Genomic DNA, 72,089 nt, shown 5'->3' with positions numbered 1-72,089 from the left:
ATGCATGCCTGTATTCGTCGTCGCACACTATCCACAACTTCATCAAGGTACTACTGTTAGTCCACATTGTCCCACTCCTCAACGGCGATTCGGCGTAGATCCCTCAAAGTGGTTGGTGGGTCACGGCGTCCATAAACAGCCCTTTACAATCTATCCTAGGAATGTTCGATAGGGTTCACGTCTGGAGGACAAGCTGGCCGCTCTAGTCGAGCGACGTCGTTATCCTGAAGGGAGTCATTCACAAGATGTGCACGATGGGGGCGCGAATTTTCGTTCATGAAGACGAATGCCTCGCCAATATGCTGCCGATAAGGCTGCTCTATCGGCCTGAGGATGGCATTTACATATCGTACAGCCTTCCATGACGACCAGCGGCGTACGTCGGCCACTTCATAATGCCACCCCAAAACAGCAGCGAACCTCCACCTTGCTGCATTCGCTGGACAGTGTGTCTAAGGCGTTCAGCCTGACCGGGTTGCTTCCAAACACGTCTACGACGATTGTGTGGCTGGAAACATATGCGACACTCATCGGTGAAGAGAACGTGATGCCAATCCTGAGCGGTCGAACCGGCATGTTTTTGGGCACATCTGTACCGTGCTGCATGGTGTCGTGGTTGCAAAGATAGACCTCGCCATGGACTTCGGGAGTGAAGTTGCGTAGCATGCAGCCTATTGCGCACTGTTTGAGTCGTAACACGACGTCCTGTGGCTGCACGAGAAGCATTACTCAACATGGTGGCGTTGCTGTCAGGGTTTCAGGGTTTATCCAAGCCATAATCCGTAGGTAGCGGTCATCCACTGCAGTTGAACATGGGCGGCCTGAGCCAGGTATGTTATCGACAGTTCCTGTCGCTCGGTATCTCCTCCATGTCCGAACAACATCGCTTTGGTTCACTGCGAGACGCCTCGACAGTACCCTGGTTGAGAGCCCTTACTGGCACAATGCAACAGTGCGGACGCGATCGCACCGCGGTATTGACCGTCTAGGCATGGCTGAACTACAGACAACACGAGCCGTGTACCTCCTTCCTCATGGAATGACTGGAACTGATCGGCTATCGGACTACCTCCGTCCAATAGGCTCTGCACATGCCTGGTTGTTTACATTTTTGGGCGGGTTTAGTGACATCTCTGAACAGTCAAAAAATGGATCAAATGGCTCTGAGCACTATGAGACGTAACATCTGAGGTAATCAGTCCCCTAAAACTTAGAACTACTTAAACGTAACTAACCTAAGGACATCACACACATCTATGCCGGAGGCAGGATTCGAACCTGCGACAGTAGCAGTCTCGCGGTTCCGGACTGAAGCGCCTAGAACCGCTCGGCCACCGCGTCTGGCGAACAGTCAAAGGGACTGTGTTGTGATACAGTATCCACAGGCAATGTCTGTCTTAAGGAGTTCTGGGAAATGGGCTGATGCAAAACTCTTGTTGATGTATGTATATACCAGATTACTAGTATGTTATAAATTGTTTCAGTTAAACTTAACCCAGAAATTCAAGTCTCATTTGGAGATGTCACTTTCGCACTTCACACACCCTTCTCTCCATAGTGCACCACGAAAGCTCGATAATATTGAGATCTGGTGGCCTTGGTGGCTAAAGAAGACGCAATAATTCACCCTCGTGCTAAAAAAACCAGTCCTGGAGGATGTGAGCTGTGTGGATAGGTACTCTGTCGTCTTGGAACGCAGTTTCATCACTAGGGAACAAACATTATTTCATGGCCTTGACCTGATCAGCCAAATTTGTCACATAATCCTTGGAAGTAATGAGACTTTGAAGAGAAAACGTGGGGCCCTTGTAATACGACGGTATGACTGCCCACATCATCACCAAACACCGGCCATGTTTCACTCTTGCAACGATATCTCTGGCAGAAGCTGGTAACTGTCGGTTAAATTTCGCGTCTGTAGCACGTCATCTTCGTGGTGCAGCAATTTTAATGGCCATTAGTGTAGATAACCAAATCACAGGTTTAAATTTCAGTACACCCCTTGAAAGCACTCACAGTGAAATGAATTCTCGAGAAATTTATTTCCATCATTCTTATCCAACTCCTGTAGGCTGATAGAGAATAAACGAAAAGAAGGATATGGAAAATATTAACAGTCTGGTCGCATATTCGTAGACGGATCCTTACGGCGGTTTTTTTTTTCTTTTTTTGTGCAGGTGCATGGTTCCGAGGAAGCGTAACGCAGACGAAGAGCAAAGTGTGGGAAAGAAGTGAAGCCAGCAGGCAGCGGCTGTCGGACCGGCAGGGTACGGCTCGGCTTGGCGTGTCGGCACCCCATCCCATCTGGTCCCGGCGCCGCCGCCGAAATGTATGCCGTCCGTTGGCAGCTCGCAAATAACGAATGCAGCGGCGCCGCTTCTAATTGTATGCAAAGAGCGTCCGTGACGGACACGATTTGGAGGGGCCTCTTCAATATTTTCAGCCCCGACGCGCTGCCTACAAAGGGCCGCGTATTTATATTATTATAGACAAGGGCCGGGGCTGGGGGGGCCGTGCCGGGGTGCGCGCGGCGCGGCTCGGCTCCTCCTCCTTGGGCCCGTATGCAGATGCACATGCAGATGCGGAGGAACATGGCGGCGGGCGGCCGGCCGCGGTTCGCGCCCCGCGCCAGTCGGCGGCTGCGTGCCTCCTGCCGCCGAGTCTCGAGTCTGCCTCCGGCTGTCCTCCAGTGTCGAGTGATCGGCGAGTCTCGGTTGCCACTTGTGCTGTGTCAAGTGCCCTCGCTCCAGTGACACACTGCGGAGTACAAGAGCACCACGTTCCGTGAGGCAATGCTGGACTGATCGGGGATCCGGTGGATACGCCCACGTAACCTGATCACAGTGGCAGGCTGCAGTGCGACGCCTGTCATCAGGCATACGGTAGTCTGGTGTACAAGGTGAGTCGCCGCAGCTGTTAACCTCGTACGTACGGTATACCACAACTAACAGTGACAACTGGCATGAGTGCAAGTTACTGTTTATCTGCATCTACCAAAGGTGGCCTTTCATTGGCAGGACACTTGGAAGACGCAACAAGTCCACTAAAGAGACAGCTTACACTACACTCGTTCGTCCTTTGTTAGACTATTGCTGCGCGGTGTGGGATCCTTACCAGGTGGGATTGACGGAGGACATCTAAAGGGTGCAAAAAAGGGCAGCTCGTTTTGTATTATCACGTAATAGCGGAGAGAGTGTGGCAGATGTGATACGCGAGTTGGGATGGAAGTCATTAAAGCGAAGACGTTTTTCGTCGCGGTGAGATCTATTTACGAAATTTCAGTCACCAACTTTCTCTTCCGAATGCGAAAATATTTTATTGGGCCCAACCTTCATATGTAGGAATGATCATCAAAATCAGAGCTCGAACAGAAAGGTTTAGGTGTTCGTTTCTCCCTCGCGCTGTTGGGGACTGGAATGGTAGCGAGACAGTATGATAGTGGTTCAATGAACCCTCTGCCAAGCACTTAAATGTGAATTGCAGAGTAATCATGTAGATGCAGAAGCAGATGGAGATGGAGATCTACATCTACAGCTATATGGCTACTCCGCATATCACACTTAAATGCCTGGTAGAGGGTTCATCGAACCACCTTTACATTATTATTCGACGAACACCTATATCTTTCCGTGAGAAGCCGGCCGGTGTGGAAGAGTGGTTCTAGGCGTCACAGTCAGGAACCACGCGGCCGCTACGGTCGCAGGTTCGAATCCTGCCTCGGGCATGGACGTGTGTGATATTCTTAGGTTAGTTAGGTTCAACTAGTTCTAAGCTCTGGGGGACTCATGACCTCAGAACTTAAGTCCCACAGTGCTCAGAGCCATTTCCGTGCGAGCTCCGATTTCCATTATTTTATTATGGTAATCTTTTCTTCCTATGTAGGTCGGCATCTACTACATATTTTCGCATTTGGAGGAAAAAGTTGGAGAATAAAATTTCCTGAGAACATCCCGCCAGAACGGAGACGCCTTTGTTTTTTTCATGTCCACCCGAAATCCTGTGTCATGTCCCGTACACTTTCTCCCGTATTTCTCGATAATACAAAAGGCTCTAGCATACTTTGAAATTTCTCGATGTAGTCCGTTAATATTATCTGGTAAGGATTTACGTTTTATTGGCAGGACATTTAGAAAATGTAACGGACCTACTAAAGAAACTCCCTACACTACGCTTGTCGTCCTCTTTTAGAATACTGCTGCGCGGTGTGGGATCCTTAACAGATAGGACTGACTGAGCATATCGAAAAAGTTCAAAGAAAGGCAACACGTTTTGTATTATCGCGAAATATGGGAGAGAGTGTCTCAGAAATGATACAGGATTTGGACTGGACATCATTCGTTGCGACGGAATCTTCTCACGGAACTACAACCACCAACTTTCTCGTCCGAATGCGAAAATATTTTGTTGGCACCGACATACATAGGGAGGAACGATTACCAAGATAAAATAAGTGAAATCAGAGCTCGTACGGAAAGATGTAGGTGTTCATTCTTTCTGCGCTCTATACGAGATTGGAATAATAGAGAATTGTGAAGGTGGTTCGATGAACCCTCTGCCAGACACTTAAATGTAGTTTGCAGAGTATCCACGTACATGTACATGTAGATGTAGGTCTCACAAGGCGCAGCAGTCGCCAAAAGAGGACGGACAAGCGATGTGTAGGTAGTCTCTTTAGTAGATCTATCGCATCTTCTAAGTATTCTGCCAGTAAAACACAGTCTTCGGTTCACCTTCCTCACAACATTTTCTATGTTCTCTTTGCAATTTAAGTTATTCAGAATTGTAATTCCCAGGTATTTAGTTGAATTTACAGTCTTTAGATTTAATTGATCCACAGTGTAACCGAAGTTTAACGTATTCCTTTTAGAGCGCATGTCGATGACCTTACACTGTTTGTTATTTAGCATCAACTGGCAATTTTCGCATCATTCAAATATCTTATATATCGTTTGTAAGTGGAGTTGTCAGGAAATAAATTTCCTGACGTAGTCTGCGATCGTGTGCATTTTTTTGTGAATAAAGCCGTCTAGATCGCTTAGTACATTTCTTTGCTTATAGCGTCGTTTTGGATACTGCCACCAACACGTCGAATCTGAAAACCTGTCAGACGACATTAGAGTCAGTTGAAATAAAAGCGTCTACTTAGGCACCTGACACTGAACGTTGTTTTACGAGTTGTAGGTATTGATCTGATTGCGGAAGCAGCCGAAACGTCATTGTAAGTAAAGAAATACCTTGAACAAGCTGGACGGCTATTTTCGCACAAAATGGATGAAATAATGTGATAATTTAACCAAATTAGCAGTTTGTGAGCTAATTACTAACGTGTGATTACGAGCCAGTATTGACTTCAGCATGAAGTATTGTCCTAGTTAGTTCAAGTGTTTGTTTTGGAAATAAATGTCCATATTTACGATATTTTAATTTTATTTACTTTTCTTTCGTTATTTGCGACTAATTTTGTGGTCGCACCCCCATTTGAGAGCAATCATTCGTGTCATCGCTCAAGCCACCAGCCAAGAATCCAGCATCGTCACTAGTCATAACCAAATCGATGATTATTTGACGTATGGGGCTACGACCGCGAAACTAGTTGCAAGAACGAAAGGTACATAAATAATAAAAAAAAAAAAAAACAGAGGGGCTATGGAAATCCTGTTTCCAAAACACTTTATCGGGCTGAGCTCTGCCAGAAAAATTGTCTGAGCAAAATAATAGGTTAGATAAAGTGGAGTAGGAATGTTTCAAATAATTATCATTTACTCCTTAGTCCCTTGCACATTTTCAGGCACATGATACTTATCGATAACTCTCGGTTATCCTTTGATCCATGTAGCTCCGTCAGCAACCCATCTTCTCTATTCAGAATCTCATGTCAGAGACGGTTAGCTGACGAAACTACACAGATCTGAAAATGGTTCACAGAGTGATCGGAACATGTAATCTAACCAAAAATGTGCAGCTCAGACTGAAGAATAAATGACAATAATTTAAAATATCAATATAGTTACTGGTTCTCTTGAGGCGAATATGTCTGCAATAGTAGTACGAATGAGTTTAAAATGTTAAATTTTCGGTTAAATGTCCATCCACTTGGGATAAAATTTCACTCGTGTGATGAATGTATGTTGGGGCACCGGTACGTCATGCTGTTGATGAGGACAACATCCAAAGCGCCCATATAGCCCAAGATGGAAAGATGGAGCAGGCCTCCTACCTCGGCCTCCACAATCACCTGACCCGAGTCCTCTGGATTTTTCTCTCTGGGGTCATCTCAGAAAGTGCACAGCACTCCCGTTGGTAACGTTGTAGAGTATTGTCAAGATCTACGAAATGATCCAACGGTGTTTGAAAGAATTCGTAACTCGTTTTAAAAATGAGTGCGGTGTTGGATACAAATGCGAGGACGACACGTAGAACACGTCATGTAACAGGTACTAAAGAACGGATAATTGTAACGTGCAACGTTCTGTATTAGTATTGTATCTATTGCTAATGTAGTCCGTGGGTGAAATTTCAGCGCAGTTAGAGGGGAAGTTACTGCCTTAATCGCTTAACTTGTTGTTTCGATTTCGATACATAGTGGCCATTTTCAGATGTGATTAAAACATACGAACCCTTATATTGTGCTAACGTAAATAAGTCGAAGTGTCATCGTCAGGTGATGCAAACAGACTGGCCTAGTCTGCATAATACTGTTAGTTCTGCTGGACGATACCTAGCTTTTTTTTTTATATCGCTTCCCAGTCCCAGTTGGACTTATTTACACTGCGATAATTCGTATGTTCTAATGAGGCCTGAAGATGGCCACTATGAACTGAAATGTATCGACTACTTGTGTGATCATGGAATGGCATTAAAGAAACAAATTCTGTGCTTCCTCGGTCGCAGTCTTTATGTGGCACTTCGTAAAAATAGATTCGGGAAGTAATCTAAAAGTTTCCTTTTTCGTATGTTCTAATGAGGCCTGAAGATGGCCACTATGAACTGAAATGTATCGACTACTTGTGTGATCATGGAATGACATTAAAGAAACAAATTCTGTGCTTCCTCGGTCGCAGTCTTTATGTGGCACTTCGTAAAAATAGATTCGGGAAGTAATCTAAAAGTTTCCTTTTTAAATACATTAATGTTTTATACTGAGGTCCGTGGTTCTTCGTAACCACATATTCGCAGCTACCTCGTAACCAGGTCGTTTGCAGAGTCATCACTTCTGTTATCCTTATCAGCTTTCGGTCTTAACCATGATACACCCGTACTTCCGGAGTAGCTAAAGACATCGAAACAAGGTATTCGACAACTACGCAAAAGGGTGGGTGACTTGTGGCGTGGTCAACGTTTGTAAGATTTAGCCAACTAGGAAAAGAAGCAACTGTAATTTCTTTCGTTGCTATTATGTACGTTTTCGCAAAAATAGGTGGGGCCTGTGGTGAACCTGATGGCCTTAACGGCTAGCGCTGTACCATTGGGTCCTGCTTTGCCATGTAAACTTCGGTTAACGGAGCGCAGACTGTGTTTCCGCACCCTTAGCCTTTACATTCACCACATTTTCCACTTTGTTATACGAGATTCTCACAGCACATCAGAATGAGCGACACATTACCGTACTCCCTTTACCAAGAATCCTTCCTTGATGGAAAAATAAGTCTCCATCGCCGCTTTTTTATTAAGCTACGAGGTCTATCTACATCTTGGCAGATAAAATAAACGTTGCAAGTACGAATCAATCAATCAAATACAAAATGTGCGTACAACAGTATTTACGAAGCCATGTTTCGGTGTATTCTACGGCTGCAGAAATATGAGGAGACGTTTATAGTTTAGGTAGCTCATTCAGAGCGTAGAGTTATAAGCTTATGTTCAGCAGAACTTATGTTCAGCAGCATGCACGTTATTAATGTCAAGTTTGTGCAGTCTGACGGTATCAGAGATAATTGATGGAGTCCATATATAGAAAGTGGTACCTTAGCTTTTCAGCTAAAGTGGTACACGTTACGTCTCCATCGTCACCAGTGGCAACTAACTTAATTCTGTCTCCTATAAAAATGATTTATGCGACTGATTTCCACCGTAATTCATGACTCGATCGTTGCTTAGTCTTTCAACGTTACTGGTTTCCGTCACTTCATTTACGGTCACGAAAGATGCACGTAACAGCGGACAGGACTGTTATTTACTCTGACATCTCGGCGCTTGTATTTTTTTGGTTTTTCTTTACTAATGGGCTCTCTACATTGTAACCGGCAGAAGCCAGCAGTCTTCGGGTAGCCGTCCGCCATGGTCTCGCGGTTCTAGGCGCTCAGTCCGGAGCCGCGCGGCTGCTACGGTCGCAGGTTCGAATCCTGCCTTGGGCATGGATGTGTGTGATGTCCTTAGGTTAGTTGGGTTTAAGTAGTTCTAAGTTCTAGGGGACTGATGACCGCAGATGTTAAGTCCCATAGTGCTCAGAGCCAAGTCTTCGGATAAATAATGTCTGCGTGATTCGTGTTTTAACAACATTCGTGGATAAGCAGTGTAGTGGCGAGGAACCAGCTTTAGTGCAATTGTGCACAGTGTTCTGTGTCGTTCCTTAGAGCTGTATTTAAGAATCAGAAGGGAAAAGCCGTTTCACATTACAACAAATATTTAAGTGTTCATTAACCATGGAAGCCGGTTTACATCGATTCTTGCTCCGAAGAAGGACGAAACGATGTTTCCAACATAGCCACGAAGCAAATGCTGCTTATTTACTTCCCTTTCCGCAGCCTCACATGAAACTAAGGTAATTCCCTCTGTTTTCTGCTCCCTTCTGTGATAGAACTAAAGGAATACTGACCGAATTGTAGGATACTGTCTTCTCCCCGCCCCCCCCCCCCCCCCCCCCCAATCACCCACTGTCTCGACCTTGCGCGTCGTATCCCGTGTAGCTGTGATGTTATGGTTTCTGTAGTTTTCATCTCTAAGTTTATAACTTGACATTGTTGATGCAACCATCTCTGCATGTAGCGGTCTTTTAATTCTATCGTTTCATTCGATATGACACAAGTAGTATTGACAAGAGGCAGCCGGCATTCCATCTTACACTTAGCAGTTTTATCTGTCCGCGCTGTGTTTTTTCAAGCTCTTTATTTGGTGCAGAACGGTCTTTCTGTCACAATTCATACTTTTTGGAGTAGAGAACAGTGGGTGTCACTGTTAAGCAACGTATGAAGTGACATTGTGAGAGTGTATTAACTGAAACTACTCCGTAACATATATCTTGTGTTGTTCCATATTGTAAACTTTTGTTACAAGTGAATATAATAAATATTTGTGATTTTCTGTTGCTTTAGAATTTATGGTACGTAAGGGTATATTTAATATATAATTTTCAATATGCTTTTTTCATATTGTGTAAATTTAATGTACAACAGTGTCCGAGAGCGATATTTAGACTCTCAGGTGAACATCATTTGTTAACATTGCAGGTGACAGAAGGTCACACGGTTAATCTATATACCATCGTCAGCTGATTCCCATATAATGAGGAATTCCTCAGTATCGAAACGCAAGGAAAACGCAAAGTCGTAAGTGAGTGCAGAAACGCAGTGTGGACAACTCCTTAATAGTCCGCTTTGGCATTTTACTTTTGGTCTTTTCTTATACCACGATGTTCCCGTGCCCATACTGCTTCGGAAACGCGCCTTTTATTGTTGCTGGTCCGGAATGTGCGTCTTTATCTGAATCTGTCATGAGTTTGTTGCATGCATTGATTCATACTGATTTCCTAATATTCGCTTCCTTTTATTAAGCAGTTGAATTATTTTCTATGTCTTCAACTTGCGTGCTTTATTTTGCCGTATTCACCCGTTTGGCATACACATACTGTCTAAAACCATGCAATTTTAGTGATGATGCTTACTTATTCGGCCAACAATTTACATTCCATAACAAGAAGAAAAATTTGTGCCTAACGCACCGTGGACGTAAGCAGTACAACCTCATAGATACGTTAAAGTCCGAGTCAAGAAATGGGCAGTTACGAAATGGGTTGCTTGCCTTTACGTAATTTTCTGGGCCTAACGACCCGTCAACGTGAGCAGTACAACCTGACAGATACGTTTCAGTACGAGTCAAGAAGTGGGAAGTTACGAAATGGGTTGCTTACTTTTGCATAATTTTTTGCACGAGATGTCAGCGTCGAACTAGAAGTAGTGATTATATGCTTATACCCCAGGTTTTTATACTGTCGCACTGATGGCCTCTTAGAACTCACGTATGATTAATGTATACCCTCAGATACCACTGTCGTTCTGCAATGATAAAGAGGAGCTCGCACCTGCACGTTCCTTTTTGTGAGCTTAAAATCATCTGGTCTCCATTTGCATCTTGTACCCTTGTTTGCAAAGTCGCTTTCGTGCGGAACCATTACGGCCAACGAAAACGCCGCGCTCGCCAAGAACTTGGTATTATACGAGACCAGTTCTCTTCCCTCCTAGTAATACTTACAAAACAGTTACATCTATTTCTTTGGTCGTGTCTGTTTTCTGTCCCGAAAATTGATGGAATTAAGGAGGCACTGATTACTTAGTTTCCCTCTCCCATTCCAGCTACCGCGTTCCGCTCCAAAACGACTGTCGTCTTTAACGGCGGCCGGAGCAGAAGAAAAAAGAAAAGAAAAAGGTACGAAACCGATTAGGAAATCCAATTCGGTAGCACTCGTTCGCCGGAAATTGCGTTAAGAAGTTGCAAATTACGTGTAAGAAGTTTTAATTTCGTATTTTGTACTGGTGCAGTGGCGAGACGCTACCGGAGTTGTAACTTGCCTGTGGGAGGAGAGAGGAAAGTCTATTTCAGATGCGTAATTCTCGCGCTCGGCCCAGCTGACGTCAGTGCATGATCAGCGGCAGCTGTTTTGCGTTGCCATGGCGGCCGGCGCCTTCTTCCGGAAAAAGTAAATTCACACTTTCACTCCACTGCAGCAGAGGAAAGACAGGTGACATCAGCAGTTCCTCGCACCGTACATATCAACACACGATTTTATTTAATTATTAGTTTATGGGATCCTTTTAAGCCCACAGAAGCACAATTTTGTCGGAATTACACTAACAGTTACATTTATGAGTTTAATAATTGGATGAACTGCACATAACAGAAGAATTCTGCCTGCAGATTCCTCTCTGAAGTCTTGTTACTGTCAGGCGAGTATTAAATCGCAACCATGTGGTTGGCCTGTGTGTCAGTTATTACAAGACGGAAGAGCCTGGATCGATCCCTGCTAAACCCCGGGATATTTTTCTGGCCCTTAACGTTCCATCATTGAAAACGAAACCATTTCACAACAGATGATTGCTACAGTAAGCGCGTTTGTTCATTGTACCGAACATTAATGCAGAATTAACATATAGATACTTCTGTCATGCCGCTTTTCTACACGACGTGACAGCACCTCCAGTAACGTTCTTTGAAGTATATTAGTATAGATAGTATAGACTATATACATTTTGTCCACAGCAGCAGTGTTATCGGCTAGCCTTCTGATGACATGCGTGTACCTCCTCCCCCCAAAAAATTCATCTATCATTATCATCTACCCCCCCCCCCTCCTCCGCCCACAAAACACATATATTCCTCTAACTTCTATTCAGATATCATCTTTGCTTTTCCATTATCTACTCCCTTTAGATGATGTACACTGGCTTACTGATATTGATACTCTGTAGTTCCTCTTTCAGTAGACGGTTCAAATGCCTCTGAGCACTATGGGACTTAACATCTGTGGTCATCAGTCCCCTAGAATTTAGAACTAATTAAACCTAACTAACCTAAGGACATCACACACATCCATGCCTGAGGCAGGATTCGAACCTGCGACCGTAGCAGTCGCGCGGTCGCGGACTGAGCGCCTGAACCGCTAGACCACCGCGGCCGGCTTCCCTTTCAGTAGAAATGCAGCTGCGTGTGTACATTTGTGCCTGCTTGTGTGTGTTGCGTGCGCGTGTACGTTTGGCGAGGATGTGGATGCAAATTTCGAAACAACCGTACCTTATTTAGCGACGATAACAATTATAAACTGTAAACCGTTCGTCGTTAGTGCGTAAGGAGTTGGGCAGAGATTTTTTTGAGGTTATGAGTTATATAAATGCATTAATAGATACTTAAAGTACAAATTTATGAACAGGAAAAACGGGAAAGGTTTAGGAATTTTTTTTAGTCACTTGTTGCTTCGACGATGGCACTGTATTCTGAAAACATCAATAGCCTCGAAACTATTCGTAAATTGTTGATCTAAAAATGTCTCGAGTAGCAGACCCTCTTTCTTGTTCCCAATTTCTGTCATTCTTACGTAGCATAAAACACGCAGTCAAGCCATTAAACTATGAGGACAGCTCCACACTATAGATATGTCTGTAGCAGACGTATTTAAACAGAAATCTTCGTAATGAAGATACAATCGATACGTAAACACCGCACATTCTGTAACTACCAGAAAAATCTACAGCACTAGCAGATGAATAATCGTTTTCAAAGTTTCTGTAATGAGACGTGTTCTTTATTCGAAGTATTTAATAGTGCATTTGTAACTTCCTAAAGATATGAGCCCCAGATTTCCACATTAAGATTAGAGCGGATCATGCATATTATTTTTCAAGTCAATGCCCTTTTTCTCAACACATACTAACGTGCAGGGATGAATCAAGTATCTATGGAATGGTTTTTTTAACCGGCTTCTGTCATTTAGCTAAAACTTACTATCTGTGGAAAATTTAAACATAAAAGAGACTCTGAACTGTCACAGGCCAAAGGGGATCATGAACGCCCAGCTTGACTTTTCTAAAAGACCATATTTTTCGAAACGACAAACATATCTGTCGCTGTTCCCTTGAATTGTGATTCAAGGGGACAGCTGCTGCTACAGCCAAGCGTGGTTACTCTCGCTGAACATGTTTGTCGATTTAAAGTTATAGGTAAATGTAAATGTCGTGTGACTAGGGCCTCTCGTCGGATAGACCATTCGCCGGGTGCAAGTCTATAGATTTGACACCATTTCGGTGACTTGCGCGTCGATGGGGATGAAATGATGATGATTAGGACAACACAACAACCAGTCCCTGAGAGGAGAAAATCTCTTACCGAGCCAGGAATCGAACCCGGGCCCGTAGGATTGACACCCCTTCGCGCTACTGGGGGCGGACCAATTATAGGTTATGTGACCCTACTGACAGTCGTACCAGAAGGGAAAAACATTCCGAATGCAAAACACATTATTGGACACATGAAAGTGTATCATAAATTATTGATTATCATTTCACGTCGTTTTGTTCATTGGAGAATTGCAAATTTGTGGTAAGGACTAATGGGACCAAACTGCTGAGGTCATCGGTCCCTGAGCCTACACACTACTTAATCTAACTTAAACTAACTTATGCTATGGGCAACACACACACACACTCATGGTCGAGGGAGGACTCGAATCTCCGATGGAGGGAGCCACACGGGCCGTGACAAGGTGCCACAGATCGCGCGGCCACCCCGCGCGACGTTCTGTTCATTTTTAAAGACGTTTTCTCTTCGTTCCCACAACTACACTCATCCCAACGACTAGTCTTACTCCAAACACTGTCATTATTTGAAGCTATAAAAGTGCAAAAGTTTAGTATGGGTCTCCTATAATAGAAAGTTGGCAGCCCTGAAGGTAACAATTTCTTTGAAAACGAAGAACGTTTTATTCCGGTCGCCAAGAGTTAATGATAAATAATTCTTTACTCACACTCTGTTTCGATCTTCAGGTGTCTTACTGCTGGTAATAGATTACGGGCCAATATAAAACTGTGACGACACATAACATAAAAGCCATCCAGCGTTAAGCGTTTATCATTGTCCACCCTTTCACGTGGAGGCACGTGACCACACTGTTGATACCTGATACAGACTGCAGCTCTCCGTTGCTAGACTCCCCTGAGAGAGTCTCCCCGGCTCTGTGAGACCACATCCACGCGTCCCTGGTCTCCCTTTATAGTCTTTACACCCCTCCCTCTACTTCCCTCCGTTTTGAAACTGATGACGCCTTGATGCCTCATGATGCGTCCTACCAACTTTTCCTGCCTTTTGGTCAAGTTGTGCCATAAATTTCTTTTTTCACCAATTCCATTTAACACCTGTACATTAGCTAGCACCACATTTCAAAAGTTTCTATCCTCTTCTTGTCTGAACTATTAAATTCTGTTCAAGGCTGCACTGCAGACATTGTACCTTGAAATAACCCCCCTACTCGTACTAAACCTCCAGTAACGTCTTAGTTTAGCCAGTGGTTCCTTTGATGTTGGTATAGGGGGCGTACAGTATAATTGAATATGCTTTCCCATCCGAATTTTGCAATAATTAAGCTAGTCCGTCCTTGAACTCATTTACTGACCCACCGCTTAAGAATTCTTCCTACCTGTTACGTGGAGGTGCTCTCGTAGTTTTAGGACCATTTACAGAGTTGTAGCACCGCCGTCGGATTCTGAAAGACAATACTACTGTCTATGTTTTCTGAAATGACGTGGGAAGAAGATTTTTTTGTGCAAATAATTTCTACACAGGATGCCATTAGTGTACGTTTATTTGAGATACACGCTAAAGTGAACTAGTTCAAACTGTTTATAAACTAACTATTAACGGTGCAAGAGCGTGATCTACCACGTTACTAAAGCGAGAGGCATGCTATCAAAGACTGCGGAGTATGGTGCACAGTCTGTGACGTGAGCGATCAATCGGTACATTTTATATACAATAGTAAGTCTTCGGTTATGCCAAAGTTATTCATTTATTTATCATTATTATCGTTTCATGGCTTTGTAATATTACTAAACGATAGTATTTATAACCCATAGACTCCTCCTAATGTCTGAGTGGCAGAAGGAAACTTTTGTCAGCAAATATTTGTTAATAACGGTCACTTGATTCAAGCCAGAATATATTTACTTTCCTACGTATCTCTATGGTGACGTCACGAGCGATCTCTACATCGGCATCTCATTCTACTGGCTCTGAAAACGCGTGATGGCCAACCGCCTCTGCTAGCAAGCGCGGGGACCTGCCGCTCGCTCCTTGCTCCCAACGTAATGCAGCGCTAGTACAGTCACTTCACTTAAGTGAGATAGCAAAACTAGACATAAAGTAAAATGCGATCTCATCTCCGAATAAGGGGTATCTTAGAACCTTCAGAAACGGCTTCCTAAAATCTAAATTTGTTAGACGTTTACAAATTTCTCATTTTCAGAAATGCTCTTCTAGCTGTTGCTATTCTGTATTTTACATCCTCTCCACTTTGACCAACAACACTTACTTTGCTGCCCAAATAACGAAACCCATCTACAAACTTCTAGTTTCTGATTTCGTAATCTAATCACCATCATCAGATTGAATTCGTTGGAAACAGTTGCAGCAGCAGCTCGAGTTTTATTTTCAAACACCATCGCTGGCTTCACCCAACAAGGCCATTTTCAGTTGAGTATAAGTCTAGCGCCATGCGGGTATACAGAGTGTATCTGCATACTTGCAAGACGCTAGGCTCGTAAACATTTGAAAATGGCCTTGGTGGCTGCAGCTGGCCGTGGCGTCTGATAACAAAAATGCATATAATAATTTCTGATGCCAGTGCCGAGCGACAGCGATCGTGTGTAACAGTATAACAGAAACAGTCAGTCGAGATCGAAACAATTAAGTAGTTATTAATTCCGGTAACCGGTTTCAGTCCAAGCGCCCATCTTCCAGAGCAGAAACTCCTTGGTGACACATCGAACCGGTTCACAGAGCTGCTGTACATGCCGAAAAGTTAGTCGAATGGTACTTTTTGGTACGCACAGCTGATCTGTGAACCGACTACATAAGTCGTCAAGAAACTTGTGTCCTTCAAGTAGCAGCTTAGACTTCGTACTTTTTGGTATTCACAATAGATCCATGAACTAGATCCGCACGTCATTAAGGAGCTTGCATTCTTTAAATAGTCGATAAGAGTTGATACTTTTTGATACGCAGAGCGGACTCATGAACTGGGTCAACGCTTCATCGGAGAGCTTGTGTTCTTTAGATAGTCGCTTACACTTGGTATTTTTTGGTGAGCACAACAATTTAGTGAACCAGCTCTACACATCATCAAGCAGACGTGGCCGTTTAGATTGAAACTGATTATCGAAATTACACTACTGGCCATTAAAATTGCTACACCAAGAAGAAATGCAGATGATAGACGGGTATTCATTGGACAAATATATTATACTAGAACTGACATGTGATTACATTTTCACGCAATTTGGATGCATAGATCCTGAGAAATCAGTACCCACAACAACCACGTCTGGCCGTAATAACGGCCTTGATACGCCTGAGGATTGAGTCAAACAGAGCTTGAATGGCGTGTACAGGTAAAGCTGCCCATGCAGCTTCAACACGATACCACAGTTCATCAAGAGTAGTGACTGGCGTATCGTGACGAGCCAGTTGCTCGGCCACCATTGACCAGACGTTTTCAGTTGGTGAGAGATCTGGAGAATGTGCTGGCCAGGGCAGCAGTCGAACATTTTCTGTGTCCAGAAAGGCCCGCACAGGCCCTGCAACAAACGGTCGTGCATTATCCTGCTGAAATGTAAGGTTTCACAGGGATCGAATGAAGGGTAGAGCCACGGGTCGCTAACATATCTGAAATGTAACGTCCACTGTTGAAAGTGCCGTCAATGCAAACAAGAGGTGACCGAGACGTGTAACCAATGGCACCTCATACCATCACGCCGGGTGATACGGCATTATGGCGATGACGAATACACGCTTCCGGTTTTCGTTCACCACGATGTCGCCAAACACGGATGCGACCATCATGATGCTGTAAACAGAACCTGGATTCATCCGAAGAAATGACGTTTTGCCATTCGTGCACCCAGGTTCGTCGTTGAGTATACCATCGCAGGGGCTCCTGTTTGTGATGCAGCGTCAAGGGTAACCGCAGCCATGGTCTCCGAGCTGATAGTGCATGCTGCTGCATACGTCGTCGAACTGTTCGTGCAGATAGTTGTTGTCTTGCAAACGTCCCCAACTGTTGACTCAGGTATCGAGACGTGGCTGCACGATCCGTTACAGCCATGCGGATAAGACGCCTGTCATCTCGACTGCTAGTGATACGAGGCCTTTGGGATCCAGCACGGCGTTCCGTATTACCCTCCTGAACCCACCGATTCCATATTCTGCTAACAGTCATTGGATCTCGACCAACGCGAGCAGCAATGTCGCAATACGACGAATGGCAATCGCGATAGGCTACAATCCGACCTTTATCAAAGTCGGAAACGTGATGGTACGCACTTCTCCTCCTTACACGAGGCATCACAACAACGTTTCACGCGGAAACGGCGGTCAACTGCTGTTTGTGTATGAGAAATCGGTTGGAAACTTTCCTCATATCAGAACGTTGTAGGTGTCGCCACCGGCGCCAGCCTTGTGTGAGTGCGCTGAAAAGGTAATCATTTGCATATCACAGCATCTTCTTCCTGTCGGTTAAATTTCGCGTCTGTATCACGTCATCTTCGTGGTGTAGCAATTTTAATGGCCTGTAGTGTAATAAATAAATAACTGATGATATCTGGACTGGCTGTTTCTGTTAAGAAAATGCATCTTGTGCTGTTACTTGTTTCCATATAACTAGTACAGTCACGCACCCTGAATCACCAAGTCCAGAATGCTCGATAAAAAATTGATATAATTCTGTTATATTCTATTACCTCTCTTGTACTTGTGTTAATTTTTAGCTTGACTTAACACGAGGAATAAAAAGAGACTGGAGCCTTGTCCTGTAAGGAGGTACCGGAGTCCTTTGTACTGAAGCACTCTGAAAGTATCCCGTAACACCATCCACAATTTTCTCGATTCGCGCTATGCATCGTTAAACAAGATTCTGCTAGTGGCTTTGGTGTAAGTCGTATCGAATGTGTCGCTCCTAGTACCAGCTTTTCTCGGGAGTGAAGTTCCAGTTGACTGTTTCCTAACATAAGAGCAGCGCCTGGGCGCAGTGCGATGTGTTTAGGCCGAGCAGTTGGAGCAGCGTGGAGAGCGTCCTCGCCTCCCTGCTCGCTGCCTGTGCAGACGTCTCAGGAGACGCGCGGCTGGCAGGTGTGTATCGAGCGAATCTGCCGCGAGCCGATGTGATTGATTCCTGCGCTACACAGAAAGCGAGGGGCGGCATTGTTCGCGACGCGGCCGCCGCCGACGCCGCCCCCGCCTCCAGCTTCCATCCGCCCCCGCCGCCTCCCATATTGATTCCGGGAGCCGCGACGCGGCGCCCGCCCGCCATCAATCGCGAAATGCGCTCCTCGGCCAATGGCGGCTGCGAGGCCAGGCGAGTCGACTCGGCGGCTGCAGACTTCTGCGGGCGGCCGCCGTCCACAGCTGCTGCCGCCGCCGCGATGTCGGACGTCGCTGCCACTGCAACACACACACAGAGGGCGGGCTCTCAGCTCTCGGCTCGGAAGTGTCTTCAAGTGTGACGTACCGGACGAGCACTGAAACACAACTGAAATGTGGACATGGAGGCTTGCACAAAATTATCTCACCCGGCAGAATATCAGTCAACTTCTCAAAACCTGCTTTTTTCAGAGGAGTAGTTGGTCTAGAACTGGTACCAGATGCTCAAGTGATCGTCCACCACTGGCGCAATTCGTGGCAGTGAAATGGTGTGTAGATATCTGATCAAAAATATCCGGACAACATTATGCAATGCCACTAAATGTGTCAGAGGAGACTTCGGAAGTATTTTGCCGTCGGAAGAGACGTATAACAGCAGACTGGGTCCGTCAAGAGAGCCCAGTGACTTTGAATACCATTGGATGTCACCTGAGTCACAAATCCGACAGGGACATTTCATCTCTTTTAAAAGTGCCCAAATGTTGGTGATGTGACCGTGACCTGGAAACATGATGGAACAACCGCAGATAAACGAAGACTTGGCGGGACCTCGTGAGCTAGACACGGACCGTCGAGCATTACGAAGGGTGCTTGTAAAAAAAATCGCATGAAATCAATAGAAGGTATTACTCGTGACTTCCAAAGTACTGGCAGCAGTTGACTAGTACAATCAGTGTGCGTAGAGAGTTAAAAGGAACGGGGCAGAAGAATCGAGCAGTTTCTCGTGAGTCACACGTTTCTGTGGTCAATGTTAAGCGCCTGAGCTGCTGTGAAGAGCGACGTCACTGCACAGTGGCTGGCCGTAAGCGAGTGATGAATCACAATGTATCCTGTGACAAACCGATACAAGGATTTGGTGGATTCCGCCACTCTGTCTACAGGCCACAAGTGGCCCATCGGGACCATCCGATCGCCGTGTCATCCTCAGAGGAGGATGCGGATAGGAGGGGCGTGGGATCAGTACACCGCTCTCCCTGTCGTTATGATGGTATTCTTCACCGACGCCGCTACTATTCGGTCGAGTAGCTCCTCTATTGGCATCACGAGGTTGAGTGCACCCCGGAAAAATGGCAATAGCGCATGGCGGCCTTTATGCTCACCCAAACAAGTGCCGACCACGCCCGACAGCGTTAGTGGATTTCTAGAGAACATTATCTGCCGTTATGTGTTATGTCAGCAGTGAAGTACGGAGTAAGCGTCTTTATGTATCGACGAGTTTTACGTGATTACTGCGCGGTCCCCCTGCAGCGCCTATGAAAGTGGTAAACGCGGAGCGCTGGAACCACACTTCACAGCACTGTGCACTGCGAACAATAGACGAACAGACCGGAGACAATGATTCTTTGTATCAGCACGACATTAAGGCAGCATCTGTGGGGCGATGGTTTCTGGGTAATAACATTCCTGAAATGGACCGCGCTGTCTGGAAGACCTATCTGAACCCATTGGAACACATGTAGAATGAGTTAGAGAGTAAACTTCGTTTCAGACCCCATCGTCCAACACCACTACCTTCCCTGATTTCGCCTCCTGAGAAAGAATGGCCTGCGATTTATTCACATACATTCAGACACCTCGCCGAAAGGGTGCCCAGCAGAGTTCATGCATCTAAGGGCGAACGCTGGACACGTCCCAAATTAATGCCCACTAATAAGGGTCCGATCAGATAGGGCATGGCCGGCCGTTGTGACCGAGCGGTTATAGGCGCTTCATTCCGGAACCGCGCTGCTGCTACGGTCGCACATTCGAATCCTGCCCTTAGGTTAGTTAGGTTTAAGTAATTCTAAGTCTAGGGACTGATGACCTCAGATGTTAAGTTCTATAGTGCTCAAAGCCATTTGAACCATTTTTGAGATAGTGCCTGTGCTAGTGGGTTGTATGGACTCAGCACAGTAGGACGGCTCGATAAGGAAATGTGACAGAACGGCGGAAAACAGCTGTCGTGTCTGGGCGAGCTCCTTGCCTGATTCACTAGTGTATCTACACGAACTGTCCAGCGGTTCTATAAGAAAACCTCTACCACTCGCTGCAATATAACACGGTGTAAACGCAGTGTTCGTGAGAATACCCTAAGTAGTGTCATGCCTTTTCATCATAATTGCTTTGAAACTCGATAAAAATGTCTGTTGTCAATGAATGCAGCTCCATCTCAAGCCATTTCCGAAAGAAAATTGCGGAAACAGCTGCTTGCAGTCAACACTTGGGGCCAGGTACCTCAAAAAAGGCCATTGCTCGCACCGACACATGAGCGTGCACGTCTTCCACGTGCTAAACTACACGGAAACTGGACAGCGTAATACGACGGCGCAGTTTTGTCTCTACTACAAATTCTGCAAGGCGTCGATCGCATCGACGGCGCAAGCACGCTCTTAACACACAGTGGCTGGAGGGTGCACATCAGGCTGAAGTGTGCCTGTGATGTTTCGAGGGTATATTTCATTCCACGTTACCATGCACATGAAACAGCATGTTCATTTCAACATTCTCGTGACCATTTGTTGTCTTTGCTTCTACATCTTAATGATGAATGTGTTGCGGAGACTCCCATCTTCCGAGATGACAGCAGGAGAGCTCACTGGGCTACACGGATACGTCCGTAGTTTGACGAACACCCAGGCAGCCCGCTGAATCACCCGATATTAATGCAATAGAAAATCTCTAAGACCGTCTGCAACAGCGGGTAAAATGAAGCAATCAGCATTTCTAAAAATCGGTAGTCCTGTGGACTATAATCGTAAATAATAAATTACAATTTGTTGTGGCAATTCAGAAGACTGATTCCGGCGTAAAACAGGTCTTACAACCACAGTATACTGAAACGATGAACAAGACGAATATGTAGACAGAGACAGTATGCTCTGAAAATGCTACTTGTATCACAATAACAAATGATAAATCGCCGTTTGTGCACATTTAGGATATTCCCAATACAGTTCACATTAATGGGTATGTATCTAAATTAACAAGAAAATGTTCTTTTGTATGCCCGCTAAGAAATGTTTCAATATCTGCGGACACAGAATCGAATACCTGCGCAGTTCTATAAGTACCATCTAGATATAACATGACAACAGTCTAAACAACCAGGTTTGGGTATTACAGCCACACGTATACATCATTATTAAGTTCAGAAGGGGTGGTGATATCTCTGGTATAATTGTTTTCAGGCCTCTGTTGTTTTAATGAAAGCCCTGATACGACTGTTTTTAGTCCTTTGTTGTTTTGATGAACGCCCTGGTATAAACGTCTTATTTCATGAATTGCTCTATGACTTATCTGTGACGTACTGTAACTTATCCTATTCACGTCTGGGAGAGTATTCAGCTGACACTACGTCTGTGGTAGTGCTTGTGTCCTGGCGTACCGTCATATACTTGATGACAACGGATTTGTTTTACACACACGGTGCTGCGCAGCTCCCACCAATCTCAAAAACTTCATGATGACTAAAGGTCGACGTCGACTGTATATTAGGATTTATTTTTATTTTTGGAATTTATTTTGCCGGACTGGTACCGGACTTCATTTTCATCTTCAGTCACACACTGCAAAAGGCTATTCAGAATGTTAATCTATATGTACGAGTAGTTACATAGCGAGTTTACATCATCTTGATACGAGATATGTCTCTTCCTTAATATATTCATAGAACTCTGTCCTTACGTTAACTAATTTATTTTAAGGTTACGGGGTGGTGGCAGGAAGGGCATCTGGACACCCCATAAAAATTAACCTCGCCAAATCCGACCCTGCTTAACAGTGAGACAAGGCACTAGCAAAAGAAGAAGAGAGGAGGTCTAAAGCTCCCATAGAATTTTTGTCTTTTCTCTCCCACACGGGGAAGAGTGACTACCTACTGACCTACTGACAGTTCGTTGCGCTACAACCAGCTTAACTTCCGCAAAGGTAGACTTCTGATCTATAGGGCTACGTTATGAAAAAAGCTCCTTTGCAATGCAGTATATATCGAGAAATTATTTCGTAAGCAGTAACCATACCACATTTTAAATTTTCCTTCCATTATGACCGATTATGCAGGGTGGTCAGGAACAGGGCTGATAAGACTGTAAGGGTGTTGAAGGGGAGGTTGTGCTGGGAAATAATTGTTAAGAAAAAAAATCAATTTTTTTCGCTGATTCCGCGTTAATTAGCATAGAGGTTGGCCAATGGGGCCGTTGGAAGCGCAGATTCAGGCGACTGTGTAACTTGTTCTCATTGCGTAGATGGCAGCGCGCGAAACTTCTCATCCTTTGCCTCAGGTTCGGAACTTATTACCGTAGAACGTCCAGTTTTTGTATCGTTCTCTTGTTCAGTTTCAGGAAACCAAACGAAGAACACGTCTGAAGACACCGTCTCTGGCGGGCCCCTTGAATTTGTGCGCAACGGCCTGATTAGCTAACATGTGTAATGAACTCTGAAACGACTCTATGAATCGAATTGTTTCTTAACAATTGTTTCTCAGCACATCCTACCGTGCAACTGCTATACACGATTTCCAATCTGTTTCTTACCACACTGTGCAACTATGTTATTACTGTAATGTTAACATAAAGAATCCTGTTGCAGCTTAGAAACGTCTGTAGATTCTGCACTGAAGATAATCTTGTTTTAGTAGTTTATTATGTCGGTTTTCGTGAGAGTCCGCCGGCTGAGATTCTGCGGAATTTCTGTTTCACTTTCTCACCAGAGAGACAACTCGGAACAACTAAATATCTCGAAAAATACGCACCGCACGAAAAAATGTTCCAGATGAAAAAATAATATTTTCAAGGCGGACATCTGTCTGGGCTGCCCACCCACTAATCCCATCACATTGGTAAGTGGGTATTTCTAAGCAGTTGACAATATTGTGTAAAATTTAATTTAGTTTTGCAAACTCGACTGTATACTAAAACTGTTACGTTTAAACATTTACAAGTCCGGCAAGTCAACTACATGTAACGTAATGTAGTTTTCTGTTCTCTTCGGGGTGGGTATTGGCGAGTGCCTCGATCACCAGAATGCTTGATTTCCGTGTCCTCTCTCGAATCTCACCATCGGGGTAACTGATTCGGTGTTTTCTTCCGTCCAACCGCTGTGGCTCTCGCGCCGATTACAGCGACATCTACCACGAATGGATAAGCCCGAGGTTCCAATCTGAAAAACAAGGTGACCCCCGAAGTGGGGGAGACTCTTTTACGAGGTGACCAGTTTTAGCACAGACCGATGTTCCCATTCAAAATAATAATTTTCATCTCGGTCATTTTTTTCATATGATCCGAATTTTTTGAGGTACTTAGTTGTTTCAAATAAAAACAAACATCCTATATAAGCTACATTACTCTTCATTTTAATTCGGCTTCCGGAACCACACACTTGATCAGTATTTCAGTATACGCTCTAAAAGTGTGCTATAAGCACAGATGTAAATGAAATGCTGTTTTTCAATACACTACTAATGAATCTAAGCCTCTCATCTGCGTTAACTACAATCGGTTCCATATATGTTCTTTCTGCTTTATATACTCAAGCATTGTTACTCTGACGCCTTCATGCGTCATCCTTTACTCCATTTATGACTCAGTAATTTTCTCATTTCGTTACTGTCATCACCTCTCCACATAACCTAAGTCAAACCTCTTCGTCTCCGCCATAACTACTTCATCTTACTTCCACTTGAACTTACTTACTGCAGTCATTCTTTAGTCTCGGTCTGCAAATTTAATACTCAACACATTCCTCCATTGCCATTCTGACGACTCCCTAATGCAAGGGGTGTCCTTTTAAGCGATGCCTTGTTATAGACGTGTCATAAATTTCTTCTTTTCTGCCTAGTCCGACTGAGTACTTCCTCTTTAACTGTACGATCTACGCACCTAATCTTCAGCATTCGTATGCAGCGGCACTTTTCAAAATATGTATTCTTTTGTCCGCCGCTCGTGGTCTCGCGGTAGCGTTCTCGCTTCCAGAGCACGGGGTGCCGTGTTCGATTCCCGGCGGTTCAGGGATTTTCACCTGCCCCTAAATGACTGGGTGTTGTTGTGTCGTTTTCATAATCATTTATCCCCATTAGGTCGCAGGAAGGCAACGGAAAACCACCTCCACTAGGACCTTGCCTAGTACGGCGGTGCGGGTCTTCCACGTCGTTCCCCCACGCTCTGTCAAGAAGCACGGGGCTTCATTTTCATTTCCATATTCTTCTTGTCTGAATTCCTTGCCGTCTACATTTCATTTCCGTACAAGGGTACACTCCAGACAAATATCTTCAGGAAAGACTTCGTAGCATTTAAATTTTTATTCGATGTTAATATATTTCTAACTTTGAGAAACTCTTTTTCTGGTATTGCCAGTTTGGTTTTTATACCCTCTCTTTATCGGCCATCATCATTTATTTCGCTGTCTGAATAGCAGAAATCGTCAGCTCTTTTCGTATACAAATTCCCTCGTCATCGACGACATTCCGTTACTCGTGTTTTACTTTCCTGATATACATCTTCTAACTTTTCTTCAAGACACAGTCCATTTCATTCAATTGTTCTTGAATGTCCTCTGTCATCTCTGACAGGATTACAGTGTCATCGACAAACGTCAGAGTTTAAAATTGTTCTCCCTGAAATTTAATTCCCACACCGATTTTTTTCTTGGTTTCCTTGACTGTTTTGTCACTGTGCCGATTGAATAACGTCAGGGATAGGTTACTATCCTTCCGAACGCTCTTTTCAGCTATTGCTCCTCTTTAATTCCCTTCGAATTTTCTAACAGCAGTCTGATCTCTGTGCAACTCATAGTTTACTTTTCATCCCCTGCATACCTTCATAAGTTCCAAGAGAGTATATTCTATATGTGTAAAAGTAGATATAGGCCCTACATGTGTATGTGTATGCAATGAGGAGACAAAAGTCATGGGGTGGTTATATTACACATATAGAATTGGCGGTAGTGTCGTATACACAAGGTACATTGGCGGAGCTATCTTTTTTACTCAGGTGACTCATGCGAAAAGGTTTCCGAAGTGACTACGGCCACACGGCGGGAACTAACAGACTGTAGTTGGAGCTAGACGCATTCCGTTTCGCTTATCGGTAGGGAATTCAACAGTCCGAAATCCATAGCATGAAGAGTGTCCCGAGAGTACCAAATTTCAGACATTACCCCTCATCACCGACAACGCAGTGGCCGACGGCCTTCAGTTAACGACTGAAAGCAGCGGCGTTCGCGTAGAGTTGTCAGTGCTAACAGACAAACAACACTGCGTGAAATAACCGCAGAAATCAATGTGGGGCATACGACTAACGTATCCGTCAGGACACTGGGGAGGTATTTGGTGTTAACGAGCTACGGCAGCAGACGACCTACGCGAATGTCTTTGCCTACAACACGACATCGCCTGCAATGTCTCTCCTGTGCTTGCTGGAGCCTAGACGACCGCAAAACCGTGGGCTGGTCAGATAAGTCTGTATTTCATTTGGCAATAGCTGATAGTGCGGTTAGAGTGTGAAGCAGACCCCACGAACCCATAGACACAAGTTGTGAACAAGGCACTGTGCAAGCTGCTGGTTTCTCCATAAACTATTGTGGGTTGTCCAAAATGGCTCTGAGCACTATGGGACTTAACTGCTGAGGTCATCAGTCCCCTAGAACTTAGAACTACTTAAACCTAACTAACCTAAGGACATCACACATATCCATGCCCGAGGTAGGATTCGAACCTGCGACCGTAGCGGTCTCGCGGTTCCAGACTGTAGCGCCTAGAACCGCTTGGCCACTCCGGCCGGCTATTGTGGGTTGTGTTTACGTGGAATAGACTGGGTTCTCTGATGGAACTGAACCCATCATTGATTGGTAATGGATATGTTCTGCTACCTGAAGACAATTTTCAGCCATTCATGGACTTCATGTCGCAGACAACGATGGTACTGTAATGTGTCACAATGTGCTATGCCACCCGGCCACAATTTTTATCGGTTAGTTTAAAGAAAATTATGGACAGTTCGCTCGAATGATTTGGCTACCCGCATAAAAAAAACTAAACTCCGTCCGAACAGGTCATGAAGGCTCAACGGTACCGACTGGCCGCCGTGTCATCCTCAGCCCACAGGCATCACTGGATGCGGACATGGAGAGGCATGAGGTCAGCACACCGCCCTCCCAGCCGTATATCAGTTTACGAGACCGGAGCCGCTACTTCTCAATCAAGTAGCTCCTCAGTTTGCCTCACAAGGGCTGAGTGCAGCCCGCTTGCCAACAGCGCTCGGCAGACCGGATGGTCACCCATCCAAGTGCTTGCCCAGCGCAACAGAGCTTAACTTCGGTGATCTGACGGGAACCGGTGTTTCCACTGCGGCAAGGCCGTTGGCTTGGCTAGCCAAATAGCCCTATATGAATCCCATCGAGCATTTATGGGACATAATCGAGAGGTCAGTTTGTGCACAAAATCCTACACTGGCCAGACTTCCGCAACTGTGGACGGCTATGGAGGCTGCAGGCCTCAGTATTTCTACAGTGGACCACTAACGACTTGTTGAGTCCATGCTACGAAGAGCTGGTGCACTTCGCCGGGAGAAAGGAGGCTGTAGGAGGTATCCCATGACTTTTGTCGCTTCAGATAAGTTAGGCCTTCAAAACTTGTGTGGTTGGTGGTGGAAAAATGTTGACATGCAAAGTTTAAATGTGGAACATGTGGTGCCATTATGAACCAAGACTGTCGTATGCAATGCACGTTTGGGACACAAGAGTAACCAGGCAACGTTGGGTAAATAGGCAGTGGTGAAATAAAGGCCGGTACTGCTTTGTGTTTCTTGCAGAAGACGACTTGTCAACTCTGCTCACTCTAGAGGCAGTTGTAAATTCTCGGGCGCAGCAGTGACAGTAGCTGGAACGCGGCGCGCCTCTGAGAGAAGGCCGCAGTCTCCGTGAAGGCGAGGGAGCCGGGAGAGGAAGAAGTGTAGCGACTTTTGTGCTGGCAGGTGCCGCAGCCTTCGCGGGGCGTCGCCGTATTGATCGGGGCGCCCGGGACGCCTCGCCTGGCACAAAGAGCGCTCGGCCGGGCAGCCTCAAGGATGGAGCCGCCGCCGCCGCCGTGTCTCATTCTTCTCCCCTCCCTCCTCCCCCCGTCTCCTGTGTACGACACGTGCGGCGCGCTGCCTCGCTGGCAGCTTTAGTTTCCCTAAGGCGACTTGGTGGCATTAACAGCTGTCTCACCTGTCACCGCAAGGAGTAAGGATTCGTTCTCAAGTTACGAAAGACAGCTACAGTTAAGATGTATGAGAGACATTAAACATCGTATTCTCAGACGCTTTCGAATGACGTTAAAAAGTACACTTCTGAAAAAAAAGATCGCAACGCCAAAAAATAATTAATGTAGAGTAATGAAATTAATGAAGTCCGCAGCTCGTGGTCTCGCGGTAGCGTTCTCGCTTCCCGAGCGCGGGGTTCTGGGTTCGATTCCTGGCGGGCTCAGGGATTTTTCCGGCCTCGAGATGACTGGGTGTTGTTGTTCCGTCTTTTTCATCGTTATCATTCATCCCCATTACGGTCGGAGGAAGGCAATGGCAAACCACCTCCACTAGGACCTTGCCTAGTACGCTCTGTCAAGGAGTATGGGACTCATCATCATCATCAATGAAATTCCAGGAATAGAGGAACTGGGGGCGGAAGGGATACTTAATGTTTAACAATGTGTATAAAATAAGGGAACAAAAAAAAACACCTTGTAGTGTAACCTAATGTACCTTACTTTAAAATCACTTTTTACAATTTTTCAAAGAAATTCTTGCATATTTCCCGTTCCGTCCCACCCACGGGGCAGAATGGGATAAGGCTATTTTTTGTTAAATTATTGCATAAACGTTGAATTTGGATTACGGATATCGTACTAAACTATGACAAAATGTTGTATAAAAGGCAATTCAGACTAAGGAATGTGTAATTTAAACAATTAAAAAGTCATTCTTCAAAATAAGAAAATGTTTTAATGTCATTCTGAAAAATGTACAATGCTTCATAACCACCAAACCACTAACTACTGCTCCTTTCGACGATAGTCACAAATCAGTATTTTCTCTTCATCTTCACTGTCTGTGCCAGCACATGAATTGTGTGCCCGCTTGAAACACCTCTGGCATGCGACCCAGTCTTCATTAGAAAAGGAGTAGAAGTCCACACAGTAGAGACACTCAGCACCCTCTCTCTCTCTGATTGTCTCTTCTCCATCATCTTCTTCCTTTCGTTTTTTTAAAGGTCTTTGATGTCCTTTGTTTTGGTTTTCTTTGGGTGTACAGTCTGATATTTTTGCCTTAAGCTGCACTGCACCTGACGTCTCTGTCCTGGCATTTTTCATATTTGTACACCCTACTCCTTTTTTAGGCCTACTTGACGTGCGACAGCATTCTGCAGTTCCTTCTTATAACGAGAATCTGTTAATACGGCGGTTTTTCCTTTTCGTCTTGTAGTCCGTCGAGTATTTTGACAGATTACTGGGATTGGAATGACAGCCTCGAGAGATATTTGGAAAGCTCAGTTGTTTGGCGAACATAGCTGGTTGGGAGAGTTAAACTGTGAAACTGCTACATTGTTGAAGCCCATTGCTCGAGCACCACAAGTATTTTCTGGCTTGCTAATAGACAGTGTAGGATGCCTCGTAATAAATCCTTTAACCCAGTCGTGTCCAGCTACACAAGTTTGCTTGTCAAATCTGTGTGATAAGCCGTTTCTTTCGGCTAGTTGATAGGCTAGTGATCTGAGATCTTTCACTGTTAGACAAAAAATTCTGCATCCCATTGACTCGAGATATGTTACCAGCTCATGTTCTTGTTCTGCAGTGAACACCTTTTTAAATTTCCCATCTTATTTGTCAATTATGTAGTCAGGATTATTCGTAGCTTTAGGCACATCTCTTTCCAATGTTGATTTCGGTACGTTGAACTGCTTAGATGCTTTTAAAAATCCCATTTGGGAACATGAAACGGCTGAAACTGCCATTTCCATCGCCTTTACGTCCCATTGCTGTCTATCAGTCTTTTTCATGTACGTTAGCTCCATCTGGAACAGCAAGGGGGAAAGAAAAATGAATACAGTTTGCTTTCTATTTGCAACAAAATATGACGGGGCAGAACGGGACACCATCCCATTCTGCCCCGTCCCGTTCCGCCCCAAGAGCACTTTTGAGGTTAACAACATTTATGGAATTTAATAACTGACGTATTTAAACGCATTCAATAACTAAAGTATAACAAATGCCATGCACTTTAAGGGAATGTGTCATTTTAGGGTATACAATTAACAGTTAACAGCTTACCTGGCGTTGAAATTCACCAAACGTTACAAAAACGCGAGCAGTAACGCGACGGACAACAATTCACTTAGATCTCGCACATCAAACTAAATAAAAATGGCTGCCCTAACTTCCTGTCCATTCGGAGAAATAGTTACACGCCCATACAACAGGTTGCAGCACTGTGTAGTCTAGAAAAGTGCAATTTCCCATTGTGCCCCGCTATCCCGTTCTGCCCCAAATTCCCCTATATTTGTCTGGGTGACGTATTTAAGGGGAGGTTTATTATCTTTTGATTCAAATGATCGATTTTTTAAATTGCATTTTTGGAGCCATGGAAATGATTAGAATCTACCTCTTAAACGGTTTTCCCGAATACGGAACTGAAATTTTTATTATTCGCAGTTGAACAAAAAAATACACCTGCCTGAAATCGGCCTTTTTCACGCACCCGTTTTTTTTTTCTTTCGGAGGACGAGTCATTGTATCGGTGCTTGGGAGGAAACACACAAAATTCAAATGAAAGTTTGAACGCGTGTGTTTGGAATTCAGCCCCTAATCATTTGCATTCTGGTGCAAAAACCGCGGAGATTGCGACTTTCATGGTAGTGAGCAGCTTCAACGAAGTGTATTCCGCAATTCTGAAGGCCATGACAATGGCGGACGTCACCCTGGGACTCTATTCGTCGCAGTTCGCCAAGCATTCGGACGACCACCGGATTCAAGCGGCCGAAAACCGCTTCTCACCGGCAGCTCTGGAGCAGCGCAGGATGGCCCAGATCGAGCAGAAAGCCCTCTATGAGGAAGAGGAAGGACTAGTTTATGGACTCGGAACATCAGATTGAATGTACGTTGCATAATATTGCATTCATTTATATGTAGTCAAAACTTCAAACGCGTTTTTCTCAAAATGACGTTTTTTTTAAAAAAAAAATCGCGCGGTATGGTAACTTCAAGTCTACTGAGCCGATTGGTATGATTCTTTGTTTCCGACGAAGCTAACTAAATTGTCTAGGAGTTGTACCACTTCTATTCCGATCCATCAACTATATATATTTTTACTTTGCCGACGAAGTCGAAAAATCGATGAAAAAGACCCTATTTTTTTTTCAAATGGCCACCATTTTGTTTCCTATGGTCCGAATAACTTAAGCGAGGTACAACTCCTAAAGAATCTTATATAATTCACTAACGTCAAGTCAATTTTGATTTCAGACGAGCCGGCTGACCTGTGACATACCGCGCGTGGAAGTCTAGATGGAAATTTTGTTTCGTTCCGACAGCACTTCCGCCTTTGCTCTTCGTCATTTCCGGTCGAAAAAACACAAATTTTGACCAAATCTGACATTGGTATCTAAAACACAGCCCGAGAAAAAAATTCTCAGAACATGTTTTTTTTTCGGGCCAAAGTGAAGAATATTGCAACGTCGCAAGTTAATGTAAGCGCGAGGTAAGCCATCCCAAATATGAAATGCTGGTACGTACTCTAATTAACCTGTGTAATCGCCAGAACATTGAACGCACGCATGCAAACGTGCATGTATTGTGTCATACAGGTGCAGGATATCAGTTTGTGGAACAGAAAAATCGTTCAAATGGCTCTGATCACTATGGGACTTAACATCTGAGGTCATCAGTCCCCTAGAACTTAGAACTACCTAAACCTAACTAACCTAAGGACATCACATACATCCATGCCCAAGGCAGGATTCGAACCTGCGACCGGTCGTGCGGCTCCAGACTGAAGCACCTAGAACCGCTCTGCCACAAAGTCCGGCTGTGGAACAGAGTTTCGTGTATGTTGCACTTGGTCGGTCAATACAGGGACGGTTAATGGTGTTTGTGAATGACGCTGGAGTTGTGGCCAATATGTGCTTGACTGGACACAAATCTGGTGGCCTAGCAGGACAAGGTAACATGTGGACTCCCTATAGGGCAGGTTGGGTTACAACAGCGGTATGTGGGCGAGCTTTATCCTCTTGGAAAACAGTTCCTCCCCCCCCCCCCCCTCTCCCCAGAATGTTGTTTTCGAATGGCAGTACAACAGGCCGAATTACCAGACTGACGTACAGATTTCCATTCAGGGTGTGTGGGATTGAATGACGCTTTAGTTGTGGCCAATATGTGCTTGACTGGACACAAATCTGGTGGCCTAGCACGACAAGGTAACATGTGGACTCCCTATAGGGCAGGTTGGGTTACAACAGCGGTATGTGGGCGAGCTTTATCCTCTTGGAAAACAGTTCCTCCCCCCCCCCCCCCTCTCCCCAGAATGTTGTTTTCGAATGGCAGTACAACAGGCCGAATTACCAGACTGACGTACAGATTTCCATTCAGGGTGTGTGGGATTGAATGACGCTTTAGTTGTGGCCAATATGTGCTTGACTGGACACAAATCTGGTGGCCTAGCACGACAAGGTAACATGTGGACTCCCTATAGGGCAGGTTGGGTTACAACAGCGGTATGTGGGCGAGCGTTATCCTCTTGGAAAACAGTTCCTCCTCCCCCCCCCCCCCCCCTCCCCAGAATGTTGTTTTCGAATGGCAGTACAACAGGTCGAATTACCAGACTGACGTACAGATTTCCATTCAGGGTGTGTGGGAGTGCTCCGCAGAACACAGCTCTAGGTGTGTATGTCCAGTCTGTCTAGCATGCAGACAGGCTGGTTTCACGTCTCCTTCTGACCAACATACGGCATCACTGACACCGAAGCCGAACCACCTTTCATGAGAAAACAAAACAAACTCCCATGCCGCTCACCAGTGAGCTCTCGCTTGACTCCGCTGAAGTTATAAATGGTGGCGACTTGAGTCAGTGGAATGAACGCCACAGGGTGTCTGGCTCGGAGCTGTCCCTGAAGTAATCGATTTGTAACAATTCGTTGAGTTACTGCGGAGCCAACCGCTGCTCAGATTGCTGCTGCAGAAGCAGTACGTTGCGCCAGAGCCATACATCGAACACGAAGGTCTTAATTCTCGTCAGTGCCACTTGACCATCCAGAGCCGTCTTCTTGCGACCGTGCATTCTTGTGACCACCGCTGCAGGCAGTCGTGTACAGTGGCTACGTTCCTGCCAGGTCTTTGTTCAGTATCGCAGAAGGAACCCCCACCTTCTCATAGCCCTATTACACAACCTCGTTCGAACTCAATGAGGTGTTGATAATGGCGTCTTTTTGGCGTCAAAGGGATTCTTGAGTGACGTCAGCTCACCACGTGCAGTCTCAAAGGTAACTAACGTTCATGACCGTTACAGCGTGTATTTAAAGAAAATCTGTTTTGCATCCCCACAGTGGCGTTACTAACGCTACTCTTATGCGAGTGGTGCGAAATTTTTGTTTATGTGGCACAACTCCTTCTTGGTGTCGCAATTTTTTTTCCGTCAATGTATATCGTTCAAGAGAATTAGGGGAACACGTGTATGAAGTTCCGGTATACTAAATCTATTATGATACAGGCGGTATCTCTGATTTTATTGCATGGCTTCAGATCTTCGTTTTAGATGTAGGCAACAATTAAAATAATTCGCCATCTATTGCCTTTTTTATGCGTTACAGTGGGAGGCCACCCCTCACAAGGAATTGAGTGCCTGAGTTCCAGTGTTTTACAGTGACGTACACAAATAGCAGTTGTCATTTGTGGGCATGGTATTCAGTCAGTCACATGCAATACGACATCTTAATGGAGTGCAATATGCAAGCTCGATCTTTTTTGTCCAAAAGCGATTGACTTACGGCCTTGTTGCGGCAGGTGCCAATATCTCTCTCTGTCCCATCCACAAGTTATGGACACGCTAGAGGGAGACAGATCAGTAAACAGTTCTCGTTGGACAAGGACGCTAACGGGTTAAAAACCCATGTAAAGACTGATGTCTGCCCATGTAAGTGTTGCGGCGTCGCGTGGATATCGCCAGAGTAGTGCAAGACGATCACAGAAGGGCCCGTGGAGCCGTAGTGTCCGATGAGTGTAATGAACAGGTTACAAGAAAAGACCTTATGACCTAGAGAGGTCTTGTTAGACTATGCCGCTTGTCACGCCAACATCTTGCAGGCCGTCTTCAGGTCTGCCGTTCCCATGTCAGCCAGCACCATTGTCAGTGGCGGAACGTGTCACTCATGGACGAGCGCAGATATCCTCTGACGAAAGATGATGGTAGTGTTCGCGAAGGAAGACCCATGTGAGCGATGACTGCCAAATGTTGTCCAGGAAATCGGCAGATTCCATCAAGGTTCTGCGATGTTGCGGGGAGGCTTCAATGTTGATAGCCATACGGATCTTGTCGCTGTCCGTGATAGCCTTGCCAGGCAGTACACCGAGTAGACACTGTTTGATCATGTGGTGGCTGCTGCATACGGTGGTGGCCTTGAATTGCTTCTGATGCCAAGTCCCATGTGGCGGGAATCGACAGGGATGTCTTGCGAAGCCTGGGCGTTGAGGTGACGGAATGGTCGGCGGTGAGTCCCGACCTACACCCTATCGTGCTTATAGGTGACATGCTTGACAGATGTGTTCACTGTCGTACTGTTCCACCTCTAAGAACCTCGTAGGCTCTCACTGAAGAAAGGAAACGGATACCACTGGGTGCCCGCCATAGACTTATACGGAGTGTGCCACACAGGTATCAGGCAATGAAAAACACTCACAGAGAGCATAAGCGTTATTAAACCTCCCAAAGTCCAATGAGAAGCACACAAGATGACGGCATGAATGACAGTTTCCACTTTGTTTTCGATAGACGTCGCGCAGTTTCGTTTTTCACACGTAAACCATCAAGGATGTAATCAAGTTTTGTTGTGTATTTAATTTATGAAAGATAGAAGTATAATTTGGTAACACCAGTTCTCAATTACTACTCAGTGGGATATGGCAGACGCCCAAAATTACTTTCCTCTAATATTTTTGAGCAATGTAACTTTGCATCAGCGTCTACTGGCGAGAGATTATTTCGTGGTGAAGCACTTTTGTTAGAGTCAAGTTCTTCGCTGACGTTTCCCGGCGTCGCTAGTCGACTTTTTAATGAATTCACCAGCCATGGGACGAACATATTTAACCGAACTAGCAGGGTCTTCTAACTACACTACTGGCCATTAAATTTGCTACACGAAGAAGAAATGTAGATGATAAACGGGGATTCATTGGACAAAAATATTATACTGGAACTGACATGTGATTACATTTTCACGCAACTGGGGTGTATAGATACTGAGATAACAATAGCCAGAACAACCACCTCTGGCCGTAATAACGGCCTTGATACCCCTGGGCATTGAGTCAAACAGGGCTTGGATGACGTGTACAGGTACAACTGTCCATGCAGCTTCAACACGATACCACAGTTCATCAAGAGTAGCGACTGGCGTATGGTGACGAGCCAGTTGCTCGGCCGCCATTGAGCAACTGGTGAGAGATCTGGAGAATGTGCTGGCCAGGGCGGCAGTCGAACATTTTCTGTATCCAGAAAGGCCCGTACAGGACCTGCAACATGCGATCGTGCATTATCCTGCTGAAATGTAGGGTTTCACAGGGATCAAATGAAGGGTAGAGCCACGGGTCGTAATACATCTGAAATACAACGTCCACTGTTCAAAGTGCCGTCAATGCTAACAAGAGGTGACCGAGACGTGTAACCAATGGCACCCCATACCATCACGCCGGGTGATACGCCAGTATGGCGATGACGAATACACGCTTCCAATGTGCGTTCACCGCGATGTCTCCAAACACGGATGCGACCATCATGCTGTAAACAGAACCTGGATTCATCCAAAAAAAATGACGTTTTGCCATTCGTGCACCAAGGTTCGTCGTTGAGTACACCATGACAGGCGCTCCAGTCTGTGATGCAGCGTCAAGGGTAACCGCAGCCATGGCCTCCGAGTCCATGCTGCTGTAAACGTCGTCGAATTGCTCATGCAGGTGGTTGTTGTCTTTCAAACGTCCCCGTCTGTTGACTCAGGGATCGAGACGTGGCTGCACGATCCGTTACAGCCAAGCGGATAAGATGCCTGTCATCTCGACTGCCGTTGGGATGCAGCACGGCGTTCCGTATTATCCTCCTGAACCCACCGATTCCATATTATGCTAACAGTCATTGGATCTCGACCAACGCGAGCTGCAATGTCGCGATATAATAAACCGCAATCGCGATAAGCTACAATGCGACCTTTATCAAAGTCGGAAACGTGGTGGTACGCTTTTATTCTCGTTACACGAGGCATCTCAACGACGTTTCACCAGGCAACGCCGGTCAGCTGCTGTTTGCGTATGAGAAATCGGTTGGAAACTTTCCGCATGTCAGCACGTTGTAGGTGTCGCCACCGGCGCCAACCTTGTGTGAATGCTCTGAAAAGCTTATCATTTGCATACCAAAGCATCTTATTCCTATCGATTTAATTTCGCGTCTGTAGCACGTCATCTTCGTGGTGTAGCAATTTTAATGTCCAGTAGTGTAGGTGTGCTGCCCGCTACCTATGTCAGTAAACTGATAGCGTGATTTTCAATTGGAAATACTTAGAAATGAGTGTGTCTAAGCAGAGAATGATATCTTTAAGCGAATTGTCAACTTTAATTTTGCTCGACTTAACTGCTTTTACGGACGCCTCCGTAGGTGAATGGAAGGCATGGTTGACTGCCATGCGGAGGACCCGGATTCAACTCCCGGTAATGCCAGTGAGTTTTCCTTGGTGGGGGACTGGTGCGGGGTGCTCTCAGCCTCACGGGGCCAACTGAGGAGCTACTCGACCGGTCAGTAGCGGTGCCAAGGTCAAGAAACCCGACAACGACCGCGAGAGCGCTGTGCTGACCACAAGTCCTCCATTCCCATCCAAATGACGCCGTTGGAGAGAACGACATGGCGGTCGTTTACGCCTGATTGGCCCGTCTGGGACCAAAATTAGGAACTTTACCATTTCTTATCTTCTTTCACATGGAGCAGATGACTGTATTACAGGCAACACACATAACACACACACGCCGCGGAGTGCCCACGTCCTAAAGCCTCTGAGGGCACAGCTTTATTAAAAAGACGCCTAGAATTGCTGGGAAGACTCAGAGAACATTTTGTCTCTAACAGAAGTCCTTGTCCCTTATTTTAGACAAATAAACCTGACGTCTGCAGAAACTATTTTGATTGCCGTGCGACAAGAAAATAGGGCAGACCAAGACATTTTGGTTCCAAAAGTTTTATCCGCGTATGCACTCTGCTCTGCGCAGAGTGTGGAGTAAATTTCCTGCGTGCTAGCCATTCAAACGGCTGCAACGCCAGCCAAAAAATCCCCACACCCAATACACTTCTTACTCCATAATTTCTTTCCAGATATACGAAAGAGTTATTTGACGGAATTTGTCTCATACAGAGCCAGTGTTCTGGTGCATAAGATATCTTTATACGTGTTACGAAAATGCCAGTGACTGTTGTATAAATGGCAGTTAAATCAAAATTAACAGATGGAAAAATAGTAGCCGGCCGTTGTGGCCGAGAGGTTCTGGGCGCTTCAGTCTGGAACCGCGTGACTGCTATGGTCGCAGGTTCGAATCCTGCCTCCGGCATGCATGTGTATTTTGTCCTTAGATTAGTTAGGTTTAAGTAGTTCTAAGTTCTGGGTGACTGATGACCTAAGATGTTAAGTCCCACAGCGCCTCAGAGCGATTTGAACCATTTTGAAAAATAGTAAGTCAGCTATTTATTATTTCAAATGTAATCGGCATAGCTGTTAATACATTTATCCCACTATGAGACAGGACGGTTCAATGTATTTACGGAAAAATGCTGCGGTTGTTACGGAACTATGATTCCAAGCAGGTGTGCACTTCTTCGACCGAAGCAAATCGACAGCCAAAAATTTGGAAATCGTTACTGCATGGAGGATGTGTAATGGCTTTCCTGCGAAACTTCTGCAACGTAGCCGAAACAACCTAGGCAACATGTGGGCTGCCATTTTTGATGACAGGTTGTTTGTTCTGCAGAAGTTTCGCTGGGAAGCCATTACACATCCACCATACAGTCAAGATCTCTCGCTACTCTAAAACAAAAAATGGTTCTAATGGCTCTGAGCACTATGGGACTTAACATCTACGGTCATCAGTCCCCTAGAACTTAGAACTACTTAAACCTAACTAACCTAAGGACATCACACAACACCCAGCCATCACGAGGCAGAGAAAATCCCTGACCCCGCCTGGAATCGAACCCGGGTGTGGGAAGCGAGAACGCTACCGCACGACCACGAGATGCGGGCCTCCTTACTCTCCTTCAGTATTATGAAAAAGAGACATTTGCGACCGCCTGTTTGCTTCGGACGACGATGTACACGGCTGGGTGCTATCAGAGTTTCGTAGGCAACCGCCAACATTATTTCATGGCGCCATTAACCGATCGACGTACCAACACCAACGGTGAATACTTATTGAAATAATAAACAGTTTACTTGCACTTTTACTATGTCTCGTTTTCATTTGATTGCCATTTATACACTCTAAGACAAAAACAAAATCATTACAGTTTCAGAAAAAACTGGATAAAAAATGTCGTGCGACTGGGGTCTCCCGTCGAGTAGACCGTTCGCCGGGTGCAAGTCTTTCGATTTGACACCACGTCGGCGACTTCCCCGTCGATGGGAATGACATGATGATGATTAGGACAACACAAAACCCAGTCCCTGAGCGGAGAAAATCTCCGACCCAGCCGGGAATCGATCCCCGGCCCTTAGGATTGACGTTCTGTCGCGCTTTCCACTCAGCTTCCGGGGGCGGACGAAAAATTGGATGATATATTTGAGAAAAAGAGTTTCACAAACTGAGAAAGTCAGTAAGGCGCTGGTACACCTCTGGCCCTTATGCAAGCAGTTATTCGGCTTGGCACTGAATGAGAGATTTGTTGGTTGTTCTCCGGAGTTACAGCGGGAAAATCTCGAAATAGTTGAAGAGCCCTGCCCGTAATGCTCCAAACGTTCTCAATTTGGGAGAGATCCAGTGACCTTGGTAGCCAAGGTAAGGTTGGAAAGCCCAAAGACAATCAATAGAAACTCTCATCGTATGTGGGTCTGTACGATCTTGCTGAAATATAAGCCCAGCATGGTCTGCCATGAAAGGCGACGGAACGAGGCTTAGAATATCGTTGGCGTACCGCTGTACTTGAGGGTGGCGCGGATGAATTGTAATGGCACCTCAAACCATCCCTCCTGTTTGACGGGCCGTATGGCGGGCGACAGTGGGGTTGGTGTCCCACCGTTGGCTGTGGCGTCTCCAGACACGTCTTCGCTTGTCATGTGGGCTAAGTTCGAAGCGGGGCTCATCACTGAAGACAACTCTGCTCCGGTCAATGAGATTCCGGGCAGAATATGCCCGAGACCACGGCAAACGGGCTTCTTGGTGTACAGAGCTCAGCCCCGTTTCTGTGATCCGCCTCTAATGACTGAACCACCAGTTACAGGTCGGTTTATTGGTGACGAAATGATGAGGAATCCGGGGCTATGTGTGACTCTCTGACGACTGCTCGTTCCCCGTTTCTCTTGGTCGACCGCTTCCTTACTGACGCCGTGTTCCACGTGGTTCACCCATCCCTGTCAGCACCGCACATACTCAAATGCTGAGCGATTGTCGATTACTCCAACCAGATTCTTCTTGCCCAGTTACACTCACTCTTTCAAATGTTGATATATACGTACATTGTTCACGTGCCTGTCTGCGAGACATAGTTACTGTCCGTTGAGTGAACGGAATGAAATTCGCAAAGATTTTATACCCCGGTACCAAAAGTCCCCTGTCTACTGCCCATGTCTCATATGCGGTGAAACCGCGCTGCAACGTCATACATTGATTCAAAGTTAACAATTTTGCATTTTCCGTCGATACTTGTACGAATATCAATTTGTGACCAGGTTTTTTTCTTAGAGTGCAGCTTTTAGAATATCTCTCTCACGTGATGTTCGGTAGCAGACAGATAGGCCTTTGGAAACAACATTTCTTTGAATCATTTTCTCGTCACAGCCATAGCTATTCCATACGTTGTAGCCTTAAGCTATAAGCATTCAAGACGGTCCTGAATGTCTTCTTATGTCATGTCACTGGAAGCGTGCAAGGGATAAGTCCCTGCAGTCGCGCTATTCATGTGTGTCCTCGCTGGCTCAGATGCATAGGGCGTCTGCCATGTAAGCAGTAGATCCCGGGTTCGAGTTCCGGTCGGGGCACACATTTTCAGCTGTCCCCGTCGAGGTATATCAACAACACCTGTCGGAAGCTGAGGGTTCCAATTCATTATCAATTATGTCATCTGTATACCCACCTTAATTAGGTTAACCACCTGATCTTTTCTTATCTCTTAGAATCCAGCTATGGACTCCTCGGTTCAGCTGCCGTCCACCTGTCATCCCGAGGAACCTCCCTCTGTACTCGAAGTCGCTAGCGCTCTCGAATGCGGTGGCGCTCGTCTCAGAGGTACAACAGATCGAATGCTTGTGGTCGATAAAATCTACTCTGCCAGCATTTGACCGGAAAGGCGAAGAGCGATGGCGCACAGTTGCTGATCACCAATATTTGCGCCAATGTCCTAGATTAAATTCCAAACATCTTCGTAATGTCTCACGAAATGAGGGCGTGAGACACTGTTGATAGTCACCCGACCGCCGGATGGGTACATTAAGTTCTGCGGTCCCCAATGTGCACTACGAAAGGCGCAGACTATGTGCCAGCACCGCGTTTCATCCTCTCCCTTGTCTCATCATCATTCTCACAAAAATATTACAGGCAAAGATTACACTCAACCACACTCCGCTAATACACATGCGAAGCAACTCACACATATCCACAAAGAAATGGGGCAGTGTGTGTGTTGGGGGGGGGGGGGGGTCGGGGGGGAGAGGGGAGGGGGAAGCAAACGCATTCCGATCAGCGGCTGAACCCACCGTGTCGAGTTTCCTAGTCAACCACGCCATACGTTTTCGACATTTTTACCATTTCGTTATCGCTATAGTAATACTTGTGTTTACCATTTCATTTTGTTCTCTGCTTTTTGTGATCTTCTCGTTACTTCTAGTTACTCTTTTAATTTTTTTGTTTGTTTCTGTATTTCTTTCATCTTGCAAGATTATGGCCTTCGGGCCCTATCTTACATATAATCACAAATACTTACTGAGCCACGAGAATTGAATTATGAAAACAACAGAAAAACCAACAGCAAAAACTAATAATAATAATAATAATAATAGGTGTACAACTTCTCTTCCCCGTATTCCAATACGTGGTAGTATCGCCACATAAAGTGCAGGTGGTGTCATACGATACGCTCAGGCATTTGGAAACTGTGCAGAATTATTATTTAGTTTAGAAACGACTAGACACTTCTACAATAACAATAAACAACAGGATTGGTGTTTCCACAACTTAGCAAATAGCCTCTAGTTTCCTAATGTTACATCAATACCCGTTCCCAACTGGCCAAGGGTGATTGGCTAAAGGAGATAGGTGCCTTCAATAACTGCTTACACAACATTACTAATTTACGTAATTTATTAATAATAGTTCACCAACAGTAACAAGTCTTAAAACACTTAATAAAAGACTGATTAAAAACTGTTGAGTAATAAATAGTCAACCATTAACTGTAGCAAACAACGTCACTTTCAAATAAAAACTTACAGAATCTTAATGGTAGAAAGGTACCTCTCAAGCTTAAAATTAATACGCAGATATAAAAACATATACAAAACTCACAGTTAGTAGATATAGCAAATTCCAGTATTTATAACCCACTGAACTACAGCGAAGAACTGAATTTCAAATCTATTCAGTGAATAATCCTGATAAAATTGTGTTCACAAATAATAAATATAATAACTTTATGACAACGCCCATCCGGCACTGGCCACACTTTTACACACTCGTCAGTTCCTTTGAAAAGGAAGTTACTGCTCAATCTCCACACAGTTAAGTAAAGTAACACCGCAGATGTCACTGAAGGTTAATACACATACCGCATTCCACTACTTTCTTCTCCAATATCATGACATCCTTATTGTAGGCGAACATGCTACATCACAGCGTGTTCAGATTGGGCCAACACTGTCTTGTTTATCTGCCGTGGCAGAACACCTACAAACGACATCGGTCACAGCTCGCCGTAATTGCGTCCATACAATTGCAGAGCCCACAGCTTACCGTTCGACAGCAGCGTTGAATTCCCAAGCGTCTCGGTTTCACCATCAGTCCACAACCACAGAGTGCCAAAATTATTAAATGTACAGTTCGGACCATGGGGACGCCAGCCCTCTGCCGTTCTGTCCGTCTCGCTCGGTACACTCCAAACCTCCTCTCCTCGACGTCAGGGGGCCACTCGCCACCAACTCGGCGCCCCAGTATCTCTGGCGAGGCCAATATCGACCTCAACACTCGCGGCCGGAACACAATCGTGCCAAAAATCGACACAAAACAGAGCGCCATCACAATGCTCGTCCATTTGCTATTGCGTCATAAAGCCATTCTCAACTGAATATCTCAATTTACGAGGCTAATTCTCGTCATTTGCGGGAATTTTAATTTTCTGCATTAACATGAAGAAACTGCGGCTGAGGCTGAGGTAGGACCTATCGCGAGGCACCTGTTAGTGAAAATGGATTAAAAGCTTCAGGAACTAAGATGTTGACATCGAAGACCGGCTTGGCGGTGGAAGAGAGATTTTCGAAGCTACTGAAACCGACGGCAACAGTCACTGGAGATCGTTATCAAAAGCAACTCAAGCATTTCAGCCGAGACTTGAAAGACAAAGTACAGTCTGGAACCGCGCGGCCACTATGGTCGCAGGTTCGAATCCTGCCTCGGGCATGGATGTGTGTGATGTCCTTAGGTTAGTTAGGGTTAAGTAGTTCTAAGTTCTAGGGGACTGATGACTTCAGAAGTTAAGTCCCATAATGCTCAGAGCCATTTTGAAAGACAAACGGCCAAAATATAGCGAGACTTGAAAATCTGATTTTGCATCATGAGAATACTCGACCGCCTGTCCCAGAACCCCTCAAAACATACTTGGAAACGCTGAAGTGGTAGGTCGTACCCCACCCATCGTATTCTTTAGTCTAGATATCGCTCCCACTGACGATCACCTTTTTCGATGAATGGCACAATTTTTGGCAAACCATCAGTTCCGGTCTTATGAACAGGTGCAAAATTGGATCGATACATGCCTCTCCTCAAAAGGCGCCCGATTCTTCCGTCGCTAGATCCGCATGCTGCCCGACAGATGGCAAAAAGAAGTAGTCAGCGGTGGCCAATACTTTCAATCGCACATGTTTTCTAAGATTTTCACAATGAAGACCCGAGCTTCGATAAAAAAAACCAAAGGAAGCAAAGTTGTAGTAATAATAATAATAATAATAATAATAATAATAATGTTTCAGGTTTATTCATTGGGTTAAGTAATTTCATCATTACGTCTTGTCGAGTGTGGGTAGTGAAATCAAGAAGAAATGGGTAACAGCACTACAGAAGGTATCAAAGTGGAGACTTGGTTGACTGGTTAGAGGAAGCACGGGAAATAATACGGCAAGGTCAGCAAACGAGAATGAATGAAGAAAAAAAGAAAAACGTAGGAATAAGGAAACCGTGGATAGTGCTGGCAATTTCAACAGGGTGTGGGATATGGCATTCCATGTATCGACAAATCACCGGCCGCTTCATCCCTGAGAGCTGGAAAACACTGAAGAGATGGACATTTCGAAGAATGACGGCAGATATGAAACACAGAAAAAAAGAAAAGCGCAAGGAAGAGCATAGCGAGCGGAGAAAGCCGAAGTCAGGTGTAAACAGTGATGCGGCACCAACAATACATCACATATTTGTACATGTGAGTAACACGGCGTGATATCTCCGCATCACGATAGACAAACTTCTTGTGCGCCGTCGACACATTCCAGATACAAGAGCTAAAGTCAGTTGACCTCTCAGAATGTCGTTGAAACACTTTAGCCCTGTCGGCTCAGCTCGGTCTCACTCTGTGATTCTCCTCGTGCTCAAGTAAGCCGCATACTCAGGTATTACGAGTGCGGAACGATATGCTGTGTGACGCTTTACGTTTCGAGACAACGGCTACCGCAGCCAAAAGAAAAGTAATGCCTACGAATTTCTAACTGAAAACTTGTATATATACGTTATTAAAATTCTACACTTTTACTGTTGCTGTGTTCATATTTGCAGCCCTTGCTGCTAGAGGACTCCGAATTGTAGCGTGTAACATGGAAGAGTGTAACGTAACTAGGTCGATGCGTGAGAAACGCCATGAATTCGAAGAGTTTGTCCACACATATAGGAATAGAGCACCCTCTCTTTCATCATAACAATGCCAGACTACACACGAGCGCTCCGACAGCTGCAATGCCACGCCTTGAGTTCAGTGTCATCAATCGTCGTCCATACAGTCCCGACTTGGTTCTATTCGATTTTCATCAGTTTCCACAACATAAAGAACACGTTCGAGAACTTCTCTTTATAGTGCTGAAGTGATGCAAACAGAGGTGAAATTGTGGCTCCGTCAAAGGCTTTACATTCGTTACAGTGACGGCATCAACAAACTGGTTTCTCGTTGGGAGAAATGTGTTTGTCGCCAGGGTGGCTATGCTGAGAAATAAAACTGTAGATATGAGGAATAAGGAGTAGAATGTTAATAACGTTTGTATCCTTTAAAAAAAATTTAAGAGCCTTCACACAAAAAATTCGGAAGCATTGCTTTTTAACACGCCCTCCTACTATCCCTCTTCGTGCCATCATGACATTGCTGATAATGTCCGTAATGCATCTGCGTAAGGGACAGTGGCTGAATGTGGTGGTTAACAAGCTGCGATCACTAAATGAGACAAGACCGTGTCGCAGCTGTTCCCGTAATGAAGCGTGCTTAGCACAACTTTGGCACGGGAACAGGTCTCTGACGCATGGCTTATGAACGAAAATTATCACATAAATGGTGTATAAGAATTGCGATAAAAACAGTGTTGAGTGCCCTGCACAATTAAACAAGGCAATCAAAATCAAACTATTAGAACCACAGAAAATGGTTCAAATAGCTCTGAGCACTTTGGGACTGAGGTCATCAGTCCCTTAGAACTTGGAACTACTTAAACCTAACTAACTTAAGGACATCACACACATCCATGCCAGAGGCAGGATTCGAACCTGAGACCGTAGCGGTCGCGCGGTTCCAGAATGAAGCGCCTAGAACCGCTCGGTCAAACCGGCCGGCTCAGAACCACACAGTGAATATTAAATGAAAATGTGAATGCCAAACATCCACAATACACAGAATGGTGTGTGGCGCTAGATGCTCTCAGCAGAACTTTCACATCCTCCCATGCTAGCAACAGTCGCCGATCGTGTAAGGAAAGAGCGGTTGTTGGTATCCCTCTGTGTGAGAGTGAATCGCTCTAATTGCACGTCCTTTTTTTTTGGTGAGAAGGTGCGGGGGTGGCGAGATACGATGAGTCAGCAATATATTGCTTCTCTTCAAGGGAAGGCTCTCGGAATTTCAACAGTACATCACACAATAACGTAAAGTGTCTCTCTTGTAGCGTCCGCCACTGAAGTACGTTGAAAATCTCCATGACCCTTTCACATTTACTAAAAAACTTGTAACATAACGTACTGCTCTTCGTTGGATCTTCCATATTGCCTATATTAATCTTGTCTGCCAACGGTCTCAGACTCACCAACAACACTCTAGTACCGGTGCTGTAAGCTCTTTTCTTGGTGTGAGGACTACTCTACATCAGAATTCTGCCAATGATTCTCTAGAAGGTACCCGCCTTACCAGCGCTTAGTATTACGTGTTCGTGCCACTTTAAATCGCTATGTACGTGACTGTTTCCAGTGACTGTTTAGCAGTTATGTGATTATACAAAATCGGGGATTTCCGCCTAGTATGTGCAATATCTTACATTTGCCTATGTTGATAGTCAACTGTCAAGCGCCAATGTTCTGTAGTTATTCCCGTATTTTGCTACAATTCTCTAGCGTTGAAACTGCTCTGTTTGTGACAGCACCATCAGCGAACAGTCTGACAGCCTACAGCAATGGTCCTATAACACTCACTTCGGTTACGTCCGAGATTTCTTTTATGTCTGTACTTCATTAAGAATGTCATGCTCTTTTCCTTTTGCTAAGAACTTTCAACTCAGTAACTCAGATGGCTTGATATTTCGTACGCTCGTATTTTGTTCAGTAGGCGAAATGCCGGACATTGTCGGGAGCATTCCGGAAGTCAATGAAGAGAGTGCTTCATCCTGGGCCTCATTAACTACTGCCTTTAAGGTCTCGTGAATGGGAGGCAATCAGCAATGTCGTTAACAACACAAGTACTCCACACGGCGGGCCCGCGTCTCGCGGTCGTGCGGTAGCGTTCTCGCTTCCCACGCCCCGGTTCCCGGGTTCGATTTCCGGCGGGGTCAGGGATTTTCTCTGCCTCGTGATGGCTGGGTGTTGTGTGATGTCCTTAGGGTAGTTAGGTTTAAGTAGTTCTAAGTTCTAGGGGACTGATGACAAAAGATGTTAAGTCCCACAGTGCTCAGAGCCATTTGAACCAGCCATACGGCGGGCCTCCTATGTGTACAGGCTAACAATGCATCACAGTTTAGTTGAAGTGTAGGCTGCTGGCACATATGGGGGGCGTTTGAAAAGTCTGTGCAAAAATAAAAACTAGTTACGTGTTTCGGGTAAACCTTTTTTATTTTTCGACATAGTCTCCTTTTAGACTTATACACTTCGTCCAATGCTGTTCTAATTTGTTGATCCCTTCTGAATAATAGGAAGACTGCAAGATAGCTATTAGTTGCTGCAATCACTTCCTCGTTTGAATAACATCTTTGTCCCGCCAGCCATTTCTTCAAATTGGGGAACAAATAGTAGTCCGAGGGAGCCAAGTCTGGAGAACAGGGGGAATGTGAAACGAGTTTGAATCCTGTTTCCATCAATTTTGCGACCACAATTGCTGGTGCATTGTCGTGATGGAAAAGGACTTTCTTGCGGTACAATCGCCGGCGTTTTTCTTGCAGCTCGGTTTTCAAACGGTCCAATAACGATGAATAATATGCACGTGTAACAGTTTTACCCATTTCCAGATATTCGATGAGGATTATCCCTTGTGAATCCCAAAAGAATGCCGCCATAACCTTTACAGCCGAAGGAATGGTCTTCACCTTTTTTGGTGCAGATTCTCCCTTGGTAACCCATTGTTTAGATTGTTGTTTGGTATCAGGAGTATACTAAAGGATCCATGTTTCATCCACAGTGACAAGAACTGCAGGTTCTTCCTGAACAGCTGCAAACCATCCTTGCAACTCTTCACACGATTCCGTTTTTGGTCAAGCGTGAACAATCGCGGAACCCATCTTGCGGATAGCTTTCTCGTGTCGAAATGTTTATGCAAAATATTATGTACAAGTTCATTAGAGATGCGCACATTACTAGCAATCTCACGCTCCTTAACTCTTCTGTCATCCATCACCATATCACGGATTTTATCAATGATTTCTGGAGTCGTAACCTCCACAGGGCGCCCAGAACGTTCAGCATCGCTTGTGCCCATATGGCCACTCCGAAAATTCTGAAACAACTTATAAACAGTTCTTGTCAGAGGTGTTGAGTCACCGTACTGTTTATCAAGCTTCTCTTTAGTCTCCTGAGGGGTTTCGCCTTTCATAAAGTAATGTTTAATCACCACACGATATTCTTTTTAGTCCATTTGTTGACAATCACGCGACTTCCCTGATTCACACAAAGAGATAGACCAATATGGCTAAAACTTGGTGTGAGTTCTTTCCAAACTAACTAAACACGACTTCAATGGGCGCCAGTGGTGGCATCTCTTCGACTTTGCACGGACTTTTCAAACGCCCCTCGTAAAAGGCTGTAGCTCGCAGCACCGGAAGAAGACCACTGGATCTGTCGTCAGAACACTGTGCGCAAAATGGAATGTCAGTCCAGTGAAAAAATCGTAAACACACTATCAGCTCTTCATTATTCTACTAGTCGAAGACTGTTTAGTACGACACAGAAGAATGCCCGAAGTGAGGGTTTTGTTTGTGCCTTCAGCAGGCGATTCGCACGAGAGAGGGGGCGGCGTGCGCGCGGTCCCTCCCCTGTGTGGGCGCCACCCACCCCACGGCACCCCACAGGCCACCCTAACGCACTCACGCACAAAATGGCCGCCCGCCCACCCTGCGTGGCCTCCCCCGCGTGCGTGGCGTGGCGGGGCGGGGGAGGCTCTCGCGAAATGGCAAGGCTGGGCCACTCCCACCGCCAGTCGTTAGGGGGACACAGCCGGGCACCACACCCCACCCCACCCCACCCCACACCACACCACACCAGCATGCGTTGTCTTTTACCGTCGTCACTGTAGCTCCACCAAACTCCTGTCGCGGGTGCCACTAGCACAAGACAAGTTTCCGAGGTGTATTACAATTAATAGCTACAAACATAGCACCGTTCTTACCCATCATCTATAAGACATCATTGGAAGAGCGGAAAGTTTCACGGGACTGGAAGAAGGCGCAGGTCATAGCAATCTATCAAAAGGGTATCAAATCGGATGCACATAATTACCGGCACATTTCACCGACATCGATTTGTTGTAGAATCATGGGATATATTTTGTATTCAGATATAACGACCTTTCTAGACTGAGAAGCTCAACTGCAAAAACCAGCACGGTTTTGGGAAACATCGGTCATGCGACACAGCTGGCCCTCTTTGTGCATGATATACAACAGGCTTTAGATATCGGCTCCCAGGCTGATGGCCGGCCTTTGTGGTCTAGCGGTTCTAGGCGCGCAGTCCGGAACCGCGCGACTGCTACGGTCGCAGGTTCGAATCCTGCCTCGGGCATGGATGTGTGTGATGTCCTTAGGTTAGTTAGGTTTAAGTAGTTCTACGTTCTAGGGGACTGATGACAACAGATGTTAAGTCCCATAGTGCTCAGAGCCATTTGAACCATTTTTTGAACAACCAGGTTGATGCCATATTTCTCGAGTTTCGAAAGGCGTTCCGCACTGTTGCTTGCTCCAAAAAGTGCGCGCTTACGGTCTATCCGATGACATATACGGTTGGATAGAAAGTTTTCAAAGAGACAGGGAGCAGTATGTCGTCCTGAACGGGTGCCTTCAACAGAAACAAGCCTAACTTCAGGTGTGCCCCAGGGCAGCGTAATGGGCCTGCTGCTTTTTACGATTTACGTAAACTATCTGGTTGATGGTATTGACAGCGGCATTAGACTGCCGATGATGCTGTAGTCTACAGGAAAGTAGTACCACACGAAAGTTGTGAACAAATCAATGAGGATTTGCAGAAAATAAATGCGTGGTGTAATGACTGGCAGTTATCTCTCATTATTAGCAAGTGTAACCTACTGCGTATGACAAGGCGAAAATCCCCATTAATGTACGAGTAGAAAATAAATGCCCAGTCTTTGGAAGTGGTAACATCCGTCAAGTATCTGGGTGTGACTATTTGAAATGATCTCAAATGGAATGTTCAGATTACACAAGTAACGGTTAACTCAAGCTCTAGATTGCTGAATCCTGAAGCTATGCAGTCCTTCAACAAAGGAAATAGCTTACAATACGTTAGTTCGTCCAGTCTTAGAGTATTGTAAGTCTCTATGGGACCATTGCCAGTTGGGTCTGACTCAAGAGATTGAAAAGGTCCAAAGAAGAGCGGCAAGATTCGTGACTGGTACATTTAGCCATCGCGAGAGCATTACAAATCTCATTGAAAGTTTGAAGTGGGGCACACTTGCAGATAGACGACGCACTAAACGGAAGGGGCTGCTCGCTACATTTCGAAATGCGATCTTCACCGAGGATGTGCAGCATATATTATTACCACCAACTTTCAAATCGCGCAATGATCACCATCAATGATAAGGGAAATTAGAGCTCGTACTGAGGCGTTCAGACAGTCGTTTTTCCCTCGCGTGATCCCGGAGTGGAACAGTGGAGGGGTTGGGGGTGGAGGGAATATGACTTTGGCGCAAATTGTGCCCTCTGCCACACACCGCTTGGTTGCTGGCGCAGTGCATATGTAGATGTAGAACTGGAAGTATATAATGACAGAACCAGAAACGTATCTATAATAACATGTCGGCAGAAATGCCGTTGGCGAAATAGTTGCGAATGTGTGTTTAGCAGCCACCACTCACTTCGGTTGGAAATAATGTCTAGTGCAAATGCACAGTCTGACAAAAAAAATGTGAAGCACACACAAGGTGGGAGGTTCAAATGGTTCAAATGGCTCTGAGCATTATGGGACTTAACATCTGAGGTCATCAGTCCCCTAGAACGTATAACTACTTAAACCTAACTAGCCTAAGGACATCACACACATCCATGCCCGAGGCAGGATTAGAACCTGCGACCGTAACAGTCGCGCGGTTCCAGACTGAAGCGCCTGGAACAGCTCGACCACCGGGCCGGCAAGAAGAGGAGGAAGCGAATTAAAACTTTTTCGGGTTAACAGAGTGTGGTGTTATTTCAGTGATTACAAGATAGTAAAATTTACAGAGAACTCACCACTATGAGCCAAACTATGGATATGATCCTGCACCCGCTCTGACCTGGATGAATGTACTGATTCGGTAGAGAAGGGTCTCATAAAACCGATACATTTTTTTCATGAGGCAAGCTGGTTAACATCTGTTGTAACTGGTACTTGATATCCAGGATCCTGGCACTTCTGTAGTGGTCCCATACATGTTCTAAAGGGGACGAATCTGGGGATCTTCCTGGCCATTTGAGCACCTCACAGACGGTCATAGAGACAATTGCCATGCATGGTTGAGCACTGTCATGTTGAAAAATTGCACACCGCATGGTCGCATGAGACGTAACACATTAGGATGCAGGATGTCCGTTACAAGCGGTCAGAGATCCCTGAGTCACGCCCAGCCGTCATCTGAAGTCACACCCGATGGCACATCATACCATGACGCAAGGACTAACAGCGCTGTGCTTCTACAAAAATTTGAAGAACGGGTACACGGTCATTTGAGGTAGTGTACAACTGTGATTCAACGCTGAATAACATACGATGCTATTCATCAGCAGCCACAGTTGCTGGTCACGCCACCATTGCAAACACAACCGCGTGTGTTGTGCTAACGGTAGCCTATGTATGGGACTGTATCCGACCAATGGTGTGTCATGACAGAATGTTGCAGGGAGTCCTTTACTTCTTCTCGGACAGCAGGCGCACATGTGAAGGTGTTGGCATGTGCTTCGTGCACAGTATGGGGAACTTCACTTGCGATGGTCAGACGTGGTCGACTGGAAGTCTGCGACAGGAATGCATGCCCTCACGCTTTTATGCACTGACCACATCAATATGTCCTACGAATCAGGATACTGCACGTTCAAAAAATGTGTGTGAATTCCTACGGGACCAAACTGCTTAGGTCATCGGACCCTAGACTACTTAAACTAACTTACGCTACGAACAACACACACACCCATGCCCGAGTGAGGACTCGAACCTTCGGCGGGAGGGGCCGCGCAGTCCGTAACATGGCACCTCAAACCGCACGGCCACTCCGCGTGGCGATACTACATGATTCGACCACACCGTAAATGGAAGACACACAATTTGGCACTTTTCAAGCTGCGTCAGGTACTCTATCTCATACGAGTACGCGGCATCTCCGTCTCCATCACAGTGCTGCTGAGAGCTGTATCTGATGTTGTTCATGTCCTCGGATATCCTAACAACACTAAACACCAGTAACACTAATGGATCTTCCTGGCAGATTAAAACTGTGTGCTGGACCGACACCTTTCGCGGGCAAGGGCTCTACGGACTGAGCTACCCAAGCACAATTCACGATCCATCCTCACAGTTGCACTTACTCGTCTCCTACCTTCCGAACTTCGCAGAACTTCTCCTGCGAAAACTGCAAAACCAGCACTCTTGGAAGAAACGACATAGCTACAGCCACAGTCTGGAGTATGTGGAGCCGAGAGGACAGGTCGTCAGTTGTGCTTGGTTAGCTAAGTTGGTAGAGCACTTGCCCGCGGAAAACAAAGGACGGATTTCGAGTCTCGGTCGGGCACACAGTTTTAATCTGCCAGGAACTTTCATAAATCAGAGCACACTCCGCTTCAGAGTAAAAATTTCACTATGAGAACACTAATGCAACTTGGTGTCCAGTCGATCTGTTAAACAGAATCGCGCTTCTAATCATTTATTTATCCGACGAAGGTGTGTATGGGTTACTTATATTGATATCAAACCAGGTCTTCTGTTTCCTTCACTTTTAGTGTCAGGGAGAGTATACTTGAAACGTAAATTTTCGATTTTGTCCCCAACCAATTGGATCCAATTTGACGTAAACCCACATGCTCCCCACGAGTCACCATTTCGGTAACGAATACCACTGAATGTGTGGTTTGGAGTAATAGGCTATCATTTCATTGCGCCAGATATTCTCGCAACAAAACTAAGGGAACGAGGGATCTTTCCGTTCCTGCGGCGAGTAATCGCACAATAGCTTAGGATGGTCGTTAAGCTCAAAGTTGGGCAACGTGGTACATGCGTGGTGGGGCGTCGTAACATTCTGCTGATGATGAAAAACAACATCTAAAGCGCCAGTGTGGTTAAAAATAGAAAAGTTGAGCAGGATCTGTACTTTGGCCTCCAAGATAAACTGATCTCAATCCTCTAGGATTTTCTGTCTCGGTTCATCTCGAAAGTGAATCGCATATCAGTTCCACTCATACGATTAAGGAACAGAGGTAGTGCCAAGCTTTAGGATATGATCCAGTGGTGTTTGGAGGACTTGGCAACTCACTGCAGACGAGACTGCAGTACTGCATCCAAATAGACGACACGTGCCCCAGCACCTCTAGCTCATATCTCACGTGCCATACACACAGGAAAAGAAGACGAAGATTTCGGAAGACAGTAATTCAGCGCTGTTTACATATAAGAAAGCACGCTGAGAGGGTCGCTCGGTGTCATTGAATTCACCCCACAAGTGTTTTATGTGAGCTACACTACATATTGTCCACACTATCCTCGGGCAATTTAGCATTTGCTGTATGCTGACGATATGGAAGTCGTACCGGCAAATTCCCCCCCCCCCCCCCTCCCCCCTACTTTCTTCTCGTTACTTGTCGTCGTATACGTCTGTTAGGCACATTTTTTTGGATGGTTGATGTGACGTTTGACGTCATGCGAACACAGACAGAAAAGAACGATGACATTTTTTGTTCTTTTTTTAAAGGTATGTTTTGGTGTTGGGCAGCTCTGCAGAATAGCCCCAGATCTACAACTCATGCTCCTAAATTATGGATAATGCTGGTACATGGTGAAACAACGCTCAGGTGGGCAGTTCACGAGTTTAAAGCACCTCTGGCTATGACCATGCGGTGCATTTGACCTGCGGTCGTCGCACAGTGGCGCTAGCAGCAGTCCACATACGCAGAGGTGTGTTGGTGCATGTCAGAGTACGGTGCAGCGAGTAAGTGTGCAGACGTTTTCAGCTGTGCTGATGGTGACCGTGTGTTGAAAATAGCTCAAAGAACACATATTGATGACGTTATGAGGGGTAGAATACTAGAACCATTGGAGGGTGGTCAAACACAGCAGGTCGTAGCACGGGCCCTCCATGTGCCACAAAGTGTGATCTCAAGATTATGGCAACGATTCCAACAGACAGGAAAAGTGTCCAGGTGCTGCAGTACGAGACGTCCACAGTGTACAACACCACAAGAAGACCGATATCTCACCGTCAGTACCCGCAGATGGCCACGGAATACTGCAGGTAGCCCAGCTCGGGACATTACCGCAGCCACTGGAACAGTTGTCTCCTGATACACAGTCTACAGATGACTGTACAGACATGGTTTATTCGCACAGAAACCTGCAACGTGCATTCTACTGACCCCTGGTCACAGGAGAGCCCGTAAAGCCTGGTGTCAAGAACACAGTACATGATCATTGGAACAGTGGTCCCAGATTATGTTTGCGGAAGAGTTCGGCTATAGTCTGAATACTGATTCTCACCGGGTTCTCATCTGGAGTGAACCAGGAACCAGATACCAACCCCTTAATGTCCTTGAAAGGGACCTGTATGGAGGTCGTGGTTTCATGGTGTGGGGTGGGATTATGATTGGTGCACGTACACCCCTGCATGTCTTTGACAGAGGAACTGTAACAGGACAGGTGTATCGCGACGTCATTTTGCACCAGTATGTCCGCCTTTTCAGGGGTGCAGTGGGTCCCACCTTCCTCCTGATGGATGATAACGCACAGCCGCACCGAGTTGCCATCGTGGAGGAGTACCTTGAAACAGAAGATATCAGGCGAATGGAGTGGCCTGCCTGTTCTCCAGACCTAAACTCCTTGGGTCGACGTATTGCTGCACGTCTTCAAACCTCTACGACACTTCAGGAGCTCCGATAGGCACTGGTGCAAGAATGGGAGGCTGTACCCCAGCAGCTTCTCGACCACCTGATCCAGAGTAAGCCAATCCATTGTACGGCCTGTGTACGTGTGCATGATGATCATATCCCATATTGACTTTGGGTACATGCGCAGGAAACCAGTGGCGTTTTGTAGCACATGTGTTTCGGGACTGTTTTCTCAACTTACCACCAATACCGTGCACTTACAGATCTGTGTCGTGTGTGTTCCCTATCTGCCTATGCTATTAGTGCCAGTTTTGTGTAGTGCCACGTCGAAAAGACACGAAGCCATCCAATATCCGTTCTGCATGCTGGTGCTTACATACCCGCATCGAAGTCGCGCTATAAATCTTATTGTGTACATGAAAACGATAGAGAGGGCATTGGCACGTATAGTTGCCTGTTTGTTCTTGGTCATAATCGAACCTGCTGTCCTCTGATACGAAGGCCATGACTTAAGCGATGACTTTTCCCTGCCGATAGCAATTCTTATTCTGTTTAACGGACCTCCAAACATAGTCTTCGTTGTGATTAGCTGGAAGATGTTCTCAGGGCTCCACCTAGTCTTGATGCATAGATTTCCACAATGAAAAACTAGCTTTATGTGGTATTAGTTCCAAATGTGTTTAAGTCTGGAGGGTAGTTTTCCTTCATTTCAGGATGACAGTTTTAACGGCCAAAATTCGGTGAGCTTCAACGTTCTCAAACTTCAGTCGTTCTTGATCAGCAGAAACTTCTCGACGAATACTTAGAGGTGCAATGCCAGCAAGACACAACGAGGGCTATTCGGTAAGTAAGTTTCGATCGGACGCGAAATGGAAACCACTGCGTAAGTAAAAATGTTTTATTTGAAACAGTTAGCTACACCTATAGCTATTACTCCACATAGTCGACGGTCCGACTTAGACATTTGTCGTAGCATTGTACCAATTTTACAATACCCTCGTCTTAGAAGGCAGCCACCTTAGCCAATTCTCTACGCTGTCTACAACTCGTTGTCTATGTCAAAATGTTGCCTTCGTAGCCAGCGGTTCAATTGGGCAGATGTGAAACTCAGGAGGAGCCAATTACGGGCTGTATGGTTGGCGATGAAACACTTACCATCGAAAACACTGCAGGATCATATAAATTGCCCCTGCAAAGAGGGGCCAAGAATTGTCATGAGGAAGGAAACACATGATAGGTACATTATGTGGTTTGCATCAAACGAAATCTCTCACTAAACCCTCATTCTAGACGGGGGAAACCATTTTCTATACATCTTTATGTGCTCACTGTGCACACAGAACGGAAAAGAGCGATTGACGGACATACTAGAGACAATGCCCATGTTTAACGGATTTTCATTGTAGTTTCCATTTCGCTCCCGATTGAACCGTAGTGTCCGAACAGCTCTCGTATATCTTTCCAACAGAGGTGGGTTTTATGCATCCGATGATTAACCTCAAACTTCATTCAAGGCAGGGTCCAAAGCCTTGGCTGTGAGATACTGGATACGAAATCGATTTACACTTCCGACAGTCTTTTAAAATCTGTATCGCCCACAAACTGGGTCATGTTCTATCCATTTATGCCACCTGGGACTGTGAGAGCTGAGGAACACAGCTGGGTGTGATAGTGCAAAGGATTGCGACATAAGCGCGCTTCATCGTATCTACAAAGCAACTGCCTCTGAGATCATGCAGCCACTGGGTTTTTCAACATGGTAAGTTATGACGAATGTACGGTGACTGCCTCGCTACAGCGAAAACCGCTGCCAGACTGGTAGTCGAGTATCGAGGATTTTAACAGCGGATAGACTGGCCACAGTGAAGAAAATCACTTGCCAGCTCGACGTTGGGTATCACCAAATGGTCAGCAGTCATAATATCCAAACCTACGTCGTTAATATGGAGTGTAGTAGCCACAGTCCTAGCCACAGTTCTAGACGAAGAGCTGTGCTCATCACACGTCACAGCGGACGGTTAGTAAGCCGGAGAAACTTCGCGATCGCACCCTAGAAGCACCAGGACTGGCGAGTCTCGGTATACTTCGATATACGCCGAAGGCAGAGGACAAGTGAGTTGGAAATAGTATGAGGTAATGCAGTCTGTGTGCCAACAGAAAGAAGTTCAGACCGGTGGTGGATGTGGTGCCATGTGTGGGTCGTTTACGTGGAGTAAAATGGGACACCTAGAACCTGATGGTATATCATCGGATCTCACAAGCGAACTTTACAGACACTCATTATGATCTCTCAGCGTTACTGATTAATTATCTGCTTCTGTGTGTTCAGCCTGGCTGTTGATTCCATTATTGTACAAGATAAGCTGCATGACAAAAACGATGAACCACCCACAAGGGGAGGTGGAAATGAAGTGAAAGTTCACGGTTCGAGAGGTTATGTGATGTTATTTCATTGATTACAATATGGAATCGAATTTACAAGGAACCTAGCAGTATGAGTCCACGTGTGAATTTGACGCGGCACCCCCTCTGGTCTGAAAGCACGCACTTCTTCGGTTGGGAAGGCTGTCATATAGCAGTTGCATCGTCTCCTGCTGCAAGCTGATCCACAACTGTTGTAACTTATTCTTGATCTCTTATCTTGGACACTGGTACTGGGGTAGAGTTGACATCCGAGCTAGTCAGACACAGGTTCTGTCTGAGACAGATCGGGATTCTTGCTAGCCTTTGAAGTGCCCTCCACATCACGCAGACAGTTCATAGAGGCACGTGCCGCGCGATGTCGAGCATTGTCTGTTGAAAAATGGCACCACTTGAGGATGCAGGTTATCCATCACTAGGCGCTGTGCCGTCAGTCACTATTAGCCGTGACCTGAACTCATATCCAATGGCGCCCACACCATAGCGGCGGGAGCAACAGTGCATCAAAACGTTGGAAGAATGGAACCTCTACCCAGGTCGCTGTCATATTCGCCGATAATGGTCATCCGGGGTAGTGCCGAACCGTGATGCATCAATGAACACCATGTGACCCTATTCATCAGAAGTCTATGCTTCCTGGTCGCGGCACCCCTCAAAATGTGTTCTCCCCAGGTCGCTGTCATATTCGCCGATAATGGTCATCCGGGGTAGTGCCGAACCGTGATGCATCAATGAACACCATGTGACCCTATTCATCAGAAGTCTATACTTCCTGGTCGCGGCACCCCTCAAAATGTGTTCTCCCCAGGTCGCTGTCATATTCGCCGATAATGGTCATCCGGGGTAGTGCCAAACCGTGATGCATCAATGAACACCATGTGACCCTATTCATCAGAAGTCTATGCTTCCTGGTCGCGGCACCCCTCAAAATGTGTTCTCCCCAGGTCGCTGTCATATTCGCCGATAATGGTCATCCGGGGTAGTGCCGAACCGTGATGCATCAATGAACACCATGTGACCCTATTCATCAGAAGTCTATGCTTCCTGGTCGCGGCACCCCTCAAAATGTGTTCTCCCCAGGTCGCTGTCATATTCGCCGATAATGGTCATCCGGGGTAGTGCCGAACCGTGATGCTTCAACGAACACCATGTGACCCTATTCATCAGAAGTCTATACTCCCTGGTCGCGGCACCCCTCAAAATGTGTTCTCCCCAGGTCGCTGTTATATTCGCCGATAATGGTCATTCGGGGTAGTGCCGAACCGTGATGCATCAATGAACACCATGTGACCCTATTCATCAGAAGTCTATGCTTCCTGGTCGCGGCACCCCTCAAAATGTGTTCTCCCCAGGTCGCTGTCATATTCGCCGATAATGGTCATCCGGGGTAGTGCCGAACCGTGATGCATCAATGAACACCATGTGACCCTATTCATCAGAAGTCTATGCTTCCTGGTCGCGGCACCCCTCAAAATGTGTTCTCCCCAGGTCGCTGTCATATTCGCCGATAATGGTCATCCGGGGTAGTGCCGAACCGTGATGCTTCAACGAACACCATGTGACCCAACGAACACCATGTGACCCTATTCATCAGAAGTCTATACTCCCTGGTCGCGGCACCCCTCAAAATGTGTTCTCCCCAGGTCGCTGTCATATTCGCCGATAATGGTCATTCGGGGTAGTGCCGAACCGTGATGCATCAATGAACACCATGTGACCCTATTCATCAGAAGTCTATGCTTCCTGGTCGCGGCACCCCTCAAAATGTGTTCTCCCCAGGTCGCTGTCATATTCGCCGATAATGGTCATCCGGGGTAGTGCCGAACCGTGATGCTTCAACGAACACCATGTGACCCAACGAACACCATGTGACCCTATTCATCAGAAGTCTATACTCCCTGGTCGCGGCACCCCTCAAAATGTGTTCTCCCCAGGTCGCTGTCATATTCGCCGATAATGGTTATTCGGGGTAGTGCCGAACCGTGATGCATCAATGAACACCATGTGACCCTATTCATCAGAAGTCTATACTTCCTGGTCGCGGCACCCCTCAAAATGTGTTCTCCCCAGGTCGCTGTCATATTCGCCGATAATGGTCATCCGGGGTAGTGCCGAACCGTGATGCATCAATGAACACCATGTGACCCTATTCATCAGAAGTCTATACTTCCTGGTCGCGGCACCCCTCAAAATGTGTTCTCCCCAGGTCGCTGTCATATTCGCCGATAATGGTCATCCGGGGTAGTGCCGAACCGTGATGCTTCAACGAACACCATGTGACCCAACGAACACCATGTGACCCTATTCATCAGAAGTCTATACTCCCTGGTCGCGGCACCCCTCAAAATGTGTTCTCCCCAGGTCGCTGTCATATTCGCCGATAATGGTCATTCGGGGTAGTGCCGAACCGTGATGCATCAATGAACACCATGTGACCCTATTCATCAGAAGTCCATACTTCCTGGTAGCGGCACTCCTCCAGATGTGTTGTGTTGTGGTGTTAACGACTGCCTACGGACGGTACAGTAATTGCCTGCTTCAGCTACTGCTAGTCTCCGCTCAGTGGAGCTTGAAGACACAGAATGCTTCAAGGTTCCCAATACTTTTTCTCGGATGGTAAGTGCAAGAGGTTACAATGTGCTTGGTGCACAATAAGGCCATCCTCCCTTTCGATGGTCAGAAGTGGTTGACTAGAGCCTTGATAATAGATCTGTCTACCCTCACGTTCCCATGCAGTCCAACACTGCGCCACTGTCACATCTGAATTCCGCATGAATCTGGTTGCTGCACGACTTGTCCAGCCGGCCAAATGGAGCCCCACAATGAGGCCCCTTTCAAAATTCGTCAGGTGCTGACAACGCTGTCTCAAACGAGGATGTGGCATCTCCATGTTCTTCACGGTGATGACACGACATCTGACGCTGTTCACTTTCCTTACACACCATAGCAGGCCTGACAACAACACTAAACACGTACAACATTGATGCACTCTGGTGGCAATTCTACCTGTCACAGAGAATTGGAAGCCTAAGCATTTACACTATGTGAGCAAACGTATCCGGACACCTGGCTAAAAATGACTTACAAGTTCGTGGCGCCCTCCATCAGTAATGTTGGACTTCAGTATGGTGTTGGCCCACCCTTACGCTTGATGACACCTTCCACTCTCGCAGGCATACGTTGAATGAGGTGCTGGAAGGTTTCTTGGGGAATGGCAGCCCATGCTTCACGGAGTGCTGCACTGAGGTCGGTCTGTCGGCCTTCCAAAAAATCCCAAAGGTGTTATACACGATTCACGTCAGGACACTGCAGGCCAGTCCATTACATGGATGTTATTGTGTTACCACTCCGCCACAGGCCGTGCATTATTAACAGGTGCTCGATCGTGTTGAAAGATGCAGTCGCCATCCCCGAATTGCTCCTCAACAGTGGGAAGCAAGAATGTGCTTAAAACATCAGTGTAGACCTGTACTGTGATAGTGTCACGCAAAAGAACAAGGGGTGCAAGCCCTCTCCATGAAAACACGACCACACCATAACACCACAGCCCCCAAATTTTAGTGTTGGCACTACACACGCGGGCAGATGACGTTCATAGGGCATTCGCCATACTCTCACCCTGCCATCGGACTGCCACATTGTGTACCGTGATTCGTCACTCCACACAACGTTTTTCCAATGTCCAAGCGAGGCTTCGTATGGCATTTACCGACGTGATGTGTGGCTTACGAGCAGCCGCTCGACCTTGAAATCCAAGTTTTCTCACCTCTCGCCTAACAGTCCTGATGAGGTTAGGAATTCATGGGTGATGGTCTGGATAGATGTCTGCCTATTACACATTATGACCCTCTTCAACTGTCGGTGATGCCTTACGGTCAACAGACGAGGTCAGCCTGTACGCTTTTGTACCGTACGTGTCCCTTCACGTTTCCACGTCACTGTCAAATCGGAGCTAGGGATGTTTAGGAGTGTGGTAATCTTGCGTACAGATGAATGCTTTCTCACGATGTCTGATGACTACTGAGATCGATGATGTGGAGTACCTGGCATTAGGTGGCAGCACAATGCACCTAATATGAAAGACGTACGTTTTTGGTGGTGTCCAGATACTTTTGATCACACAGTGTATATACCCGAGAATGATGTGGTATGTGCATGAAGTTACAATGGCATGTGACTGTGTCATTTGGGTGCTTCACTGTTTTTGTTACTCAGCGTCTTTCGACGACCGGTTGAGTCGTTTTCTTCAACTGCTGCAAGCTGTGGTATTTTGTGGAGTCTCTGCTTCGACTCTCACCAGGCTATGAGGTGTTGTTGGTGTCGTGTGACTATTTATAGCTGATTCCGACTTCTGGCGCCCGTTATGAGCTTTGACGCTCCCCTTTTGCAGCTCATTTGTAGTTCAGATACCACTTTGAAACAAATTGTGAGCCTTCTCGAGCTCTGACGAATGAGATTGCAGACGAGATATAAATAAATTCAGTGCTGGATACCAAGCCTTGCTTAAATTGTAACCTCCTCCTCCATTTATTCTGTTTTCTTGCTTATTTATTTCGACTGATTGCTTGGTTACGAAACTTGGTGTTTGAACAGTGATGATGGTCTAGTCGTATTTAATTTCATGAGCATACTCAAGGTAATGTTCGGTGACAGCTCATGTACCCTGTCCTTTTAATCTGGTGAGTCGCTAATGTTGTTCATTGCACCTGTTCTCGAGTGTTCTAACAGACTGTTCTATATATGACATGCCACTGGCCTTTAGAGGCCTAGATCGTATTTAACATTATAATGAAGATTTTGTTTCGTAGCTGATGCAAGCGAAACGCAATGGATGACACGTTTCCGAAGGAGTTGCCAATTTTTCTGGGGAGTGGGCCAACAAAGCACAGATAAAGGGTTGTGAGCTTTAGCTCTTTCTCAGTCTCAACCTCTTCTTCAGGTGTAGTTAGTTTTGACTACAACACCTGTTCAATCTGCTCATCATCGTCCCCTCCCCTAAAACTAAAATTTCGCGACTCTGCCTGGAACGTAAGCTCCCGGAATTTCAACGGTAAACACCTCCGTAATGCGCTACGCCTCTCTTTAAGATTCTGCTACTGGGTTGGTTATCTTTATTGTACTCTCGCGTAAAGTAAAAGCTCTGAACTTCCTCTATCTCGCCTATCAATCTAATCTGGTGAGGGTGTCGTACAAGTTTCCCAGACTGATGTGGAACGCTCAAGTATTTATCCAACAACTGTTTAATGAGCCACTTATTTGCATACGAGATTCTTAATGAATGTCAGCCCGGAATCTGCCTTTTCTACAATTTGTTTTACGTGGTTATTCTACTTCACGTAGTTCTGGATGGTTATTCCTAGGTATTGTACGCTACCTACTGTATCTAGTAATTTGTCGGCAATAGTATAATGTTACACCACTGAATTTCTTCATTTATACATGTGCAATATGTAGCATTTATCGAAGATCATTGTCAGCTCCCATGTCATGCAAAAAACGCCTACATCTACATCTACATCCATACTCCGCAAGCCACCTGATGGTGTGTGGCGGAGGATACCCTGAGTACCTCTATCGGTTCTCCCTTCTATTCCAGTCTCGTATTGTACGTGGAAAGAATGAGTGTCGGTATGCTTCTGTGTGGGCTCTAATCTCTCTGATTTTATCCTCATGGTCTCTTCGCGAGATATGCGTAGGAGGGAGCAATATACTGGTTGACTCTTCGGCGAAGGTATGTTCTCGAAACATCAACAAAAGCCCGTACCGACCTACTGAGCGTCTCTCTTGCAGAGTCTTCCACTGGAGTTTATCTATTATCTCCTTTGGCGATTACTAAATGATCCTGTAACGAAGCGCGCTGCTCTCCGTTGGATCTTCTCTATCTCTTCTATCAACCCTATCTGGTACGGATCTCACACTGTTGAGCAGTATTCAAGCAGTGGGCGAACAAGCGTACTGTAACCTACTTCCTTGTTTTCGGATTGCATTTCCTTAGGATTCTTCCAATGAATCTCAGCTTGGCATCTGCTTTACCGACGATTAACTTTATATGATCATTCCATTTTAAATCACTTCTAATGCGTACTCCCAGATAATTTATGGAATTAACTGTTTCCAGTTGCTGACCTGCTATTTTGTAGCTAAATGCTAAGTGATATATCTTTCTACGTATTCGCAGCACATTACACTTGTGTACATTGAGATTCAATTGCCATTCCCTGTACCATGCGTCAATTCGCTGCACATCCTCTTGCATTTCAGTACAATTTTTCATTGTTGCAGCCTCTCGATACACCATACCATCATCTGCAGAAAGCCTCAGTGAACTTCCGATGTCATCCACCAGGTCATTTATGTATATTGTGAATAGCAACGGTCCTATGACACTCCCCTGTGGCACACCTGAAATAACTCTTACTTCGGAAGACTTCTCTCCATTGAGAATGACATGCTGCGTTCTGTTATCTAGGAACTCCTCAATCCAATCACAGAATTGGATTGATAGTCCGCATGCTCTCACTTTGTTCATTAAACGACTGTGGGGAACTGTGTCAAACGCCTTGCGGAAGTCAAGAAACACGGCATCTACCTGTGAACCCGTGTCTATGGTCCTCTGAGTCTCGTGGACAAATAGCGCGAGCTGGGTTTCACACGACCGTCTTTTTCGAAACCCATGCTGATTCCTACGGAGTAGATTTCTTGTCTCCAGAAAAGTCATTATACTCGAACATAATACGTGTTCCAAAATTCTACAACTGATCGACGTTAGAGATATAGGTCTATAGTTCTGCACATCTGTTCGACGTCCCTTCTTGAAAACGGGGATGACCTGTGCCCTTTTCCAATCCTTTGGAACGCTTCGCTGTCCTAGAGACCTACGGTACACCGCTGCAAGAAGGGGGGCAAGTTCCTTCGCGTACTCTGTGTAAAATCGAACTGGTATCCCATCAGGTCCAGCAGTCTTTCCTCTTTTGAGCGATTTTAATTGTTTCTCTATCCCTCTGTCGCCTATTTCGATATCTGCCATTTTGTCATCTGTGCGACAATGTAGAAAAGGAACTACAGTGCAGTCTTCCTCTGTGAAACAGCTTTGGAAGAAGACATTTAGTATTTCGGCCTTTAGTCTGTTATCCTCTGTTTCAGTACCATTTTGGTCACAGAGTGTCTGGACATTTTGTTTTGATCCACCTACAGCTTTGACATAAGACCAAAATTTCTTAGGATTTTCTGCCAAGTCAGTACATAGAGCTTTACTTTCGAATTGATTGAAAGCCTCTCGCATAGCCCTCCTCACACTACATTTCGCTTCGTGTAATTTCTGTTTGTCTGCAAGGCTTTGGCTATGTTTATGTTTGCTGTGAAGTTGCCTTTGCTTCCGCAGCAGTTTTCTAACTCGGTTGTTGTACCACTGTGGCTCTTTTCCATCTCTTACGATCTTGCTTGGCACATACTCATCTAACGCGTATTGTACGTCTATGCTCTTCCGTTTTTTCTGCTGTTCGTTACAGTGTTGTACAGTCGGGTTTATATGGCGGCGATATCGATAGTATTTCGCACCTATGATGTCCACAAATTTGACATCTACACGATTACTCTCTAGTTGACTCTTAGGTGCTCGGCAGAATGTTCATAGAACCACTTCGAGACAATTTCTTTAGTGATTGTCTTCTCTCGCCGGTTCTTCGTCTGACTATAGTTTGACGATTTTTCCGACGTTTCTCCAGCACGAGTAGCTAACATTCTTAAAACTTCACTCTCCAGTGCTGGTGGCGGTTTGACGTATTCAGCCTCTCGTGGTGACGAAACGTCGGACAAATCTTGAAACAAACGTCGGCCAGAGACAAGGCGAAAGGAAATTTATCAGCAACTGATCAGGAAAGCCTTAACAATAATGCAGTTTCTCTACACTTCCTCTCGTGATACCACTTGGGAAGAAGACCTCCTAAATCCATCCGTGCGAAGTCTGGTTACTCTTATATCATCTCGATGACCATTTCTCCGTAAGCACATGAGAAACAGCAAGGTAGGTTGCTGTTCGGAGGAGGAAGTTTGTGGTTGTGTTTAACGAAAAGTTGTCGCCGGAGCGGAAAACGCCTGTGTTTTGATGAATGTTACCCCAGGTCACTTACCAAGTCTCTGACACTATCTGCTACACTTCTTTGAACTTTCTCAGTATCCTCCGTCCATCCTATCTCGTAAGAATCCCATCCCGCGCAGCAATATTCGAGAGGAGGACGGAGGGCCGGCCGCGGTGGCCGAGCGGTTCTAGGCGCGCAGTCCGGAGCCGCGTGACCGCTACGGTCGCAGGTTCGAATCCTGCCTCGGGCATGGATGTGTGTGATGTCCTTAGGTTAGTTAGGTTTAAGCAGTTCTAAGTTCTAGGGGACTGATGACCACAGCTGTTAAGTCCTATAGTGCTCAGAGCCATTTGAACCATTTTTAGAAGGACGGACGAGCGTAATGTTGGCCGTCTCTTTAGTAGATCTGCATGGATGTGTGTGCTGTCCTTAGCTTAGTTAGGTTTAAGTGGTTCTAAGTTGTAGGGGACTGATGACCTCAGCTGTTAAGTCCCACAGGGCTATGAGCCATTTGAACCATTTGAACTGGCCTGTCTAGGGTTCGGTCCTTTACCCAATGGAACACCAATGGGATGAGTTAGAAACTTGACTTCGTTTCAGACCACAGCGTCCAACATCACAACCTTTTCTGATTTCGGCTCTTGAGGAAGTATGGCCTGACGTTCGTTCACAGACATTCTTACTCCTTACTGAAAATGTGACGAGCAGAGTTGAAGCCGTCATAAAGGTCACTTTAAGGTCCACAAACAGGTGAGACTCTTGTGATCAGATAATGCATATTCCAAAAGCCTATTAAACTACAGGCCATTAAAATTGCTACACCAAGAAGAAATGCAGATGACAAACGGATATTCATTGCACGAATACATAACACTAGAACTGAGATGTGATTACATATTCACGCAATTTGGGTGCATAGATCCTGAGAAATCAGTACCCAGAACAACCGCCTCTGGCAGTAATAACGGCCTTGATACGCGAGGTGCAGCTGCCCATGAAGCTTCAACACGATATCACAGTCCATCAAGAGTAGTGACTGGCGTACTGTGACGAGTCAGCTGCTCGGCCACCACTGACCAGACGTTTTCAATTAGTGAGCGATCTGGGGAATGTGCTGGCCAGGGCAGCAGTCGAACATTTTCTGTATCCAGAAAGCCTCGCACAGGACCTGCAACATGCGGTCATGCGTTATCTTTCTGAAATGTACGGTTTCGCAGGGATCGAATGAAGGGTAGAGCCACGGGTCGTAACACATCGGAAATGTAGCGTCCACATTTCAAAGTGCCGTCAATGTGAACAAGAGATGACCGAGACGTGTAACCAGTGGCACCCCATACCATCACGCCGGGTGATACGCCAGTATGTCGATGACGAATACACGCTTCCAATGTGCGTTCACCGCGATGTCGCCAAACACGGATGCGACCATCATGATGCTGTAAACAGAACCTGGATTCATAAGGAAAATTGACGTTTTGCCATTCGTGCACCCAGGTTCGTTTTGAGTACACCATCGCAGGCGCTCCTGTCTGTGATGCAGCGTCAAGGGTAACCGCAGCCATGGTCTCCGAGCTGATAGTCCATCCTGCTGCAAACATCGAACTGTTCATGCGGATGGTTGGTGTCTTGCAAACGTCCCCATCTGTTGACTCAGGGATCGAGACGTGGATGCACGATCCGTTACAGCCATGCGGATAAGATGCCTCTCATCTCGACTGCTAGTGATGCGAGGCCATTCGGATCCAGCACGGCGTTCCGTATTACCCTCCTGAACTCACCGATTCCATATTCTGCTAACAGTCACTGGATCTCGACCAACGCGAGCAGCAATGTCGCTATACGGTAAACCGCAATCGCGATAGGCAACAATCCGCCCTTTATGAAAGTCGGAAACGTGATGTTACGCATTTCTCCTCCTCACATCACAACAACGTTTCACCAGGCAACGCCGGTCAGCTGCTGTTTGTGTATGAGAAATCGGTCGGCATCTTTCCTAATGTTAGCACGTTGTAGGTGTCGCCACCTGCGCCAACCTTGTGCGAATGCTCTGAAAAGCTAATCATTTGCATATCATAGCATCTTCTTCCTGTCGTTTAAATTTCGCGTCTGTAGCACGTCATCTTCGTGGTGTAGCAATTTTAATGGCCAGTAGCGTAGAATCCAAAGTGGAGGGAAAGGGGGAAATGATACAGGTATGCGGTGTGTCTGTACCCTCTACCGCCGCACAGTGTAGTGCCTTACGGAGTCGTGATGCAGACGTAAGAGTAGTGCTCTGGAGGAGTTGGACAGGGGGGGACGTGGTGCAGCCGCGGCGCCCGTCCCTGGCTGTGTGCGCCGAGGTCGGCTCGTATCGACTGTGCCCGCGCCGCCGGCAGCATCCCGTTTGGCGTCTTTCAGCGCGCGCCGTAATATTTCGCCGCGGGATCAGAAAGTGCAGGCGGCCGCCTCCGCCGCCGCCCGCCCCCGCTCGCTAACCGCATCAGCAGCGAAATACATTTCTCCGCCCCCACCCCGCCGCGCTTCAGCCCCTCTATCTTGATATAATTTGGGCTCCAGTAAGCAGCGGCACAGGGCGACCAGCAAGTACCGCCTCGCTCGCAAATATCGACGTTTGCCTTCCCTCCGGAATGGCTCTCCGATGCCGCTGCCGCGCGTTTCTTCTGCGCCCGCACCCGCTCGCAGAGGTTACGTCTTGTAGCTGGTGGGTGCAAAGCACAGAAAAAATATCGCTGCAGATTTGCTTATTCTAATATGTTATCATGCTGTTCAACTAACTCCGTAAGGCTCACTCTAAAGATGAATGAAACAGTAAAACAAAGTTTAACACATGAAATTTGACATTGTCAAACCAGAGCAAGCGATCTACACTCCTGGAAATGGAAAAAAGAACACATTGACACCGGTGTGTCAGACCCACCATACTTGCTCCGGACACTGCGAGAGGGCTGTACAAGCAAAGATCACACGCACGGCACAGCGGACACACCAGGAACCGCGGTGTTGGCCGTCGAATGGCGCTAGCTGCGCAGCATTTGTACACCGCCGCCGTCAGTGTCAGCCAGTTTGCCGTGGCATACGGAGCTCCATCGCAGTCTTTAACACTGGTAGCATGCCGCGACAGCGTGGACGTGAACCGTATGTGCATTTGACGGACTTTGAGCGAGGCGTATAGTGGGCATGCGGGAGGCCGGGTGGAGGTACCGCCGAATTGCTCAACACGTGGGGCGTGAGGTCTCCACAGTACATCGATGTTGTCGCCAGTGGTCGGCGGAAGGTGCACGTGCCCGTCGACCTGGGACCGGACCGCAGCGACGCACGGATGCACTCCAAGACCGTAGGATCCTACGCAGTGCCGTAGGGGACCGCACCGCCACTTCCCAGCAAATTAGGGACACTGTTGCTCCTGGTGTATCGGCGAGGACCATTCGCAACCGTCTCCATAAAGCTGGGCTACGGTCCCGCACACCGTTAGGCCGTCTTCCGCTCACGCCCCAACATCGTGCAGCCCACCTCCACTGGTGTCGCGACAGGCGTGAATGGAGGGACGAATGGAGACGTGTCGTCTTCAGCGATGAGAGTCGCTTCTGCCTTGGTGCCAATGATGGTCGTATGCGTGTTTGGCGCCGTGCAGGTGAGCGCCACAATCAGGACTGCATACGACCGAGGCACACAGGGCCAACACCCGGCATCATGGTGTGGGGAGCGATCTCCTACACTGGCTGTACACCTCTGGTGATCGTCGAGGGGACACTGAATAGTGCACGGTACATCCAAACCGTCATCGAACCCATCGTTCTACCATTCGTAGACCGGCAAGGGAACTTGCTGTTCCAACAGGACAATGCACGTCCGCATGTATCCCGTGCCACCCAACGTGCTCTAGAAGGTGTAAGTCAACTACTCTGGCCAGCAAGATCTCCGGATCTGTCCCCCATTGAGCATGTTTGGGACTGGATGAAGCGTCGTCTCACGCGGTCTGCACGTCCAGCACGAACGCTGGTCCAACTGAGGCGCCAGGTGGAAATGGCATGGCAAGCCGTTCCACAGGACTACATCCAGCATCTCTACGATTGTCTCCATGGGAGAATAGCAGCCTGCATTGCTGCGAAAGGTGGATATACACTGTACTAGTGCCGACATTGTGCATGCTCTGTTGCCTGTCTCTATGTGCCTGTGGTTCTGTCAGTGTGATCATGTGATGTATCTGACCCCAGGAATGTGTGAATAAAGTTTCCCCTTCCTGAGACACTGAATTCACGGTGTTCTTATTTCAATTGCCAGGAGTGTATAAGGAGCGATCAAAAAGTTACCGCTCGAAGGCACTGCTGCAGCATATGCAATGTAGCACGACTCCGATGATGGTATATAAGCACCGATGTATAAGCAAGGGATTATTACAGCATTGGTGTCGTTCTGACGAGCATGAGGTAAATGCGGAAACGTGAACTACGACGATGTTATGACCAGATGCGTCCAAACAGGATCATCGTGTTATTTTTTTTATGTGCCAAAGGACAAACGCCTGCAGACATCCATCGGAGAATGAAAAATATGACTGGGACAGCATGCCTGTCGAAACCACCGTTGTGGAACCGTACGCCAAGTTCGCACGTCCCCGTATCGCATATTTCGTAAAACAGAAGTTACGCCAGTCCAAGTGGGAAACATTCGAGGACCCACTTTATATTCATCTGTCTCCGTGCGATTATCACGCCTTCTGTTCCCTTAAAAAAGGCCGTGAAGGTTCGAAGATTCACGTCCGGCGAGGATGTGCAGCAGGGAGTTACGAACTTCTTCATGCAGCACGACACGGTGTTTTATCAAACGGGTGAGAATATTAGCATCACGAAAAGCTTCAAGGCCACCATAATCTGCTTGATTGCCCCACACTACAGCAAGTGTGAGCCAAGTACTACCTCCAAACACTGCCTGTACATCACAGGTAAAGTTCAGATGCAGTGCACGAAACTCATTTGGGCCTCCAATTAACTGCTGCTTATTAAATTGACCAGCAAGGTCAATATCAATAGCCTTCAAGCTGCGATACACAGGTACACTGCGCCGCCAGCGACGACGCCATGCACCTCTAAGCTCTTGGCGATTTTATCTGACTAGCGCACAGATTTTAGACTGTGCAGCCATCGAACAGAAACTTTGTGATCGCTCCTTATGTTTTGGATAATACCTATTTTTATTCACAGTTGTCTTGATCGTATTTTGTGGATTCATGACAGTTGACTGGTTTCGACCCTAATGAGTCATCGTCAGAGCCAGGATGTTGTTACGAAAGAAACGCATCGAGTCGTCATATAGCGCTGACAGTGCTAGCTTATAATCAACGGCAACCTCGATGAGCGCTTGATGTGTTACTTGCTCAACAACGTCCTGATTCTGAAGATGACTCATTACACTGAAACTAGTCCACTGTGAAATAACCACAAAATGCGGTCACGACAATTTTGAATAAAAAACGTTTGCCATGGAACTTCAGAATTTAGCTTAGTACAATGAGCGCTCTTAAAACAGAAAATTGTGTAGTACAGTCCAATTACACCACTGTCAATCACTTTGACAGAATCTTTCTCGCCATATGTTTGAGTTTTACTTCAAAATTAGCTGCAAATAATTGCACTGTTGCTCTATCAGTAATTGATAGGTGCGTATTTAGTGTCGTACCAGTGACTCGTTCATTACTTACAGACAGCAAGCACTCTACAATAATCCTACTTGCATCACTTACAATAATGCATCAGTTATGTAATCCTGTTTTGAGCGAGAAAGATTTGTTACTGAAGTAAATAGATAACGCAGTCTTGTCGATAACTCAACGTTACAGGACGGTGTCTGACTGACGATAAGGATTATTTGTTACTCAAATTACGACAGCAACCAGCCACTGTTATTTACTGCGTTTATCTTAACTTACAAGAGTCGCTGCCTTTTTCGAGCATGAAAGGTCTATCGTCAGCGAGAGGTTTACGATCGGCAGCGTGTCTTCTATATTCTGTTGTTCGACGATGGATTATGGATTCGGAGAGAGGTATAACCGATCACTTGGCATTTAACTATAGCAACACGAAGCTGTCGATAGAAAACATCACACCACAGTCGACATATGAATATACAAGACATACTACGAAACTTACGCTAGCTCTTGATTATGTAACTTTGATGTTCGAAACTCGTAACGACTCTGTTACATTAAAGCAAACACAGAAAATTTTTAGCTTGTTGCTCTCTTAGTTCCGGCAAGAGCTAAAGCAGTTACGAGCATACAATGATGGTCTTACAGCTAAGGCACAAAAAAGCGTAACTGTTAATCGCAGTTCTAAGTTTCGCTAAGCAAACTTGCATCACAATACTAGATCTGCTTACGTGTATGGTACGCAGCGCAGCGGAAGGCCTTTGGAGGCGGCTGAGTGCGCAGACGTGGCTTGGCGGCCAGGGCGAGGGGCGCCGGCCGCGTTGAGGTTATGTCGGCGGAGGCGGCTGCGGCCGCCGCTGCTCCCGGCGCCTCCGACTTGCCGCCGCGGCCGCCGGTCGCGGAGTGGCGCTGATTGCTCATTAAGCCGCGCACGCGCACATTAAATTAATTAGCGGCGCCGCTCAACAGGTGGCTCTGCCGCCTCCGCGCTCCGCGCCGCATCAACACTTGTTAAACTGGAGCGCGCCGCCCTAATGCAATTTAGGCTCGCCGGCAGGCATCCCAGTCCCAACACTAATTTTTGCTGCACAAAGCACTCTTTCTTCTCTCTTCCTTTTTTCTTTTTTAAGCGGGGGCTGCGTCACCCCCTTTCTTTCCTTGCTTTTTCCCCCTTTTACATTTTGACCACTTTCTACGCGCTTGCAAGGCGGCACAAATATTCTCTCTCTCTCTCTCTCTCTCTCTCTCTCTCTCTCTCTCTCTCTGTATTTGTGTATGTGTGTGTGTGTGTGTGTGTGTGAATGGAGAACTCTCCTGGGAAACTTACGTTTTTGAATGGGATAGCTAGCCTAATTGGCGTATAATTTTTAACTAACTATAAACAAAAATGTGAAGAAAGTGTTGACGTGAAATGGCCAAGCAACAGTGAAAACAATATGGACAAGTAGTATAGCCTTTATCCCATCGTTTGCGACAGTAATAAGAGTCTTATTTAGATGAAATATGTTTTGCAATATTTTACGGAGTTTTAAGTCGTTGCTGAACTACATGATTTTCCTTACAAATGTTCTAGGCGCCCAGTCCGGAACCGCGCGACTGCTACGGTCGCAGGTTCGAATCCTACCTCGGGCATGGGTGTGTGTGCTGTCCTTAGGTTAGTTAGGTTTAAGTAGTTCTAAGTTCTAGGGGACTGATGACCTCAGAAGTTAAGTCCCATAGTGCTCATAGCCATTTGAACCATTTTTTTTTCCCTTACAAATCAGTTTGCCATAATCGTAAACAATTATCATCTTTTAAAAGACCATTACTAAACAACGTTAAATTAGTATTATCTCACTTTTTTCTAAAGTTCTTGTATACATATCTGCGTTGCGGCATACGATCTTTTTTTCGTGAGTCTAGCAGCTTCTGCTGTGTGTGTGTCTGTCTGTCTG

General features: G+C 46.1%; 1 protein-coding gene and 1 pseudogene across 1 annotated transcript; both read right to left on the bottom strand.

Moving 5' to 3' along the window:
- Positions 1-14,221: 14,221 nt before the first annotated feature.
- LOC126355401 (uncharacterized) lies at positions 14,222-71,076 on the bottom strand. The gene is made up of 2 exons (XM_050005698.1): positions 70,887-71,076; positions 14,222-18,414 (listed from the first exon to the last, which is right to left on the bottom strand). The coding sequence occupies exons 1-2, from the start codon at positions 71,074-71,076 to the stop codon at positions 17,975-17,977; spliced, it is 630 nt and encodes a 209-aa protein (XP_049861655.1). The 3' UTR covers positions 14,222-17,974.
- LOC126356587 (5S ribosomal RNA) lies at positions 26,612-26,729 on the bottom strand (annotated as a pseudogene).
- Positions 71,077-72,089: the final 1,013 nt, after the last annotated feature.

The sequence above is a fragment of the Schistocerca gregaria genome, chromosome 3 (genome assembly GCF_023897955.1).
Source record: "Schistocerca gregaria isolate iqSchGreg1 chromosome 3, iqSchGreg1.2, whole genome shotgun sequence".
In the NCBI taxonomy this organism is placed as follows: domain Eukaryota; kingdom Metazoa; phylum Arthropoda; class Insecta; order Orthoptera; family Acrididae; genus Schistocerca; species Schistocerca gregaria.
This window is presented reverse-complemented; position numbering and strand designations above follow the sequence as displayed.

Excerpts from the sequence above, each read along its gene's own strand:
- LOC126355401 (XM_050005698.1), bottom strand. The coding sequence starts at position 71,076 with ATGAGCAATCAGCGCCACTCCGCGACCGGCGGCCGCGGCGGCAAGTCG. Across the intron at positions 18,415-70,886 it reads CTGCGCTGCGTACCATACAC|TGGCAGCGACGTCCGACATC; the intron begins GTAAGCAGATCT and ends TGTGTGTTGCAG.